Genomic DNA, 72,089 nt, shown 5'->3' with positions numbered 1-72,089 from the left:
TCGCTTTTGAATTCGATCGAATTTAATTAAAACATTTTCAAGTTATTATTATAGTTTCTGACCACGGTTTGCATTGTAGTAACCTAAAATTGTTTACTTTTTGTAAAATTACTTTGGAAACATGGTAGGCAGCGGCTTGGCTCTGCCCCTGGCATTGCTGACGTCCATGAGCGACGGTGACCACTCACCATCAGGTGGGCCGTATGCTCGTCTGCTTACAAAGGCAATATATAAAAAAAAAACTAAATAGCAACGTTTCTAGAATGATATAAGTCTGTCGGATCAATCTATCGAGTACTATTTTAATCTCAAGCAACATACGCATCGACACCAATTTACGTTGATGTGTGTACATATTTGCATATGTTAATTGGATATATCAATATCCAAGTATGTGTACATAGCATTAATAATGTTTACGAACCTTTAAAGTCCAGAATGGAAATGTATTCGATTTCAGTCAGCTTAGTTGTATGTCAGTAGAACTCTAATTATGATCTGTAGCTCTATGTAGAGGTAATGCTCTGGCGCCAAGAGCTAAGATAGATACTCTATGCATAATATATTATACCTTTAAACGAGCAATTCTTGTATATTAATATAAATATAATCTGCATCTCGGAAACGGCTCCAACGATTTTCATAAAATTTAGTATACAGGGGATTTCGGGGGCGATAAATCGATCTAGCTACGATTTATTTTCAGAAAATGTTGTTTTATTCATGTTTTCAATTATCGATAATCAACTTTATGACTCTTCCCTACATCTATTGGCGAATAATAATACTATTTTTACTGCTTTAAAGACACAACAAGATGGCGTTATAAAAATAAAAAAAATAAGCCGAGCGAAGCTCGGTCATCGTCTAGAAGTTATTATACGTAATGAGAAAATAAAATTATCATCATTCTCTGCATTCGGAAATCATTATTATATAAAGGCATTGACTTATACTTTTTATTTATTTAAGCTTTGTTTGATTGTGCTTTGTGAATTGCGTATACAACTTTTTTGGTTTGGTTTTCTGCTGGATCTGAAGGGAATCAGCTGCGCTCAGTCAGATATGGTCATTTTTACATAGCACACCCACCGTGGATTCCTGTGCTGATGAGTCCATGAGTCAAGAATCATAATAATATGCGATAGCCCGGCCTTCCAGCGCTACGATATAAACAATATTTGGAATGTTAATTAGAGAAAAAAAAATCAGCTCATTTACTGCTGTTAGAATCTGCGAATGTACTATAAAATACTATGGGGCTTGACTCTTCCCCATGCATTGCTGAAGTCCATGGGCGACGATAACCACTCACTATCAGGTGAGCCGTGTGCTCGTGTATATATTTCCAATAAAACTTCTATATCCAACTATAGATGATGATGGTAGGGCAGTAAACGAATATCTTTCCAAATTGCTGATATAAACCAATCTAACATTGAGCAATAGAACAAGTTATCAAAGTCTAGTAGCCGATATGTGATGATTTTAGCTCATCAAAAACTTCTTTGAGATTTAGATCGCCAATCTGATTTATTATATTATTATATGAGTGAGCGTTAAATGTAGCTTCGATTTCGATGCAGTTATACCACAATCCTAGCTCAATAAAAGTCACTGTAGGTAATATAGTTGTATTACACAGCGTCACGTGTTAGCCAAATTGAGTACTTGTGTCGCAGTCACTAGAGATTCAATCGTCTACTGTCAAAGTACTATAAATTTATTAGTTGGAATATTTATAGTTATAAGAGTAATAACAGATTTTTTAGTAACAGTAAAAACATTGCTACATGTAACTTTGGTTCTTTATAGGTGATTAAGATTCTGGGCTAAAGAGTAAGACAGTATACTTTTTACTATAGTTTGTATCTCAAGCCTTTCTATCGGCTTGGTCCTGTCATCTGATGCAATACAAATTTACAATCAAGCACGCTCGAGAAGTACAACGTCATCTATTGTCAGATAGCGGAAACACACATCAAAGGTACTACTCGACTTGTGAGAAATGTTCTCGACGATTCTAGGGATTTCGTCTCGACTATAAAAGCGTTGCAGAGACGGCACGCAGTCAGTTTTATGCCCGGGCAGAGGGGTTTGCCCTGAGGCCCATTCCATGCCCCCGTAGGGGGTACGACGACCCCCCTCCCCCACGTAGTCAGTCAGTCATCGGAACTAATGGAAGAGAAATAGCGAAAAGATCACCTGAAGCGAAGCGAAAGAAGTGAATTGAGAACTTTAAAGTGTTTGTGAGGTGCTATAAGTGTTCTAAGTGCTAATACAGTTTTAAGTTGTATTTTGATGGAACATTTATTTATCCCGAGCCCCAGCGCGTAACAGTATTATTGCAATACAATATTATCATTGGGAACTTGTGAGATTTCTATATTATGAGATTTATGAGACGGTCAAAAAGCGCTGTAAATAAGAGGACATTTTGTTAGGATGTCACTTATTTCGTAGTCAGAAAATCGCCGGTCACCGAACTCGATTTCCTATGTAGAATAGAAACGAATAAGTATTCTACTTTCCGACCTTTAAGCTTTCAGGATTTGATTGCGGTTATATTAGGAAAGAGAAAGCGATTTGATATAAAATAGGTTTTAGTATTCGTCGGGGCACAAAAGTACTGAAATGGAGACCTCGGATTGGACGTCGTAACCCGGGCAGAGACAGCCAACGAGGTGGACTGATGACCTGGTCAAAGCGGTTGGTAGGGGCTGGATGCGAAAGGCAAGAGACCGAAAAGAATGGAGAGCGTTAGAAGAGACCTACACTCAGCATTGGGCGGACAAAGTTTGAAAAAGAGAAGCTTTAGTCTTGAAAGTCAGTCTTTCCCAAAGTGGGCGATAAGACTCTCTTGTGGGCGCTGCAGGCCTAAAGGGGGGCGGTAAAAGACCCAGAAAAATAATGAGGGCGTTGTCTATAGAGGCTTCGGAGGCGATTTGTAATGTCATTTAGGAGGACTCTTACTCTTAACTGAGCTCTCGCTATAGTGGTTTTTAAGTAGATGAAAAATGGGGGCGCCAAAAATAAATTTATTCTCTAAGTGGGCAGTGACAAAATAAGTTTGGGAACCCTTGCTCCAAGTGATATAAGCCTAGATTACAACAGTAATATTACTAAACATCAATAAAAATATAGAAACAAGACCTATTACTATTAGTTGTTGTAGTTGTAATGGTACAGTAATCTAGTCTATTTGCAATCGGAAAGGCTCACCCAGATTTGTTGCTTTCCACCTGTTTCGACCACGAAGTAATTTTCTACTCCTGTTGTAAGAGTAAATTTAAAAACCATAGTAAACGCTGTAGATTTTATCATTATATCTTCTGGCGAGCTTAGGTAACTACATAAGGCGGTCGTCTTCCGCCCCAAATAACATCAATAAACCTAGAATTATACTGTGAGGTACTTCTTCATTTGCTCTTACTAGTTTTACAACTGTAGCCTCGTAAGGCGAACTAAATATTATCATGTAGGCGGAGATTCATCGTCAGCAGTTTGATGAAAGGTAGCCAATATTTTTTTCCCAGGTTACAAACTATTTCCGTACAGAATACCGTCAAAATTGGTGCATTTGTTTGGACGTGAAGACGTTACAGGAAATTACTATCTCTTTCTTTTTGGCCTTAATCCACATCATATTAGTTGCGCTCAGCATGTCTTCTTACTACTCATCATGCTGCACAGGAATTCGGCATGAGTTTTACGAGCGGCCGCCTGTCTGACGTCAACGCTCCTTGGGTTATATGTATAATAATATATCCATTGCAACGTGTCATAGGGTGAGGCTTTATTGTTTTTTCTTTTGGTGTTTCTTTTTAATCAACGATTTATGGTTCTATTTTATAATTTTCATTTTATAATTTTTAAGCATTTACACTACAATTTAGATTTTATAAGTTTTTTATAGGTTTCGTAATAACTTTCGTGTTTATAATATTAATATGTAAAAGTGTACAGGATTTTAAAGCATAATTAAAAGCACTGTAGTGTAAGAATGTCCTAATATGATTACCCCACACCTAAAATTAATCCTTTTGTATCCTTCAATACAATATTTATAGCCGATACCATATTCAGATATTAATTGCTACCGTGTACAGGATCAATTAAAAGCACTGTAGTGTAATAATGTCCAAATATAATTACTCCACATCTGAAATAGATCTTTTTGTATCCTTCAATACAATATTTGTAGTTGATACGATTTTTTTATTTTGCTTAGATGGATGGACGAGCTCACAGCCCACCTGATGTTAAGTGGTTACTGGAGCCCATAGACATCTACAACGTAGACGCGCCACCCACCTTGAGATACAAGTTCTAAAGTCTCAGTAGGGTCACTGCCCCACCCTTCAAACCGAAACGCATTACTGCTTCACGGCAGAAATAAGCAGGGCGGTGGTACCAATCTGCGCGGACTCACAGTGGTCCTACCACCAGTAATTACGCAAATTATAATTTTGCGGGTTTGATTTTTATTACACGATGTTATTCCTTCACCGTGGAAGTCAATCGTGAACATTTGTTGAGTACATATTTCATTAGAAAAATTGGTACCCGCCTGCGGGATTCGAACCCCGGTGCATCGCTTCAACACGAATGCAGGTCTTATCCTTTAGGCCACGACGACTTCAAATTCATTCATTGCTACCACTTACATTCGTAATACTTCTACTAGATATGTCTAAAATGAAACAATTCCTAATTGTCTGGATCTTCATGTCTAGTTACATGACCTACTCCAATTATTTATATATTTTCGAAAGGCAAAACCCGCCAACGCTCAACAGCGTATTACCCCATAACTACACGCTAAGACCCCAAACCAAATGCGTGTGAGAATTTCCCTTTACCGTCCATCTGCCCGTAGTTACATCTACATCACAAGTTTCGGTATGAGCTTGCAAGTGCTATACCCCAAGGGCGCTGATAACCCACTTCACCGATTGTCGTTTACTTACTGCTTATATTCTGGATGTAGTATGTTTGGGGTTTTTATGGTGTGAATATTTTAGTGCAATCGGGACGGGATCAAATTTGCTTTGCACTGACCTCGGTTGTTTACCGAAATTTGGAACTTTTTATTTCTATTTACCAACAACCAAGAATTTGAGATAAATAAATGAGAATTCATTGTGATTGCTGGGCAGACAAGATTACGCCGGCTTGATTTTAAATGGCTATTGATTTATATAGACGTTAATATCACCGCATATATTTTAGACACAAAGCCTAACAGAGCATTATTCTGGAATATCCATTATAAAAATATAAAAGTATTAAACTTTTTGACAAACAATTACTATCTGCTGTTAAAAGTAAGAAATTTCCCGATCAGATCGTTCCATTTTCTTTTCACGGAAGAGAAATGAATTGTATAAAAATACATCCAGTACGACTCGACGGTGGCTTCTTCGATAAATAAAACGCGGACAATAGTTGGCAAATACAGGGGAAATATGACAAAAAAGTTTCGCCCACCTCAATCAGATAGTATTGTTGGAGCTACCACGAAATCTCGATTCAAACGTAATCTTACTCTCTATGTATTATGAAATAATGGAATTCGAGAAATCTAACATGTCGCACTCGTAACATTTAAGATACGTCTCACATATGAACGTAAAATTTTCGATTACCAATATTCGGAATGTCAGTTCAGACCACTAGTTACTTAATAGTAATAATAGTTAGTAAAACTTTTCGAGTTTGTCTCTGGAAACTGATGACTTCATAAACCCGTTTTGTAAAATATACGAGTAGGTACCACGACCTCCTGCCTATTGCTGCCGTGAAGCAGTAATGCGTTTCGGTTCGAGGAATGGAGCGGCCGTTCTACTATAAAAACCAATAACCAGTTAAAACTGTGAACTCTAAATAATAAAGAAACAGTTGCTGGTACACCTGGTAATCTGATTAGTTCCTTTTATCTTTAAGTACCCTTTCACTCTGTGTTTTATTTAACATCCTGGCTATTTCTGCAAAAAAGCACCTAGGTCTTCCTGCTTTAATCTTGGGGCTGCATTTATACCACACAATTGAGGCTTTAACCTGCTCCATGTCGGAAGGCAATCCTCATGTCGTGATTTCAAACTATATACTGAATAACTTAATGAGTTTTTTGGAATCAAAAATAGTCCGTTGATTCATATCTTGTATTCATTTACATATGCCGGCAACCACTCAACTCCAGAGAGACCAAGAGCCCGTTACGCCTCTAGATGACAAAAAAAATCGGTTGTCTGTAAAGTCGGCTTACTGACGATAGTTGAACGTGACAATGTCATAAGAAAATACTGATGGAATGGTTTCATTTTTCAATTATCGCAATTATCGTTGCTATAAACAATTGACACCACATTAACCTTTCACTGAACTTCATAGTTGACGAAAACATGTAAATGTATTATTGTATAGCAGCTGTCCACGCAGATGCATCGCTCACTCAAATAGGAGAGAGACAGATGTCGAACGCTGCCAAATGCGGAGGGCGATTGTGCCTCTTTGTCGCTCGTTGCGCGCTCTCGCTTGCACTTCAAGCCTTAAATGGAACGCCTCAGAGCAAGGTAACGCCGCATGAGTCATGTTTTTTCGTGCGTGCAGCCGGCTCCATCGAATTATGAGACGTTGTCACGTCAAAAAGGTGACCTAAACAATAAATTTGGGAGCGACTTCAAAATCGAGTTTCAATCCAGTTCAATTAGCGAATAGTAAGGTCCATTCCAACGGGATTCCAACAGACTACTGTCAACGATTTGTCTTCATTTGTCCTGCCGTAACCGCAGGGAGCCGAGGCAGCAAAATAATTAACTCGGTTACGTTTCTCGCCCAGTACATTTTTAAACGGATTCACGAAATGGTTCTTCTCGAGGTATCCCCAACGATGTAAGGGTTTTGTAAATTTGCTTTTGCATTCTTGCGTAATGAGTTGTGTTTTAAAGTGGAAAAGGAAATGAAGAGTCGACTACATGAAGTCATCGTGGCCTAACGGATAAGACGTCCGGTGCATTCGTGTTGAGCGATGCACCGGTGTTCGAATCCCGCAGGCGGGTACCAATTTTTCTAATGAAATACGTACCCAACAAACGTTCACGATTGATTTCCACGGTGAAGGAATAACATCGTGTAATAAAAATGAAACCCGCAAAATTATAATTTGCGAAATTACTGGTGGTAGGACCTCTTGTGAGTCCGCACGGGTAGGTACCACCACCCTACCTATTTCTGCCGTGAAGCACTAATGCGTTTCGGTTTGAAGGGTGGGGCAGCCGTTGTAACTATAATTGAGACCCTTAGAACTTATATCTCAAGATGGGTGGCGCATTTACGTTGTAGATGTCTATGGGCTCCAGTAACCACTTAATAACACCAGGTGGGCTGTGAGCTCGTCCACTCATTTAAGCAATAAAAAAAAAATACATTAATTACTGAATTTAAAAAACGAATATGGAACATAGTTTCCTTACATAATTGCGCCTATTTCTACTCCAAAGCATCCGTGATTTCCAAATACTCGTAGTCAAATATTGCAATACTGTTCGCTACCTTTATTTTATTATTGCATGGTGGACGAGCTTACAGCCCACCTGGTTAAGTGGTTACTGGAGCCCATAGACACCCACAAAATAAACGCGCCACCCATCTTGAGATATAAGTTCTAAGGTCTCAAGTATAGTTACAACGGCTGCCCCACCCTTCAAACCGAAACGCATTACTGCTTCACGGCAAAAATAGCCAGGGTGGTAGTACCCACCCGCGCGGACTCACAAGAGGTCCTACCACATAAAAATAACTTTGTATAGTAAGTCGTTATGTCCTAAATGAAAACCAAATAATTAAACAGTATACAAGAATATTGATCTTGATCGTGGATCGAACTCAAACCCCGTTACCAATAACTAGACCGACAAGACCATCAAATAACACTACAAATCTGTGCAGAAATGAAAAAGTGACATTTCTTAACTGTGAACTAACAAAAAGCTAATTAATATGTTTTATATCTATCAAATTAAAGACGTCATTCTTAGTATGTTTGCAAAATTCTTAGTCTTGAAAAAAGTAATCACTCCGACATATCCCGAAGAAGTTTGAGGCAGTTACACCTAAGAGTTTTATTTTTAACTGCAATAGTAAAAAGCTTGGTTTGGTTTGCTGGTCGATCTTGTTGATTAGTAAATGTTGTGAAGGCTTGCTTCGATAGACTTAAGCCTCATATTGCACAACTTGGCCTTGGCCACTTTTAGCATTGAACCAGGTCATCCTCTCATTGTATTTATCATGGTTGTCAGAGCCAATAGACACAAAAACGTGAATTCCTTCATCCAAATTGTTTTTTTTATTTATTGCCCTTGTAGTCAGACGAGCACACGGCCCACCTGATGGTGAGTAGTTACCGTCGCCCATGGACTTCAGCAATACCAGGGGCAGAGCCAAGCCGCTGCCTACCGCTTAATCAATTTCATAAATAATTAATTATTAATTTCATAAATTGCTTTTTATTATTTCAATGATGGTCACATTCATAAAGTTCCGACGAAAAGCTGCGGGTTTCTTCGTAATAAAACTTTATCAGGTTAAAACGACACAGAGGCTGTGTCATGGCTTCATTAAAACTTGGCGAACTCAGAAATTGGTGGACGAAGTAAACAAGCGCCCGATGAAAGACACGCTGGCTGATTATAAGGGGCTATCGGTTATTTCAGGGAAAACTTGGCTGGTTGATTTCGACGTTGACGTATTTAGGACAGTTTTGGGGAGCGTTTACATACATATATCTTTTTATGGATCATTTGTTTTTACCGCCTTGTAGCTGTTGTCGTTGGTGACCAATACTTTTTGTGGTCCGGGCTTAATCTACAAATAGCTGCTTTTCTTGACTTACATGTATTTCTGGATGCTTAGATACACAATAAATACCAAGATTTAGGCCATTGTAATTAGCCATGCCCCACGGTCATTATTTGAATTTGTCTTTCGCTCATGGCTACCACATGATCATGTCTTCGGTTAGTAGCCGCTTCTGATTAGGAAAGGTGGCCCGGCCACTTCACCCTGCCTAATGAACGCAAGTGTACATTCCCTATGTTAGTTAAATCTTACCAATGTCAAGAAAACACATTTTATACAAATAGGTTGGAAAAAAATAATGAATTATTTCAAAAAACTGAACAAGATGAATAAAACTATGGTTTTTCTAGTGAGCCTTTAGTTCAACTGGCCGGAGTCCACCTTTTCATTATTTTCCCGAAATACTTACTAAGCCTAACTATATAGTTTCAAGTTTTTGTAGAGCATGTAGATATTATAATAAAGTAACAAAGGCAATACAAAAAAAAGCGCCCACATGTAGGTCGAAATCTCGATAGTATTACTCTATAAGTACCGCATTTTTTTTATTGCCTTTGTAGGCAGACGAGCATACGGCCCACCCGACGGTGAGTGGCTACCGTCGCCCATGGACTTCAGCAATGCCAGGGGCAGAGCCAAGCCACTGCCTACCGCAAAGCGCAAAGGTTGCGTCTTGCTTAAGTATGCTTGCCTACCGCATTGCGTTTTGTGGCCATCAAGTTTTAACACATTGGTTGAGTGAATAGCCTTTTATTCAGATCCATATTACAGTTATATGATACAGAAAACTTAAATTTAATGTAAACCTTAATCTAGTGTCTTATTTGAATTTTACTTATTTTCTATAGATCTGTTTGCCAATCGACAAAGCCCTCCTCCAACCATATCCACTCATGTCTTTCTTGAGCCGCTCTGTTCCATGTAACGCCTGCCACTTGTCTTATGTCGTCATTCCATCTTTTTAGCGATCTACTTCTTTTCTTTTTACCTTCTGGATTCCTATCGTGTCATAATTGTGCTCCAGTTGCCTTTTCCTCCACCCTGCCTCATTACTACTAAATATATATCGGGGTGTCCGGAGGCCAGACTGTCGCATGTCGTTGTTGATTCGTGAACTCGTTCGCCACAGGAGTTTGCGGTGGGCGATGAATTTGAGAAAACATTGAAATATTATGTAAACTGCAGTTTCGATTTTACACTATTTTAAAACGCTTTTATTAGCTTCAGAAGTATGTATATTTGTAACGGAATTTTTGAACATGATTTTGACTACCTTCAAACCACGGATTAACTCTAAATTTGGTATTATTAAAGACCGATGACAATTCAATATTAAAAAAAAATTGAAAAAATTTAAATTCGACTAAAAAATTAAAAATAAATAATAGTTTATTTAAACTAACAAAATACGCTTTTATCGAAAATCCAACTAAAAATAGAAAATAAATTTCAATAAATTTGAATTAAAAAAAGTGTAAGAAAAATTACTTTATTGTAAAAAAGCGTGGGGTGCTTTTCAGGATATTATCAAAATAACCCTTCTACTCATATCTATTCATAAAATATTTATAACTACTTATACCATGCACCCCACGCTTTATTTACAATAAAATCATTTTTTGTTACACTTTTTTTTTTATTGCCTAGATGTGTGGATGAGCTCACAGTCCACCTGGTTTTTTTTTTTTTTTTTTTTATTGCTTAGATGGGTGGACGAGCTCACAGCCCACCTGGTGTTAAGTGGTTACTGGAGCCCATAGACCTCTACAACGTAAATGCGCCACCCACCTTGAGATATAAGTTCTAAGGTACAGTATAGTTACAACGGCTACCCCACCCTTCAAACCGAAACGCATTACTGCTTCACGGCAGAAATAGGCAGGGCGGTGGTACCTACCTGCGCGGACTCACAAAAGGTCCTACCACCAGTAAAAGAAATTTTTGAAAAAGAATTTGGGAATATATTGAAATATGTAAACTGCAGTGTTTACTTTACGCTATTTCAATTAAATAGACAGTTAAATTAATAAAACAATAAGGGGCTACAAGAATAATTAGTGATTAAGTGCCAACGAATTTGAGAATGACCACTATGGGCGACCGCTGTCAACAACAGAGTACAAGTGACTTGATGTTCACCCGCCATCACAAACGTAGCTTCATTCGGTGTTACCAGCTTTTAATTAAAATTACTATTTAGAAGAAAATAAATCGACAAATTGTTTATCAAAATAACAGAATAATTTACCAAAGATTATAAAAATAACAATGTGATGCGTTATTTATACGTGTTAAGTATATCCGTTGTACTGAATTCATCCCTGGAAAATACAGTAAGTTGTGATGTTCCAAATCCCGGGATGAGTCCGGGCTTGTTTATGAAAATAATCCGTTCGCACCAATTTGCTTAGACCACGTTTGGTACTTACCGTCTTGGTAAAGTTTCCAAGCTATGAATGGAGTTAGAAAACGTTTCGCTTAAAAATATGAAGACCTTTTGGCGGAAAGGCGAGGAGTGAAGTTGTGTGATTTGTTTTACTTTGTCTATTTAGTATTTCTTCAGGTTTTAATGTGTAATAACGGTGGTTTATTAACTGTTTCATATCTGTGAAAGTCCATACATCTGGGAAAATTAAACAGAGCCGCTGGACGTACCTTCTCGGGATCCTCCGAAAAGCCAACTAAAAAAGTCTCAGTATTAACCACCATTTTACTGAGATTATATTTCATCCCATAACATATTATCATCTCATTTCATTTAATTTCATCTCAGTTCACTCCATATTATAATTTTTCATAAAAATTTATATCTATACTAATATTATAAAGAGGAAGATTTGTTTGTTTGTTTGTTTCGAATAGGCTCCGAAACTACTGGACCGATTTGAAAAATTCTTTTTCCATTAGAAGCCGACATTGTCCCTGATGAACATAGGCTATTTTTTTTTTTTTGTTTCATGTGTGTTTTAATGTTTCCGAAGCGAAGCGAGGGCGGGTCGCTAGTAAGAATATAAATTAAAATAAAACTTGACCTAAAGGTCTTAGTCCAGGTCATAAATACTTTTTAAAAAAGTTTAAAAATATTTTAAGGTCGCCTTCACTATTCACGGTGAGTCGCTAATTCTATACTAAATTAATATACATTGCTAGCAGATTGCGACAATTTTGCATCGTTGCAGTTACAATTTTAGGCCAAGAATTAGGGCTGGCACTTTTTTTCCCGTATCTATTCGGTGGCGCCTAACCTAAGGCGCTATTTCAACTTCACGCGGACGGGTAGGTGAGTCCACGAACTGAACGTGAGAGAATTTGGTAATACTAGCCCTAGCAAGAGCAATACTTGGCAGAATTTACCTCCAGAGCGACCCACTGAGAAGGTTCGGCGGGAAACTCAGTGGGCTGTGGCTATGGGTGCCGCTACTAATTATTACAATAAAATAAGAAGAATTTTAATTATATCATAAACAGAATGCCAATTACGAAATATATCTAAATAACTGAACAGGAATGCAGTTTATAAATATGAAACTAATAAACGAATTATTTAAAACGACTTATCATGATGAATGGTTCCGTAAATAGTATAACCATCATCTGCAGGAGCTCATAGACGTAAATTCCCGTATATTTCCCAAAGAGGGGACGGTCTTTCCTAAAAGGGGCGCCTAGTCATCATTTGTGGCATGCGAAGCGCACCGGGATGATAAAATACCCGAAGACCAGTGCCCATTCTCTGGTGGGTTCTTTAGACGTGTTTTATGACATCCGAAAAATTAACAATGACATTTTTTCGAGAGTAACACCACACTTATACCAAATTATTATACCAAATCAAGGAATACGAGGTTAAATAACCACGATTTTACTGAGACCGCATTGCATTCCATCTCATCTTGTTTCATTTAATTTAATCCCAATTGTTTATAGTCTCAAATGAGTTACCTACATCTCATTTGATCATACCATTTTTCATATGATAACAATATAATAAGACTTGGCTTAAAGACCTCGTTACGAGGCCATAAAATGTGAAACAAAAATAGTTCGGCTAACAACACCCTTCTTTATCCTTTATTGTACACACAGTTAATACAATACAATAATTGCGAAAAGTTATAAAATGGCGAGCTTAACTCAACAATTGAGTTATCTACCAGCTAACCGTTCTTAAAGAGGGAGAACTTTACGTAAGTGGATAGATGAGTACAATCTAATCAATTAACTTATTGATACAATACACAATAACAATAATAATAAATAGAAACACTAATACATAATATATCAGACTATATACATACACAATTACACATATAAATAACATAAACATACACGTACATAATATATAATGAAATACATAAAATAAATACATAAAAGTAATACTAAAGCGATAGATAGTGCTCCTTCCTCCCTCTACCATACATACGTTACACCACATCCAATCCATTGTAATAATTCACTTCCAAAACTTCATACGTAACGTAGTTCTCAAAGACCAATAGCAAAACAGTCTGTTTGCTTCTATTTCGTTCCAAAATTACACATACGAACCGCAGACTCAAGTTTAAATGATGCTATAAACGCTAAAAATCGCGCAATGTGTTCCAAAATCGAGACCCGAACTGTTTCCTGTGCTATCACAGTTTGTAAGCAGCAATTGTATGAATGCAAACGCAAGTAACCTAAATTCTTATTGCATGTGCCATAACCAATTTAGAATTATAGAAACCGAAGAAGAAAAAAAATCGGTTGTCTGTAAAGTCGGTTTACTGACGATAGTTTAACGTGACAACGTCATAAGAAAATACTGATGGAATGGTTTCAGTTTTCAACTATCGCAATTATCGTTGCTATAAACAATTGACACCACATTCACTTTTCACTGAACTTCATACTTGACGAAAACATGCAAATGTATTATTGTATAGTAGCTGTCCACGCGGATGCATCGCTCACTCAAGTAGAAGAGAGACAGATGTCGAACGCGGAGGCCGATTGTGCCTCTTTGTCGCTCATTGCGCGCTCTCGCTTGCACTTCAAGCCTTAAATGGAACGCCTCAGAGCGAGGTAACGCCGCATGAGTCATGTTTTTTCATGCGTGCAGCCGGCTCCATCGAATTATAAGACGTTGTCACGTCAAAAGAATTAAATGAAAGTAATAGATTTGTGAGAACCAAATAGCTTTTCGCTGATGTTGGTTTCTCACTGTGCTATTATTTTTTTCGAATCAGAAAGAAATCGCTGCGCTTCTTCTTACGTTAGCGGTATGTGATGTCAAAACTATTGAAACCCTCGTCCGAACCACGAATAGGGCAGAACATAGGCTAGGCAGACTGGGAGCATAGCAACGCAGGTCACGCCGACATCCAACTATTGTGATCGTAAATTGTTTGAGAGTATTCATACAGAATTATTAAATATCTCCTTAGTTGGATACTTTTGGCAGAGTAGTCGTGGTTGTCAATGGATAGGGTTGCGTCTCGTCGTCACCGCTCGCTTCCTAGGCAGCGATCTAGTCGAGCGGTGTTCCTCCATTAAAGGTGGTTGTTAGGATTGTGAGCACATTGTTTTTTTTTTATTGCGTAGATGGGTGGACGGGCGGGTGGCGTTTTTACGTCGTAGATGTCTATGGGCTCCAGTAACCACTTAACATCAGATGGGCCGTGAGCTCGTCCACCCATTTAAGCAATAAAAAAAAGAAGAAATTAAAGAATCATTGTCGAAACCAGAGCATTGAAACCAATGCACGCTTTCGGAATTTATAATTCACATTTTAAAATATTATAACCTTTTTATTCAAACACTTTAGCCGCAATTACACTATTTTGGATTCATGAAACCTTTCATGATTGTCTGGTATCACGCTACCGACATTTGCAGTTTAATTTGCGATGAACAACTTTTATCATTCGTCATCCTCAGTCTATTCTATAGAGAGAGAGAGAGAGTATACTTTGTTGCACACCAAAACACAATTTACATTCAAAAAACAGTCAAAAAGCAGATAAATTTGTACAATAAGCGGTCTTATCGCTAAAAGCGATCTCTTCCAGACAACCGTTTAATTTACAGAAATTCTGGAAAATATAAACATATTGCATCTAGCCAATATATCTAGCCTAGTATTTACTTAGTATCTAGGACTATTTAAAACAATCAGAGTTTTGTTCTGGCTTAAAAAATTTGAATGTATGAACACGATCAGGCCAACCCAATTGAAGGATTTAATTATATTTTTTTGAATATCAATGTCTTAACAATTTTTTTATATTATTTTTATTGCTCTTGTATGCAGACGACAATACTGCCCACCTGATGGTAAGTGATTAGCGTCGCCCATGGACTCCAGCAATGCCCGAGACATAGCTAAGCCGCTGCCTACCGTTAAGTACTCTCCACAAGTTTCGTTTGGAGAAAGACATATCATAGCGCTTGGACAACACCGTGGAGGGGAAGTTCATTCCAAACTCAAATATAAAGATCACAGTTTATATTCAAGACAAAAACCAGAAACAAACAATAAAACATTATAATTAGGTATATAATTAAGAGTTCTAGATGGTAGTGGTTACAAAATCGCGCTACTTTATAGCACCGGGATAATAATTAATAAAAAAAACATTACCAAAACATTCGGGTCCATTTCTCTGATGAAATACAGAACTTAAATTTTCGGTTCGTTCCGTTCGTGGTACGCTGGGATACAACAAGTTTCAATGGATATCCGGATAAACAACCGGTTCATTTTAAATCGGGCACAAGTTTTAATGAACCGGTAAAGACTCAGGGAGTGTGTGTATCCGGTTCCTCAGCGAATGCTTCGAATTTCGCGCGGTAACTTGGCCTTTGATATTTGATAACTTTGTCGTCAAGTTTTAGGATATTTCAGAATTTATTGCTCGGGCTTAATGAGTGTCGTGATGCGGTATACCGGTTTGGAGAAAGCAGTTTCACAAAACGATACACGGAGTAGAATGTTTTTTAAAAATATGTGAAGGAAAAACTTTGTATCTCTTTTTACGAAAATTGCGCGGACGGAGGAGTATGAAATTTCTCACACTTATAGAGAATATAGAGAAGGAGTGCAGAATGTTAATATTTTTTTAAATTATACCTAAAAGATACATTAAATCAATAAATAAAAAACATTACACACACTACGATTTATTTGACGCACACACGCATGCATACTATTTAATTATTGTCAAACTTTTGTTCTTGACGTCTGTGGTCAAATTGAGAATAGATTAAATAATATTGTTTGTCTTTATTATTTTTTTTTTATAGTGTAGTTGTGGCGGTGATTATAGAAGTATAATCTTTGAAAATAGAATCATAATAGTGTACAAACTTACAATTTCAATTAATTATAGTCGAATTTCGACTACTGCGGGACCACTAGTACTAGATTAATGCAAACGGAAAACAAAGTTATTTATTTAACGACCGCTTTTCAATTTTTTTGTTAGGAGCTGATGACGAGTTTTATATGTAAATATATCCTAATTTAATCTATGTATATAAAAATGAATTGCTGTTCGTTGGTCTCGCTAAAACTCGAGACCGGCTGGACCGATTTGGCTAATTTTGGTCTCGAATTATTTGTGGAAGTCCAGGGAAGGTTTAAAAGGTGAATAAATATGAAAATGCTCGGAATTAAATAAAAATAACAATTTTGTTTTTTCCTTTGATCTGTCCCACGTCGGACGGATTCTTTTTGTTTGTTTTAAGTTTACTTTATACAAAAGTTTAGGTATTTTATTTATCGGTTGAGGCACTACAAATTCTGCAGGGTCAGCTAGTCTTCAATAAAATAAAAAATCATAAAATTAATTTCAAACCGGTCTCAATCCGTTATTTTTATAACTGAGCTAAAACAAGCAGATACATAATAAAGATACGACGAACCAAAGGTCACACAACATTAATGTACAATCACATCACACAATAACAACCTCTAGGTCTAAACAAATTAAAGTGATTACTGAAAATCAATGTATCACGTATTAACCGCCTTGAATTCGACCTTGAACCAGTAGTATAAATATAATTATAAATATATTAATATCAATCTCAAAGACCGACAAATAAGCCCAACAATATTTTTGTATCGTTTTTGTTTTTTACATGTTTATGCAAGTTGTGGCGATCATAGTAAGAAATCCGGTAAAAACCGGAATCGCGGGTTTTACATCTAGACCTTAAGCATGCTTTCATCCAAATCCCAAACAACAAAAATGCAGCTGCTTGATGTAAAAGTTGTTGTAAGCTGAAGTGGCTGTGGGCAGGCCATATAGTGTGAGGATCGGACGGCCGCTGTGGCAAAAAGATTCTTTAGTTGAAAACATGTACTGGCAAGCGGAATGTGGGATGGCCACATACCAGATAGACTGACGACCTGGTGAAAATCGCTGGGTCACGATGGATGCAGTTACTATTGGTAACGGACCGGCCGCATTGGATATCGATTGTAAACACCTATGTTCAACATTTTCAACAGCTATAGGCTGAGATGATGATTGATTTAGAACCTTCGTTTGTTGATCTCCCCAAACAAATAGATTTCGATTACTTATTACTATCACAAAGCGGCTATGCTTTTCGGTTATAAAAGTTGAGATATATCTTATTGAATTGAACCAGATATTGAATTAACCCAGATAATGGGTGGCAAAATTTCAATGGTAATTAGACTGCGATAACCTCATAACAATAAGTTAGGCGTAAACTGATCCATTCACGCAGCGAATGAAACATAAAAATGGAGCATTGGTTTTTTTAAGCTCATTTATAGCTTGAGACTATTTATAAAAGTAGACTTATTGGTAAAGCCATTGGTTGGGCTAAGCTGAAAATACTGTGACACAGATTGAGTGTCAATCTTTGATCATCTACTAAACTATAAAAAAAAATACAGAAATTGATAGCGAGTTCTGTTTTTATTACTAATTAGAAACTACTAGTCCATCTGGTGAGGTTAATGGAGTTCACAGGCATGTTGAATGCTGGCCATACCATCGGCCGTAGACATTATACAGAAATTTCTAGGGTACAATCTATGATCCGTTCTTGATTTGCTTCTAAATTATACAGAACTATTTTTAATACACTAAATTGTTTTGATACTTTATCACGTGTTTCGTAATTACTTTAAGAAAATTTGATGAATGAATTGTGTGTGGGATTTAAAAAACGCTGCCGCTTGTGTTAGTGTGTCCTTAGTGTTAAACAAGAATCATCATTGGTATGATATTTATTTGGAGTCAGTCAATGAACATGACAAGTCAATGCCAATTTGTGTCGGTCGTGTACAGTTATTTATTTATTTATAATATAATGCGTTAATTGTATAAAATCAGTTACTTAAATGTATTTTTCGTCTCGAGAAGTTATAAATAAAGTTTGAAATTTGGTGATTGTCTCTGAGATTTTTGTTTTTTTTTTTTAAATGAAAATGGTGTATTTTCGTGTTTTATGCTTTTTCTTGTTCATAAGTGTCCGATTTTGTGCCGGAAAAATGGATTTGAAAGGTAAGATTTTGTTTATTTATTAATAATGTAACAGCTCATCTGAATTTTGAACGAGTAAACTTATTTAATAATCAACTTTTTGTATCTCTCTCTTTCTCTTCAAAATTTTAATGTCAGTGTTAAAAAAGAAAGAAACTATGTAACATAATATAACGAAATCTAATCTTAAGATGTCAATCCTTAAATTAATTATTAAAAATAACGAAAAAAAGACTAAGATAAAAGACTAAGACGAAGATAAAAACTAACGAAATGACTGTAAATTCAAAAATAAATTAAATAAATTAATAAATTCTTTAAGCTGCGAATTGGTTTTTTAAAGACAATATTTAATATAATGCATATCCGCCAATTTATTATTTGGCATAATTTCAGTTATCATAAGTGTATTTTTATGTATTAACAGCTGTACAACTTGAACTTTTTAATGTGTGTGTATAGGTATCTATGTTAGAATGCGTTGTGTGCGAACGTGTGTGAATTCATCTGTGTTTGTATTTTTGCTGTTGTTCCCTTTCATTACCGATGGAATGGCCTCTAGTACTAGTGGCCTCTAGTCAGGTACTGCTATCATATCTATTTGTTCCGCAAACTAATCACTTATTGTGATTTGAAAGCTACAATAGAGCTAAGACTCCAACCCAAGTCCAAGAGTGGTTCACGCTGCGAAACTGGTGACCACCATATAAGCCCATTTGCCCATTTAAATCTAAATTTCGTTATAATCATTACGGCTAGATCTTCGCTGAGTTTAATTACCTCTCTTAGTCATCAACCTGTCTAAAATACATGTGTATACAAAAAAATAGTCGTCTAAAGTCGGCCTAAAGGATAAGACGTCCGGTGTATTCGTATCTAGCGATGCACCGGTGTTCGAATCCCGCGGGCGGGTATCAATTTTTGTAATGAAATACGTACTTAATAAATAAATATACACGATTGATTTCCACGGTGAAGGAAAAAAATCAAACCCGCAAAATTATAATTTGTGTACTGGTGGTACGTTTTGTGAGTCCAAACTAGTAGGTACCACCACCCCGCCTATTTCTGCCGTGAAGCAGTGATGCGTTTCGATTTAAAGGATGAGGCAGCCGTTGTAACTATGTTGAAACCTTAGAACTCATATCTCAAGGTGGCCGTGGCGGCATTTACGTTGTAGATGTCTATGGGCTACGGCAACCACTTAGGTACGTCTACTCATCTAGGCAATAAATAAATAAATATGCCATTATATTGCCTGTGTTTATCTATAGTACGTACAAGCAAAAGCTGTTTTACATCCCGCAATCCAGACTTTATTCCTGCAATAATAATATACATTTTGAAGTCGTCGTGGCCTAAAGGATAAGACGTCCGGTGCATTCGTGTTCAGCGATGCACTGGTATTCGAATCCCAGGCGGGTACAAATTTTTCTAATGAAATACGTACTCAACAATTGATATTCACGATTGACTTCCACTGTGAAGGAATAACATCGTGTAATAATAATCAAACCCGCAAAATTATAATTTGCGTAATTACTGGTGGTAGGACCTCTTGTGAGTCCTGTGCACGGGTAGGTACTACCGCCCTGCCTATTTCAGCCGTGACCACTTAACACCAACCAGGTGGGCTGTGAGCTCGTCCACCCATCTAAGCAATAAAAAAAAAACATTGAAGAAAATTATTCAAGGTACACTTAAATACCTAATATCTAATCCTATTGAGTTCATATTCTTCAATATCATAAATATCAAAGTGTGTTTGTTTCTTCTGAAGAAGAAACTAAGTAATTAATTGACATGTTCTTACAGTTAGTTTTTAGTTCAAGTGACGTAAGCCACCTTTTATTTCGTCCATCTCATTCCCACGAGAAAATACAGCGGCAGTTTTCCTTGACCCAGCGGGTGGATACTTATGTAACAACTAATCACAAAATAGACGCCCGCTGAGATTCTCCCCGGATCTTCTCAGTGGGTCGCGATTCTGATCCGGTGGTAGATTCTGCGAAGCACTGCTATTGCTAGGGCTACTATTAGTAAATTCTATCAGTGTGAGCCCGTAATCTCATCTACCCGTCAGGGCGTAGCTGAAATAGCATCAATCTACTAGCCAATAGGCAGGGAAAAAATCATCTTGTTTTAAATTTTACACTATCGTTAAACGGGTAAGACTCATCTACCGTGATCATGGGAACTCATTACATGAGAAAATGGTGGTAACAAACCGTAAAATAACAATGTATGTAATAAAACATCTGTTGAATAAATTAAAGTGGTATTAATTGCGTCCGCCTACCGAAGTGCGTACCTTATACCATAAAAATAAATAATAGTTAGTCTAACTTTTTAAAATATTGATTTGTTATCGGTCCTTTTTTTTTATTGCCGTATAGGCAGACGAGCATACGGCCCACCTGATGGTGAGTGGTTACCGTCGCTCATGGACGTCAGCAATGCCAGGGGCAGAGGCAAGCCGCTGCCTACCGTTTAATACTCTCCACAAGCCTCGTTTGAAGAAGGACAAGTCATAGCGCTCGGGAAACACCGTGGAGGGGAGCTTATTCCATAGCCGGTTTTTTAAATTTTGTTTTGGTTTGATAAGTATGCCAAATTTTGAGTTAATCCAACGTTAGTCCGGGGGCTAAAATTATGTTCAAAGATTCCGTTACATACTAACATACGTATGAAACTAATAAAAGCGTATTAATAACATACTAGTAGTCGCCCGGTAGTCGAAATTCGACTATAATTATTAATTTAAATTATAAGTGTGTACATTATTACGGTTATATTGTCAAATACTACTTCTATTATCACAGATTTCGGCAAGGCTACACTAATGACAAATAATATTAAAGAAATCAATATCAATCTTGTCTCAACTTAACAGAGTTTAACAATAAACAAAATAATATTTATTCGTGTGTGAGTTAAATACATGTTAGGGTGTGTAATGTTTTCTTTATTGGTTTAATGTATATTTTATGCATTAAAAAAAATTTTCATTCTGCACTCCTTCTGTATATTCTCTATAAGTGTGGGAAATTTCATTTTCCTCCATCTGCGCTATTTTCGTAAAAATGGGTACAAAGTTTTTGCTTCACGTATTATTAATATACAGATTTCTGTCATTCTATTCTGATATTTCATTTTAGGACCAGAATATGCTAAAATGCCTCCAGTCTACCATTTAGATCCATATGAGGAGTGCTTCTTCGATCCTGGCGGCGTGTACTGTGACATCAACTTCGCTCTGGTGTCTGATGAACCGAGTGCACTTCTGAACATGATCCAAGTAATAATCACATAATTTTTTGGAGTAAGAGGAAATTGCAGGGTTTCTGAATACGGCTTGGGAAAGGCGTCCAAAAGGTCAACCATATTCGAATTGAATCTACCAAAACACTATTGCTTAACAACCCGCGACCAGATCCTCGGATAAGACAATACCCGGCCGAGGTAGGCTGTGTGGCAACCTATGTATATGCTGTAGAGTGTATAGTGTAGACACACCTGATAGCGCGTTCTCTATGAAGTAGCAGTTTTCTTAAGCCCAGTTTGAAGAAGGATATGTCATAGTACTCAAGATTGGAAGGGAAATCATTTCAAAATAATATGCACAATGGATGAACGTATCGATTCTACTAGTATCTATAAACAATTTTTTTTTATTATCTCTTATAGGCAGACGAGCATACAGCCCACCTGATGGTGAGTGGTTACCGTCGCCTATGGACTTCAGCAATGCCAGGGGCAGAGCTAAGCCGCTGCCTACAGCTTAATACTCTCCCGAGCCTCTTTTAAAGAAGAACATCTATAAAATCTGGTGAAAAAATTAATAATTCCCATCAAATCTCCTAAGTATTCTAATGGCACACCCATAGACTGGCAACTATATTAAGGCTAAATATGCAATAAAATATTTTTTTTTTACATTTCACAGCAATATTCTTCTGAAAATGTAATCCATTACAATCACTCGAATTTGGATTACGGAATTTGCATTACGAAGAAATATAAAAACAGAACAGAACCATTGATTGACAGGAAAATGACACTAGAGAGATGGCTCAATGATACATTTTGGAAGAATTATAAACTGAAAACTAGAGTGAAAGACCCGTTATATTGTGGAGCAAGTGCTGACGAAATCCCAATAGACGGTCCAGATATTTTTGTAGCTGTTATGTGTTCAATAATAATCACGCTGAACCTTTTGGGAAGTCTACTGGATTTTTTTGGCGCTAATTGCCAGTTTGCTCAAGGTAATCTTCACATTATACAACTAGCAATTAGGCGATGGCATAGCTATGCCCCCGATAATGCGTTTGTCCATGACCTACAGTGATCACTGACTATTAGTGTAGATAGATCCTCATATGATTTGAAAACAATTAACAATTTCTATTTGTGCCAATTTGAGCAGTACATCTTGTACCAAGAGATGCTGATTCATTGTAATAGAATAGAAACTGACCCGATGTCCTCAGATGAGGTATGGCATCTCTTCTGCAGTAGTACCATCAACAGCATTTATGTAAAGTACTAGCTGACCCGGCAGAGTTTGTAGTGCCTCAATCTATAAATAAAAGACCTAAGCTTCTGTATAAAATAAACTTAAAACAAATCAAAAGGAATCCGTCCGACGGGGGACGCATCAAAGGAAAAACGAAATTGTGATTTTTATTTAATTCCGAGTATTTTCATGTTTATCTACCTTTTAAACCTTCTCTGGACTTCCACAAATAATTCAAGACCAAAATTAGCCAAACCGGTCCAGTCGCTCTCGAGTTTTAGCGAGACTAACGAACAGCAATTCATTTTTATATAATATAGATTTCTAAATTGTTCTAGGGCTAGTATCGTGTTTCTCTTTACGTCAGAACTGGAACCGATTGGTTGCGACGCCCGACCAAACGAATTTATCGACGCTAAAGAACTTAAAGCCCATTAATGGAATCAAGTGAGATAATTTCTAACTATTTATGATATAAGTTTGCACAGCAGCTCAGTACCTTCAGGGTCTCGAATTGATGCTAAAGCTCTGAGGACAAATAACGTTATTCGTAGAACAGGTAGCCGTTAAAGATAAAAAGTAGGAAAAGATAATGAAGAGTCAGGGTAAGACCACGGGGTGAAAATTGTACAATTACATCAACTATTCTTGCTTGACATTGTATTAACATTTCTTCTTTTCTTCTTTTTGATATGACATGACATTTTTATTAATATTTCAAAGAATAGTACTGTTTTATTATTATTATTGTATTCCATTTTCGAGCTGATGAATTCCCAATGCTATATGTACGCCATTGTTGTCACATGCATCAGGCCATAAATTAAATAGTTTAAATTTATTTTCAATGTTAAATGTTTGTGATGTGGCAGTACTTATTTAAATAAATAAATATTCTCGTGCAGTTAGGCTCCACGTCGGTGACTGCATGAAATAACTGGACTACAGGCCTTCGTTTTTTTTTTTCAGAGTTATATGTATGGTGTTTGTAATAACCATTCACTCATTTCTACCAGTCACTAACTACATGAGCAATACCCAATATTTTGAATCGGTAAGTTTTTTTTTACATTATTTTGCCTGTTGAGTACACTCCTTAATAGAACCCTTGTTCAGTTAGCGAATAACCGTAGGCTAATGCGTGCGATGCCCAAAAATAAACAAGTGTCAAGTACATAGCACCTGACAATAAGTGTTGTCTGCCATAAACATTGACATAGGGTAAATACTCCCTAATTGTCGTTTGATTCGGGTACTTAAGAACTAGCAGCATATCTCGAAGTGGCTCACATTTTGCTTGCCTAGTTTTGATCCAGAAGATCTTTGCCCAAGGATGTCATAAAAATATTTAAAGGATTAGCCGGAGCATAGTTCTATGAGTATTACTCACTGCGATCACCAACCGGAATTTACCGATTATAGAGCGTATTGTAAACCTATTTCTGTCGTAAAGCAGTCAGGGCAGGCTTTATATAATTTAATTAAGACTTCGACTCAATAATAATATATCAAAATGGGTGGCATCATCAAAGTTGTGTTTTTTTTTTTTTTTTTTATTGCCTTTTTAGGCAGACGGGCATACGGCCCACCTGATGGTGAGTGGTTACCGTCGCCCATGGACTTCAGCAATGCCAGGGGCAGAGCCAAGCCGCTGCCTACCGCTTAATACTCTCCACAAGCCTCGTTTGAAGAAGGACATGTCATAGCGCTCGGGAAACACCGTGGAGGGGAGCTCATTCCATAGCCGGATGGTACGTGGCAAAAAAAACCTCTGGAAACGCACTGTGGATGACCGCAGTGGCTCCAGGTAGTATGGATGGACTCTACTCCGGTGGCGGGCGGTGCGATGGTAAAAACGAGATGCTGGTATCATCTCGAACAATTCCTCAGAGCACTCCCCATGGAACATACGGTACAAAATACAGAGGGAACCGAAGTCCCTCCGCAGACCCAGAGGTTCCAAATGTTCTATGGTAGCCATTTAGCATGAAGAGAGCTGTGAGCTCGTTCAATAGTTTATATAAAAATTACGATTACTGAAATCAGTATTTGATTAACACTATTTAAAGGACATAATTAGGCAAGCTAATTAGAAGCCCTTTGAGACAATGAAATTCAATTAAACTCAAACACGCCATGGCACTTGATTCATTCATCAATTAATCAATGAAGCGACCAGTCGTGTTCGAATAGATTCTAAATAATATTTTTATTAATTGACCGAGGAATTTTCAGTTTTTCAACAACTATTTTTACTACATAATTTTCAATGGTACAATTATCATGCAAACGTTTTTTATCATATCGGGATGTCTCTTTGTTATCAAATACTGCTTGGATGTCGAAGAAAAGAGCGCAAGTATCATGACCGCTCTGAAGTTTATATTCATTAGATGGTTAAGGTGAGTTATTAATCGATTACCTCGATAACCTTTAATACCAGACATGCATTAGCTAGTCCACCAAATGTACCTAATTAGGAACTTAATAAATAACTAAAGCAAATATTGACCACACAAAGTCTAGTCTGAGTAGTTACACACGATATTTAACTTTAAATGAAAGTGCAGAAGTGTGGAATTCCTTGTGGCGTAAATGACACCACCTTCGGTATACTATCTATCTAGCGGTGCGACTTTACCGGTTTTATTTCGCCTACCTATTCGCTGGTAGTGAAGGGGCTAGTGAAGGGTAGGTGAATTCATTGGCTCAACCTGAGAGAATTTGGTAACACTCGTCCTAGCAAAAGCAGTGCTTCCCAGATTATACTGCTGTATCGGAATCGTGACCCCGTTTTAATGGTGGTGGGACCTCTTGTGAGTCCGCGCGGGTGGGTACCACCGTCCTGCCTGTTTCTGCCGTGAAGCAGTAATGCGTTTCGGTTTGAAGGGTGGGGCAGCCGTTGCAACTATACTGAGATCTTAGAACTTATATCTCAAGGTGGGTGTCGCATTTACGTTGTAGATGTCTATGGGCTCCAGTAACCACTTAACATCAGGTGGGCTGTCCACCCATTTAAGCAATAAAAAAAAAACCCACTGAGAAGATCCGGTGAGTGAGTTTCTACTGGGCTCTATTTGGGGCCAGTTCGTTTGTTCGTTTGGGGCCTCTTCGCCATAATCGACAAACTGTACCGATGTTCATACGTTTTACGGTAGGCTGCGGCTTGGCTCTGCCTCTGGCATTGCTGACGTCCATGAGCGACGGTAACCACTCACCATCAGGTAGGCCGTATGCTCTCGTCTGCCTCCAGGGCTAATAAAAAAAAAGATGTGTGGTGTCGTGGGACGCCGTATACTAACGAAGTTCCTTATTATAAAATTATTAATTTTAAGTTCTATTCGAGGTATAAAGAAAATAATTATTCGGGTATAATTTTTTTATTAAGATTTTTTTATTGATAAAAATAAAATAAAAACTAATTTACAAAGCTTATTTATTTTATTCACAATGATTTATAAAAAATATATAATAATAACATACAAAGAAACAGCTATTTATATGAATAATAATAACCGTCATCACGTAGACTATACATTAGACACTGTATAGCCATCACACTAAGACTATACATAAATAATAAAAATCTTACGTTACGGACGTTTCTTCCCGGTTAGGGTACCCCTCCGCATCGTCCCATAAGGAACTTCATTCCAAAAGATACCAATTTCAATAAAGATATACGTACTAACGTGTTCACAAATGATTTCAATCAATAATACGGTGATATGTGTGAATTCAGTAACTGTAATGGAGAATATTGAATACTGTCTGATCCTTGAACATATTTCGTTGAACAGGTTTTAAAGAAACTTGTTTTTTTTTTTTTTGTAGATTAACTTTGCCGTATGCTTTCTTGTTGGGATTCACATCAACCTGGATGAGACATATAGGTTCGGGTCCTCTTTGGCAGGTGAGCCCTTAATTTTGTGGTGGGTTTTTATTTACTTGCGTACATACTGTTTGCGCCAGTGAATCCAGTGCTTTAGTTAAATATTGTTTATTTTGTATTTTTTTTGTAGGTTAGGTGGGTGAACTACCTTACAAGCTACCTGGTGTCAAGTAATTACTGGAGCCCATAGACATCTACAACGTAAATGCCGCCACCCACCTTGAGATATGAGATCTAAGGTCTCAGTATAGTTACAACGGCTGCCCCGCCCTTCAAACCGAAACGCTGCTTCACGGTAGAAATAGGAAGGGTGGTGGTACCTACCCGCGCGAACTCATAATTCCCACCGCCAATGTATCAGATTTCGTGCAAATAGTTGTGGCGTTTTTGAAATCGCCAGTATTAAGATGTATCTTTATTTCCGAAGACAGTTCCCAGACATTGTGTTAAATTAGTTCAGTTTATTTCTTAAAACGATGTGTACTCATCTTTATATCTTAAGGTCAAGTATCAATTCATCGTTGAAGTACATGAATCATTTAGTACCGGTCGCCGTCTTGAAGTTGTGAGAAAATTATTGTTTCTTCTAAATACTTTAACAATGAAACAATTCAAAAATCGGCTGAGTCACAATTTTATTGTGTTTGTGTTACTGAGAACTTCTTTTTCGGTGTGTAGTATTATGGTTTTCTTGCATTTTTTATCCTTAAATCACATTGCTCTTGTAATAGGAGATGCTATGTATAAGAGATGCGACATCTTCAAGATTTATAATATATGTATTTTAAATTATAGATAGAAAAATAAATATATATATTATATATATATTTAAATACTTCATTAAAATATTAGACGCTACTCGTTGCTAACGCTCGCGCTGGCCTGTAGGTATACTACGCGCATGCGTTTGAGTGCCACGCATTCACTCTCGCTCTGTCTCTTTCTATTCCCCTCCCCAGGAGCGTTAAACATTTAACGCAACCTTGTTGGAAGTCGCGTTAGAAGTTTCACTTCAAAAATAAAACTACTATTATTTTTACTGACATATCGTCGAATAACATCTTAGTTGTCCAGTGTGACTACGGGAACTGTAAATACCTTGAAACATCGCAAATAATATGCTATGATATCCTCTACGACTCGCGATAATCAAAGAAAATAATAATATTTCTAAGTTAACGATCTCTAATTACGAGTAAGTAGACCAATGAAATTGCAATAGGTACATATATGTTATGCGGGGTATCGAACTTTAAAAGTGCAATACTAAAAGTTTTTTGTGCAGAGATTTATTGGGAACGAAGTTAAAGACTGCCGGAGAAACTGGTGGATGCATTTACTGTACGTGAATAATTACTTCACCGGTTCCGAATGCATGGGACAAACTTGGTAAGGGAAGACAAAATACATTAGGTTGCTTTAATAATACGAATATATCTGATACCTACTATAAAAAATTTTCAGCTCCGCCCTATCATCGTCATTCTCTGGCCCTTCTCCCACTCACCTGGGGTCGACGCAACTTGTTTTCTCCTTCCATACTCCTCTATCATATACCATTTCTTCGCTCACTCCCTTCTTACACATATCGTCTTTCACGCAATCCGTCCATTTTTTCTTAGATAGGTAAACCTCTTTCTCTAATGATCTACAAAATGCGTAGAATGTTTTTCATATGATTTTCTAATCGGTCATTCGCAAAAAACATGCACAATAAGACTATCGTATTTACAAGAAAATGGGCTCTTAATTTGCTGTCGGAGGTCGACTCGCCAAATATTTTTCACTACTTATGGGTTAATCGTTCATCTTCAAAGATGCAACCTGGCTTAAGACAAAGTTTGGAGTCTCCATTTTATTGTTATATTTGATGTTCTTATAATTTTCCACAGAAATAGACAGGATGGTATAGGCAGGTAGGTTCTTCTGTAGGTATCGGTGAATGCCTCATCACCAGAATAAATGTGATAATGTTTCTCGTTACTGTTTCCCATGAACTTGTAGAAGAAAGTATTAATTTTGAACGAATGGTAAACACATTGAATTTGGATCCGTCAGTGGATCATTATAAGTGTCTCAACCAATTTTTCTACTTAACCTGTAGCCTCGAGGGGCCATTCTAGCCTCACCGGACTTCGCCAATAAGCTAATGATTTTCATAACACTGCTGGCTGACATTAACAACGACGTTACGAACTATTGCAAATATTTTGAATGTTTTATTGGAAGTAGAGGGTTCTGTATTTTTGCCGCGACAAAGTATTGCGTACCGGTTTGAAGGATGGGTCAGTCATCTATACTAATATATAAACCTACAGTAGTTTTTACGGGTGTTTCATTATAACTACTGAACCGTACATCCAATTGACTTAAAACTTGGTATCCATGTAGAAAATACATGTCTTAATGGATTGGCTAACATATGAATGTTGGACTCCCTACACCAGTTGCGTGGGCGTTAAAGACGAGAATCTTTGTGAGGATGGGAAATAATAATGTTAATTTTAAATGGCCACAGAAGCGGACTGGTACAGCTAGTCTTACTTTAGAACTGAGATTCGGAATTCATGTCTCGAGGTGGGTTTTAAGTTATTGACCTCTATGGGATCCGGTTACAGCTTAAAGCCAGAATAGTTTTGTGCTCGTTCAAAGATCGAATTAACAAAAATTAAAATTTCCAGGTACCTAGCAGCGGACATGCAACTCTACTGTGTCAGTATTTGCGTTTTTGTCTTCTTCAAGAGCGTCAAAAGCAGAAAAATCGTTTTAACATCACTCTTCTTGATCGGATGCTTGTTTAGAATGTGGAATACTTACTATCACAATCTGGATCCTATTCTCACGATGACTCCCGAGTAAGTAGTACCTAATTCTTTATACAATTTTTTTTTTATTGCTTATATGTGTGGACGAGCTCACAGTGCACCTGGTGTTAAGTGGTTACTGGAGCCCATAGACATCTACAACGTAGACGCGTCACCCACCTTGAGATACAAGTTCTAGTCCCAGAATAGTTACAACGGCTGCCCCACCCTTCAAACCGAAACGCATTACTGCTTCACGACAGAAATATGCAGGGCGGTGGTACCTACCCGCGCAGACTCACAAGTGGTCCTACCAATAGTAACAATTCACAATTTTAATAGCGAATTTTTTTTGTAGAAAAATATATAGCGAAGTTACCACAATACAAAGAAAATTTTATAGATATCACATTAAAGAAGGCAAGATTAAATCGTAAAACTAATTTTGATAATATTCACATATATCGCCAATAAAGTTGTTTTTGTTTCAGACAATCGCGTTATTTGTTTCAAAGAGATAAAAATTTCATTCACTTATACGTTCTCGGTCACACGAACCTACCGGCCTGTGTTATCGGCCTGACTCTAGGATACATTGCCTATACCTACCAGAACCATGATATCGAAAAATTCAAGGTAAGCACTAAGGATTAATTTGTTAAATTGGTATTCCGTTTTTGAATAGCTTTCATTGGCATTAAAGATCACGACGACACCTTTGAGGTCAAATTCTCTCTTGCATAGAAAAAAACATCCTATCTTGTCTCATAAACTGAAATACAAACCGTCTTTAGAAAAATAACTGGCACGATAGTGATGGCAAAAAAAAATTAATTGCCATTATAGCGCCAACCTAATGGTGGATAGTCCCTGTCGCTCATAGCTATTAGTAATGCCAGGGGCACAGCCAAGCCGCAGCCAGCTGAGGACTATCTTTAAAAGACTTTGGATGGGTGGCTGGTGATAGTGGGGGGTGTAGCGAAAATAATCTGGAAAGGATAATTTTTTTATTGCCCTTGTAAGCAAACGAGCATACGGCCCGCCTGATGGTGACTGGTTACCAGCGCTCATGGACGTCAGCAATGCCAAGGGCAGTGATAAGCTATTGTTTACCATTTAATACTCTCCACAAGCTTCGTTTGCACGCTGTGGTTCTAGGTGGTATTGATGACCTCTACTCCGGTAACGGGTGGTCAGATGGTAAAAACGAGATGATGTAACTGCGTTCATCTAAATTCTAAAGTGCGGTTCCAGAGATCTTTTTTGCCACGTACCATCCGGCTTTGGAATGAATTCTTCTCTACTGTTTTCCGAGCGCTATGACATGTCCTTCTTTAAACGAGGCTTATGGACGAGTATAAACGAGTATTAAATGGTAGGCAGCGGCTTGGCTCTGCTCTTGGCTTTGCTAACGTCGAACAGTGATGATACATATGATGGACAATTATTACTAGTTTAGTATCTTTGATAAAGTTCATTATCCATGACTATTTTTTTTTCAGAAATATCGTCAAGCTTTATGGCTTATACCATTAGTGCTGGTCGGTATTATTTACACAGGACTAATCTTCATTATGTTTCGAGACGCTATGTCCATGTACTATATGAAAGTAATTTTCTCGGCTGCAAGTGTAATGTTATTTAACACGTTTGTGGCCATTTTAATTTTGGGTTGCATATTTAAGATTGAAGGTAAATATTCACCAACTTTTTTTATTTCAATTTTAGGCAGACGAGCATACGGCCCACCTGATGTTGACTGGTTACCGCCGCCCATGGACTTCAGAAATGCTAGGGGCAGAGCGAAGCCGCTGCCTACCGTTAAGTGCTCTCCACAAGTCTCGTTTGAAGAAGGATATGTCATAGCGCTCGGGAAGCACCTTGAAGCGGAGCTCATTCTAAAGCCGGACGGTACGTGACAAAAAGATCTCTGAAAACGCACTGTGGATGAACGCAGTGGCTCCAGGTAGTATGAATGAACTCTACTTCGCTGGCGGGCGGTGCGATGGTAAAAAAGAGATAATAGTATCATCTCAAGCAATTCCTCAGAGTACTCCAATTTAATATTGTATAGTTTTTTTTGTGTGCAAATTATAAAAAATATAATGGAAAAATAGAACGTTTGAGCTACAGCGTATTTTACAGAACTGTAAGTAATCTCAGATGAAGGTAATCTTAGCTGTAGCATTTTCGGGAGACGTAGATATCACTAAAACTACTTTTAATGTTTAACTTAGTATTTAGTTTTCATTTTCTATTCTTATATCTTAAATCTCGCATACTTTACAGTTATCATGGTCGCGGAGGACCCTAAACTGTAAAATTATTCGTAAGCAATACCATTAAAGTTTCAAAAGCAGGTCTCTAAATTATCTCGTACCCTCCAATAATGTCCGTTATTATAAGACTGAGATGATTATTTTGTAGAGATGCAGAACTTATATGAGTCTTTTGTAATTCGTTTGGATAATGAACTATGCTAGAAAATAACTGTTAGAAGTGTTGCAAATAGAACGTGGTCCAAACGGGTCATGAGGAGGATACAACAGGCTACAAATTAGATGCTAGTGCTGTATTCATAGCAACGTTGATAATTATTTTATTACGGATACGGTCGTCTACTTAACGGCCGTCTGGTGTAGTGGTAAGTGACATGGTCACTACATAAGGGGGTCGCGGGTTCGAATCCCGCCAAGGGAAGATATTTGTATGATAAATATAAATGTCTTTTCCAGGGTTATGGATGTATATTAAATATATGTATGTGTATAATAAAAATCTTACATTTATATCCGTTATCTGGTACCTGTAACACAAGTTCTTTACGAACTTGTCACGGGACCAGTTAACGTGGCGTGATTGTTAGTAAATATATATTATTATTATTACAGATATCTACACAAGTTTCTTGGAGTGGAATGGTTGGACTATTTCCAGTAAACTAACGTACAGTGCATATTTAGTTCACATTGGCCTTATCAGATACGTCACTGGCACTAAGGCTGCCCTGATACATACATCCTTTATCGTTATGGTAAATTGATTTCAATAATTAATATCTATATATTAATACGTGAAGCAAAAACTTTGTATCCCTTTTTACGAAAATTGCGCGGACGGAGGAGTATGAAGTTTTCCACACTTATAGAGAATATAGAGAAGAAGTGCACAATGCTAATATTTTTTTTAAATAATGCATAAAAGATACATTAAATCAATAAAGAAAACATCACACACACTGCATATCATGTATTTGACGCACACACGCATGCATACTATTTATTATCAAACTTTTGTTCTTGACGTCTGTTGTCAAATTGAGAATAGATTAAATATTGTATGTCTTTGTTAATATTTTTTAAAGTGTAGTCTTGACGAAATTTGTGATTATAGAAGTATTATATACAATCATAATAGTGTACAAACTTACAATTCCAATTAATTATAGTCGAATTTCGACTACTGCGGGACCTCTAGTTTACATAATAAGGCAAACACCTTCTACTTCTAGAAATATGTTTATTTTACGGTGATTATTACGTACGCCACCATCTGGGTTTTTGGATAATCAACTGGCGAAATAAGACTAGAATGTAGTATGGTATAATTAGATTAATCGACGAAATCCCTCGGGAAATAGCAATAATTGGTACAAACAAGCCCTCATCGTATCACATTCTGTCTCAGTACTCAATATGGGATTTGAACACCCCAGTTTTACTGGTGGTAGGACCTATTGTGAGTCCGCACGAGTAGGTACCACCACCCTGCCTATTTCTGCCGTTAAGCAGTAATGCGTTTCGGCTTGAAGGGTGGGGCAGCCGTTGTAACTATACTTGAGACCTTAGAACTTATATCTCAAGGTGGGCGGCGCACTTACGTTGTAGATGTCTATGGGCTCCAGTAACCGCTTAACATCAGGTGGGCTGTGAGCTCGTCCACTCATCTAAGCAATAAAAGTTGAAAGGTGAAAAGATGATAATTAAATGGGTCCATCTCTATGATACCTCGCAGGGTGAGGTGACGAACAAGCTATTCTAATTATAAATAAAAGGTTTGCCACAATTATATCTGCAACCTGTATACATTAATATTATATTTCATTTTGATGTAGCCAATCTCTCACCTGGGATACCTGTCGCACTGGGTCATAGACATTAATAATGACAGAAGCACAGTCAATCCCTACTGCTGCTGCCTACAGATGAAGATTATTTTCAATTCCCACCTTTAGGTTTTTTCCTTTCATTCCGGCTACGGACATGTGAAGGGCATTGTTATAACTATTTATAAGAGAGTTACCTTTGTTTACTCGTCAGATGTGTGACAAGCTTACTGCCCACTGCTAAGCTGTTACCGTTGCCACGGGCCTAATTAATGCGGCCGTTCAACTTAAGAGACTTAAGACCGAAGTCGGAATGACGTAGATATGTAAAAATCCGTGTTTGGGCTTCGATAACCTTTTAATGTCAGGTGAACCCTATACTCGGTACACATCCATACGCTACACATCCATATAGCGGATTTTTTTTCTCGGTCAAGTAAGACAGTGTCTTACCTTTTGTGCTAAAAAAGTTATATATTATTTTCAGCTGATGTACGTACTCGGCACTGTAACCCTAAGCTTTGCAGGGGCTTTCGTCTTTTGGTTGGTCGTAGAGGCTCCCTTGACTCAAATCTTCAAAGCGCTAATTCACATAAATCGTAAAGCACGTAATAAAAATGAGGTTGTTTAATAAATAGAGATATTTTTTTTAAAAACGGTCCCACGATATATTTCTCTTGAAGATTCCCACATACGCTGCACAAGCAATTGGCACAAGGACCTCGCAGGAGCTCCAACGCCCGGTGAAGAAAATCATGCAGCCCATCAAGTGGAACGAATGAGTCTAAATAACTATTCCGCTAACAAATGTTCACGATTGACTCCCACGGTGAAGGAATAACATCGTGTAATAAAAATGAAACCCGTAAAATTAAAATTTGCGTAATTATAGTGGTAGGACCTCTTGTGAGTCCACGCGTGTAGGTACCACCACCACCACCATCATTATATTATGATGTAGGTATGTAATAATCCTAGTGACATCAAAATCTGCAATGTTTATAATGTTTTTTTATTATTATTAAAGTAATAACTTATTTTCGGATTGGATAGGTTTCTATGGTATTATTATATTAATATATATATATATATATATAATTTGCGTAATTACTGGTGGTAGGACCTCTTGTATGTCCGCACGGGTAGGTACCATCACTCTGCCTATTTCTGCCGTGATGCTTCACGTAATGCGTTTCAGTTTGAAGGGCGAGGCAGCCGTTGTAACTATACTGAGACGATAGAACTTATATCTTAAAGTGGGTGGCGCATCTAAGCAATAAAAACTTCAGAGGTGTCAAGGGACACCCGGATGGAACGAAGTTCCTTTCGATTAATTAGTGAAGGAATTGTAATTATTTTTTTAAGTTATAATAATAAATTACGGCATTGTGAAGAAGAAAAAAACAATACTATGAACTAAATTACTATTGTTGAAACGCTATCTCGAGAAACTGTACTCATTACGCGGACCAATCGGATACGAGCAATGTCACGCGATAAGCGCCTACACGTTGATTGGTCAGAATGACGGATCTAAAAAGTGTCGTGACAACTTTTCGTAAGAATTTTTTCCGTCTAGCCCCCTTTCACAACGCGCGATAAGGAACTTCGTTCCAAAAAACATACATGCCGATGTGATAGTTAGAACATACGTTATATATAATTGTGAGTTCAAGGTGAATTGCTGACATTCACGTGTCACATGTTCGGGCTGTATGCAACGGTCAGCGGTTGTAAGTTAAACTCAAAATGCCATGGCATAGTGGCACAAATAGCAGTTAACACGTTGACTGCCATGTAGGTCACCGGTGCCCTACGTGGCGCACTGATGTAACTACGTCGATTTCTCTCTTTGTTCTTTTTTACTAAGGCGCCGGTATATCTAGTAGACTCTGGAAAAGACGAATCCGAAGATACTGACCGTGAATCTATTTCTAAGGGACCTAAGAGACTAAAAAATACACTAGCAAACAAAAGAAGATAACTGGTGGCAGGACCTCTTGTGAGTCCGCACGGGTAGGTACCACCGCCCTGCTTATTTCTGCCGTGAAGCAGTAATGCGTTTCGGTTTGAAGGGCGGGGCAGCCGTTGTAAACATACTGAGACCTTAGAACTTGTATCTCAAGATACGTGGCGCATTTACGTTGTAAATGTCTATGGGCTTCAGTAACCACTTAACACCAGGTGGGCTGTGAGCTCGTCCACCCAATTAAGCAATAAAAAATAAATAAATAAAAAGTTAGCCAATCCAGGCGCTTAGTAACAGAAATCGTCATAATTACTTCAGTGCAACGCGTAGGGCACCGGTGACCTACACGGCAGCGAATGTGTCAAAAGCACACCGACCCTTTATAAGAAGACTATGAATCTTTTAATATTCATTTCGAATCCTGCGTTCCAAATTTCATTTAAAATTCTGTACAAAGGCCACTCACCTCGTTGAAGAGAAAACGAACAGCAAAACGGTTCGTGAAAATATCAGTAACTAGCGCCCGCTCCGGCTCCGCTCGGGACTGTAACAAAATTTTCAACGCTATTTGACGTTGATTTATTTTTTTAAATAAAAGAACACTTATTGCGTGATAACTATAATAGTTAGACATATATGCTATTGCGACACTTTTTGTAAATAATAATGTGTTCTACAAAGTCGTAGTACATTATTTTATTCTATCATCAATAATTTTCGCAGGGTACGCGATGTAAAGAATATTTTAGGTAATGTTTTTTACACCTTGGGTTACATTATTGGAATTTCATAAAGAAGGAACACTAATTTTTTTTCAAAAAATATTATAGCCTATGTCACTCGGGAATAGTGTAGCTATCAAACAGTGAAAGAATTTTTCAAATCGGTTCGGTAGCCTATTCAATACAAACAAACAAATATTTCCTCTTTATAATATTAGTATAGATATAGATTCAGCACGAGCCAACATTTGTCGCTTTCATTATAATGAGACAATACAAGCAGGGATCCCGACTCATACCCCCCGCGGTCCCACCACCCTTATTTATTGAAGACAACCATTTTTATTATGTCCTTATTTCACAGTTAATTATTGTTAACGCGTTTGGGATTCACGTATAGTTTTTATAGATTTAGAGAGCAATGTTTTGTTATATAGGTATATCTTTAGTGATATCTCAGACAAAGTTTTTTTGCTGGTGGTAACTTTCTTACTGGTGGTAGGATCACTTGTGAGTCCGCACGGGTAGGTTGGTACCTACCCGTGCGGACTCACAAGGGTAGTGGTCTACCCTGCCTATTTCCGTCGTGAAGCAGTAATGCGTTTCGGTTTGAAGGGTGGGGCAGCCTTCGTAACTATACTGAGACCTTAGAACTTATATCTCAAGGTGGGTGGCGCATTTACGGTTGTAGATGTCTATGAGCTCCAGTAACCACTTAACAACAGGTGGGCTGTGAGCTCGTCCATCCATCTAAGCAATAAAAAAAAATAAAAAAAAAACAGTCAAAAATAATATAATAAAAAAGAAATATAATAAAAAAGAGAAAGCTGCAAATTCTTAGTTAATACCAACTGTCACTGGTACACATCTTTATTGGCGCCACCCACCTTGAGACATCATGATCACACATTTACAAACCACCATATACAGGGATATTCATGATAGTTCTGCAGCAGAAATAGCTAGAAAGATGGTATCTACACGCTCATAATACGCCAATGCGTGTTGACACTCCTGGCTAGCAATGCTGGTATAAAGCCAGATATGGTCACTCTCCAATCCTCAGTGAATTTATAACTTGACTTTTGTGAAATCAACGCAAAAAATATTGGTAGTGCTATTCTACTCATAAGGGAACCACTCACTCCTGACTATTTACTCATGTCGGAATTATGTCCGATTTCAATTCTAAAAGCACTCTACAATAAAAACTGTATTATAATCATACGACTTCAAACTGACAAGCAGCTCGCTACGTAGATCAATAGTGAATACTGGCCCTTAATTAGCTTGAACGTGAATAGAATAATGATTTAACACCCTAACTACAGAACGAAGCTTAATACGCATCGATCGTATCTCCCTTGCGTTGGGCTGCGAAAAGCCTAAACCTCAGGCGTGGAAGGCGGTAGCTTCAATATTATTTAGTGTAGGCAAGTGATGTATATATATTGTTACACGCGGGTTTCGGGATAAATAAAAATTCTACCGAAGTACAAATTTACACGAACACTTTAAAATTCTCAATTCACTTCTTCCGCTTCGCTTCAGGTGATCCGTTTGCTGTTTCGCTTCGAGTAGTTCCGATTACTGACTGACTGCGTGCCATCTCTGCAACGCTTTTATAGCCGATACCATATCCCTAAAATTACCGAGAACATTTTTTTTTTTTTTTTTTATTGCTTAGCTGTGTGGACGAGCTCACAGCCCACCTGATGTTAAGTGGTTACTGGAGCCCATAGACATCTACAACGTAAATGCGCCACACACCTTGAGATATAGTTCTAAGGTCTCAGTATAGTCACAACGGCTGCCCCACCCTTCAAACCGAAACGCATTACTGCTTCACGGCAGAAATAGGCGGGGCGGTGGTACCTACCCGTGCGGACTCACAAGAGGTCCTACCACCAGTAAATACGCAAATTATAATTTTGCGGGTTTCATTTTTATTACACGATGTTATTCCTTCACCGTGGAAGTCAATCGTGAACATTTGTTGAGTACGTATTTCATTAGAAAAATTGGTACCCGCCTGCGGGATTCGAACACCGGTGCATCGCTTCAACACGAATGCACCGGACGTCTTATCCGTTAGGCCACGACGACCACATTCCTCACACGTCGAGTATTTTCGATGTGGGTTTCCGCTATCTGACAATAGATGACGTTGTACATCTCGAGCGTTCTAGATGTAACTAGATCCTTTGATATTCGTTTCGGCTATTCGGCGATAGATGGCGTTACTCTTACCAGCGTAACAGTGTCTATGATGTCCTTTTTCTTTGGGTCGGGGCGGAACAGCCTTGTGGGACTCGATGGCTGAAAATATTAAAGACCCCATAAACAAATCTCACGTACTCCCCCGCGTTAGGTTTGAACCCCGCCCGAGACAGACCCCAAATAAGGTAATAGTCAACACCGCAGCTAGACTCGCAGCTCACCCCAAGGACGCTCATCTGGCGGTGATCTCGTCGGAGTGCCTCTACGTCAGCGCCATCACAGTGGTATATCCGTTCTGCAGCCATTCGTTTGATTATGATGAAACTTTGTATAGTCGCTGTTTACGCTCCTGGGGAAGTGTACCTCATCAGCACGTGGTTGTTGCGAGAAATTGAGATTTTTTTCATACAATTAGCCATATTCACACCGATACTATACCGAAACTATAGAGGAACACACTGAAATTCAAAATCGTGATAAGAATTCGATAAACATACAATTTTCAATATGTCTAACAATCAGACACTGGTAAAGTTGAATTTAATTTCGTATCTAATATTATTACAATACAAAAGTAAACTCATTTGAATACGAGAAAATCTTTGGAAGCGTCCCTTATTTTAATGAGCAAATAGTCTCATAGCAGTTACTTAGAAATTCGCTACGCTGTACTATTGCTTAGAAAATTTACGAAGGAATATTAACCTCTCTGACAAGACTTTTATTTTAAAGTTTCATTATACCTTTTTCTTGTCTATTATTCAGGTATTTCTAAATTATATATCAAAGGAGCTGAGCGTACATGTTTTGTACTTAATTGAAAAATAGAACTTCTTCAATAATGAAATAATTGTTTGGATATTTTTGTATTATTGAAAGATTACTGGTGGCCCGGAGGCCTATCCAGTTTCACCAGGACAGGTGGGCGAGCAAAGGCTCAGCCAGAAGGGGTGGGATTTGCTAACAACCGCCCGAGCGCCTCCGAGGGAGACCTAACAACTCAAGAGCAACTGCTTCGCGAATGAATCTACTGCCGTATCGGAATCGCGACCCGCTGAGAAGATCCGGCGAGAAACTCAGCGAGCTGATGCATGGGTTAGGTTGCACGTCGACCTCTTTGTCGAGTTCGACGAGTACGGCTACCGGGGTTCCTCAGCCTGCTCCTAGTGTTAGAGCTGAAGGTATCTAATGCAAGAGATCTGATGGATCCGTAAGGACGTGTCTAGGGTGTCGACGGTGACTGCATTATCAGGATAATTGTTTGGAGTCGATCGAAGATCGTCTAATTTCTGTAGTTGCCAGTGAAGTGGCCCTTACTATTGCATCACGAGATCTTGGTTCGACTTCGTCTTTGACCCGCCTTTGTTGAATAAATGTTTAGTTTCGAAAAGTGCTCGCAACCACTTAGATATATCAAGCTTCGTAAATTTCAGGGCTACTGCAAGCTTAAGGTTAGACTGAGCTGAACATAACGTGCAAAATGATGTTAGGAACATAACAAATGTCTACCTTCTGCTTAGTTTTTTTCTTTTGTCACCAATGAAACTGGATATTTCGCTCTAAGAAGTGTCTAATCTGCTGGAGTGAAACAATTTTCGATTCTTAAGGATCTATTGTTTGAACAATCCTCGTCCCGCAGTTTATACATGTAAATTATTTAGGAATTAAAGTCTCGGGTATTCTTCAGCGATTATAGTTTTAGAATGTTCCACGATCCTTTCATCATCATATTTTGTATTAGCAGCTGACATCGGACGACAATGTGCGACTTAAGAATATTGAATCTTATAGTCGGATTTTTAATTAGACGAAGCCAGCTGACAGTAGCTAATGTCACTTTGTGAAATAATGTTGCTATATTTAAAGTAATAGTGATGCGTTCAGTTCTCGTTCAATCACATAAATGAACAATGAGTGTGAAGAGTTAATCATTAATTTCAAACTATAAAAGAATATTATTTATATTTTACAATAAAATTGTATTAAAGTGATCCAATATAATAATATGTTACTAGTAGTATGTAACTACAATCAGTTTTTTTTATTTTCATTACCTATGTACCTATAATTGTTATATTTTATACATCTATAGTTTCAACTATATGATGCATTGGAAATAGGACAGTCTTACAAACTTCCTCGCAATGTTTTTCTTAATGTTTAAAACACTCTGTATTTAGTACAGGTAGATACCATAGGAACATAATGTTTCGTCGAAAACTCGTTGGTATGTACAAAACACGGCTAAAATTCGAACCCCGTGCCCGATATCGGCAGTTCGGCACACTAACTATTCACTAGACAATCGAGGCAATTTCATTAATTCAGGAGTTTTTTCAATCGTTCACTTTGTCACAACACTATTTTTATTTCATCAAAAACTGACAACACAGTAAACGTCAGTTTACTTCGTCTAATAAAAAATCCGACTATAAATATAGTTTTAGAAACGATTTTTTAAGTACCTTTGCTGGCTTTGTTTTATGCGGATATTCCTTAAATTCCTCGTCAGGCCTTTGGACTCACAAAGTCCTCAGTTCGCATTTTTCTTTGCCTTAGTAGAATCTGTTAGTGGGTTCGTCAGTGCGCTCTAACTAAAAGATCCGTCCGTAATTGATATGCCCTTAAAAAGTATAAAAAGGCGATCAACACTACATACTTAATTCCCTTTCAGCTTTTCGTGTAAACTAATAAAAGCTCAAAACTCTCAAGTGTTCAAAGCTTAATAACTTAACCAGGGAGACGAAGTTCTATCACAACTATTACCATTACAAAGGCTACATAGAGTGAATAGAAAATTATGTAAGTTATATTCCCTCCTTAGAGAAGTAGGAGGGGGAGGGGGAGAGGTTCAAAAGTTCGTTAACCGTAAAACAGTAGAAATGTCGGCATTTCTTAACAACTTCAAAGCAACAAGTTACGTTGATCCACCGAAAAGTTTTCTAAAGTTTTCTCTGCGGTATAAGTCATAAGTTGAAGGATTCTTCTTGAAACTAACCTAAGAAAAATTATGTTTGATAGTTTGCTCTTAGCATTTTCAGTAAATGTCTGATATATTATGCCTTGCCTTGGCTTTGCCAACCTAAGACGTGATCAGCCCACTGAGTTTCTTGCCGGATCTTCTTAGTAGGTCCCGTTTCCGATCCAGTGGTAGATTCTGCAAAGCACGGTTCTTGCTAGGGCCAGCGTTAGCAACACTCCCGGATTGAGCCCCGTGAGTTCACCTACACGACAAGGAGAAGCTTAAACAGCCTCTAAAGGCTATCAGCATAGGTAGGAAAAAAACTAAGACTTAAGACTGAATTGCGGTCATTATCTTTGCCGTTGATAAATGTGATGCACTATCAACTGGCGAGATGGGATGGTTCTTTGTGACGCCTGTTCTTCAAAAATACGCGGTTCTCTAGTGTAGTGCTCTAATTCCTACACCCCTCATTATCATCGTCAACCTACAGCAGTCCTGATCACAGGCCTCTCCAATTGCACGCTTGAGCACGACTCTCAGCTTCTCTCATCCAACTCTTGCCAGCATAGATCATCACTCTACCAAGGCTGAGGGCGTCCTACGTTTGGCAATTCGCGGTATCCACTCAAGAACACATTTACCCCAACGGCTATCGGGTCTCCGTCTAATATTCCGTTGTGTAAAGTCGATAACTTTGGTTCTCTATCGGATTACCTCGTTCCGGATTAGATCCTTCAGAGAAGCTCCAAGCAAAACCCTATCCATATCTAGCTGAGTGACCTTAAGCTTGTGGACCTGCCCAACCATGAAGTCCACATTTTGGCTCCGTATATCATAGCAAATAGGACGCGCTGACTCATCTCTACCTGTGAAATGCTAATACCAAAAAAAAATTGTTCACATTTACTGATTACTTTACATTTACCCTTTCATGCTTACACTAATCTATACTAATATATAAATCTACAGTAGTTTTTACGGATGCTCCATTATAACTACTGAACCATGCATCCGATTGACTTGAAACTTGATATCCATGTAGGAAATACATGTACTTAATGGATAGGCTAATATTTATATGGGTTTTGGACTCCCTACACCAGTTGCGGGGGTGTTATGATGAGAATCTTTGTGGGGGTGAGAAATAATAATGTTCATTTTAAATGCTCAGCGAAGCGGACGGGTACAGCTAGTCTAGTATATAATCATCGTTTTTGTTCTAAATTACACATACTAACCTAACATATGTAGTAGTCATTCATTTCCCCTAAATCTCGCATTGTGCTGCATTACCCAGAATCTTACCGGTTTGGGTTATTAGTTTGGGTTCGATAGAACTCGATTTACGAATGCAAATGAGACCTTAGGATTAGATTCTATGTTGGAGAATGTGCTTCGACGCTTATTCTGAAAGCTGTGGGTAGGCAAATACTTAGATAAGTTCTGTAGTTAGCTCATCTACTTATTCAACTTAAACAATAAAACCTTCCTTCTTTTAACTTGAATCCCCAATAATTTTGAATAAAGCTTTAAATAATAAAGTTTTTTCGTTTTTACTTTTACTAAGAATTTTTTAAATTTAGATAGCTTTATATTGTTCCGGTAATTTCTTAAGCTAAAGCTCTTTATTTCTCGAATTTAATAAGTTGTCAAAGAAAGTTGTTTCATAGAAAACTTTATGATATGGATGAAATGACTCATTTAAACTAATTAACTAAATACTTTGGTTTCATCTTTAGTGGGCTGATTGACTAACTCGGCGGCGGAGTAGTTGCGCCGAGGGTCGTGGGTTTGAGTCCACACAACGGGGAAGCATTTATGTGATAAACAGGTTTGTTTGCTCTTTGTCTAGGTGTCTACATCTTAACATGTATAGTGATATTAAGTATTTCAGAATGAATAAACAATAAAATACTTAATTGTGTTTTCTGTGATATAATAAGATAACAACATTTAAAACCTCTTTCAAAATTACTATTAAAAATAAAACAGTAAACAGTATTAATAAAGTATACAAAACTGAATTCTATTTTTACTGAATAACAGACTTCACTTTTAAAAAAAGGATTTTTCTTCAAAGATTTTTAAATAATAAAGGTTTTTCTTTATATATGTATAAACTTAAACGTATGTATGTAAGTATATAATATGGGACCGTGCGTGATTTGATACCAGTTATTTATTTATTCATTCGTGTGATTCATTTGAATCAAGACTATCAATGTGATATCGCTCTAAGATAAAGTTATTCATGTTTGGTTCGATTGTAATGGCAGTCATTGTATAAGCGATATTTGAATTGCGCTAACGACATTCGTGGTATGTTTACATATATACAAGACGTTTGGACTGTCGGTCTACCGACCATAAACACTCGCTCAGTAAAATATCTTACATTGATATAGGTAGAGATAGATACGGATAGGGATATAGATTTCTTAATTTCTTATATTGATTATAATTAGTTTTACGGATCAGTCTCGCTTTTATTAGTTTAATTTTACGTATTTTCGGTGTGAAGGGTGGGGCAGCCGTTGTAACTATACTGAGACCTTAGAACTCATATCTCAAAGGTGGCGGCATACGAGTACATCACGCTATGTCCTTCTCATTATCATCGTCCAGAATTTTCTCTCATACAATATTTCACTATCGTCCCAAATCATCGTTCAAGCATTAATTTCATTTACGAACACCGCCACGTGATATTGTAATATCCAGGTTTAATTATTCAACACCCCGTTAATTATGCCCAAGCGAACAACAACCAGTCGTCACGTAATTACGTTGCAGTGCTCAGGGAAGGGACAATGCTATTGTGATTCTCCTTAGCAACCCCCCTCGGGTTGTGAGTGTCATCAAAATATAAATGAACTAATATTTTAACCGACTTCAAAAATTTGGAGGTACTGTATTCGACTGTAGATATTTTTGGAACGAGGTTCCTTATGGGACGATACGGAGGGGTAATCTAACCGGAAAAAAACGTCCGTAACGTAAGATTTTTATTATTTATGTATAGTCTTAGTATGATGGCTATAGTGTCTAATGTATAGTCTACGTGATGACGGTTATTATTATTATTCATATAAATAGCTGTTTCTTTGTATATTATTATTATACTAGAGGTCCCGCAGTATTCTAAATTCGACTATAATTAATTGGAATTGTAAGTTTGTACACTATTATGATTGTATTTTATACTTCTATAATCACAAATTTCGCCAAGGCTACACTATAAAAAATATTAACAAAGACAAACTATATTTTTAATCTATTCTCAATTTGACAACATACGTCAAGAACAAAAGTTTGACAATAAATAGTATGCATGCGTGTGTGCGTCAAATACATGGTATGTAACACCCTGGTACAGAAGGGTAAGAAGCGTGCCGCGGAGTCTCGAGCTCCCGCGGCCGCTAAAATTAGCAAAGCCGTGAACGCGTCGCGCCCCCGCCCTCAGACTCCCGTTGCGCCCCCAGCCCGTGCCACTCCGTCGCCGCGTCCGGTGGCACAAAATAAAACCCAGACCCCTCCCCCGGTTATCCTTCAGGAGAAGGCAGCTTGGGATCGAGTTTGCCTGGCCCTTAAGGCCAAAAATATAAATTTCACGAATGCCCGTAACCTCGCGAACGGCATTCAAATTAAGGTTCAAACACCCGACGACCATAGGGCCCTCTCTTCTTACCTCCGTAAGGAGCGTATAAGTTTCCATACGTATACGCTCCAGGAGGAGCGCGAACTCCGCGTTGTAATACGCGGAATCCCTAAAGAGTTAGATGTAGAGCTCGTAAAAGCCGACCTGTTAGAACAAGGCCTACCAGTGAATTCTGTGCACCGTATGCACACCGGTCGCGGTAGGGAGCCATATAATATGGTTCTAGTCGCTCTCCAGCCTACCCCCGAGGGTAAGAAAATCTTTAACACACAGACCGTCTGTAGGCTCTCTGGTATCGCTGTCGAAGCCCCCCATAAAAAAGGCACTCCTAGCCAGTGCCATAACTGTCAATTGTACGGGCACTCTTCCCGTAACTGTCACGCGCGCCCCCGATGTGTTAAGTGTTTGGGCGATCACGCCACGGCCCTCTGCGCTCGCGACCAAAAAACCGCGACGGAACCGCCTAGCTGCGTCCTGTGTCGAACACAGGGTCACCCCGCGAATTACCGTGGTTGCCCCCGAGCCCCTAAAATAAATCGCCGCGTCGCCCGCCAAAACCGCCTCCGAGCTTCCGGCCCAGACATCAAAGCCTCGGCACCCTCTGCGTCGCAGGCTAAGCCAGCGTTCGTTCCGGCGGCGGTGCCCAGTGTCTCGGCCTGGGCAAAACCGCTGCCGTACACGAACACGGCTACAACTCCCTCCTCCGCGATTCGTCCCGCCCCCGCGACTCGTCCCTCTCCCGCGACTTGCCCTCCGACCGCGTCCGACAATCTCGCTTTAGCGATCGACTTCTTTCAGTCGATCAACTTTGAGCGCGTTAACGCTTTGGGCGACGCCATTCGCGCTGCCTCCACTGCACAACACTTTATCGCCGTTGTGCAGGAATACGCCGACGTATACGCGTCATTAAATACGTACGTCCTCCCCTCACTCCGCCGGTAATCAATGGCGTATATAAGTAGAATAAAGCCCCTATCCGTAACGATAGGATTTTTTAACGCTTACGGTCTCGCAAATCAACGTGATCAGGTTTCTGACTTTTTGCGTGACCACCAAATTGATATCTTTTTAGTGCAGGAGACCCTACTTAAGCCCGCGCGCCGTGACCCTAAAATCGCGAACTATAACATGGTCAGGAACGACAGGCTCTCTGCCCGTGGTGGTGGTACCGTCATTTACTATAGAAGAGCCCTGCATTGCGTCCCGCTCGATCCTCCCGCGCTCGCTAATATCGAAGCATCAGTGTGCCGAATCTCACTGACGGGACACGCGCCGATCGTTATCGCGTCCGTTTATCTTCCACCGGATAAGATCGTTCTAAGCAGTGATATCGAGGCGCTGCTCGGTATGGGGAGCTCTGTCATTCTGGCGGGCGACCTAAATTGTAAACACATCAGGTGGAACTCACACACCACAACCCCGAATGGCAGGCGGCTTGACGCGTTAGTCGATGATCTCGCCTTCGATATCGTCGCTCCGCTAACCCCGACTCACTACCCGCTAAATATCGCGCATCGCCCGGATATACTCGACATAGCGTTATTAAAAAACGTAACTCTGCGCTTACACTCGATCGAAGTAGTTTCAGAGTTAGATTCAGACCACCGTCCCGTCGTTATGAAGCTCGGTCGCGCTCCCGATTCCGTTCCCGTCACGAGGACTGTGGTGGATTGGCACACGCTGGGCATCAGCCTGGCTGAATCTGATCCACCATCGCTCCCGTTTAACCCGGACTCTATCCCGTCTCCTCAGGATACCGCTGAAGCCATAGACATCTTAACGTCACACATCACCTCGACATTAGATAGGTCATCGAAACAAGTTGTAGCGGAGGACTTCCTTCACCGCTTCAAATTGTCCGACGATATTAGGGAACTCCTTAGAGCTAAGAACGCCTCGATACGCGCCTACGACAGGTATCCTACCGCGGAAAATCGTATTCGAATGCGTGCCCTACAACGCGACGTAAAGTCTCGCATCGCCGAAGTCCGAGATGCCAGATGGTCTGATTTCTTAGAAGGACTCGCGCCCTCCCAAAGGTCTTACTACCGCTTAGCTCGTACTCTCAAATCGGATACGGTAGTAACTATGCCCCCCTCGTAGGCCCCTCAGGCCGACTCGCGGCGTTCGATGATGACGAAAAAGCAGAGCTGCTGGCCGATACATTGCAAACCCAGTGCACGCCCAGCACTCAATCCGTGGACCCTGTTCATGTAGAATTAGTAGACAGTGAGGTAGAACGCAGAGCCTCCTTGCCACCCTCTGATGCGTTACCACCCGTCACCCCGATGGAAGTTAAAGACTTGATCAAAGACCTACGTCCTCGCAAGGCTCCCGGTTCCGACGGTATATCCAACCGCGTTATTAAACTTCTACCCGTCCAACTCATCGTGATGTTGGCATCTATTTTCAATGCCGCTATGGCGAACTGTATCTTTCCCGCGGTGTGGAAAGAAGCGGACGTTATCGGCATACATAAACCCGGTAAACCAAAAAATCATCCGACGAGCTACCGCCCGATTAGCCTCCTCATGTCTCTAGGCAAACTGTATGAGCGTCTGCTCTACAAACGCCTCAGAGACTTCGTCTCATCCAAGGGCATTCTTATCGATGAACAATTCGGATTCCGTACAAATCACTCATGCGTTCAACAGGTGCACCGCCTCACGGAGCACATTCTTGTGGGGCTTAATCGACCAAAACCGTTATACACGGGAGCTCTCTTCTTCGACGTCGCAAAAGCGTTCGACAAAGTCTGGCACAATGGTTTGATTTTCAAACTATTCAACATGGGCGTGCCGGATAGTCTCGTGCTCATCATACGGGACTTCTTGTCGAACCGCTCTTTTCGATATCGAGTCGAGGGAACCCGCTCCTCCCCACGACCTCTCACAGCTGGAGTCCCGCAAGGCTCTGTCCTCTCACCCCTCCTATTTAGCTTATTCGTCAACGATATTCCCCGGTCGCCGCCGACCCATTTAGCTTTATTCGCCGACGACACGACTGTTTACTATTCTAGTAGAAATAAGTCCCTAATCGCGAAGAAGCTTCAGAGCGCAGCCCTAGCCCTAGGACAGTGGTTCCGAAAATGGCGCATAGACATCAACCCAGCGAAAAGTACTGCGGTGCTATTTCAGAGGGGAAGCTCCACACGGATTTCCTCCCGGATTAGGAGGAGGAATCTCACACCCCCGATTACTCTCTTTAGACAACCCATACCCTGGGCCAGGAAGGTCAAGTACCTGGGCGTTACCCTGGATGCATCGATGACATTCCGCCCGCATATAAAATCAGTCCGTGACCGTGCCGCGTTTATTCTCGGTAGACTCTACCCCATGATCTGTAAGCGGAGTAAAATGTCCCTTCGGAACAAGGTGACACTTTACAAAACTTGCATAAGGCCCGTCATGACTTACGCGAGTGTGGTGTTCGCTCACGCGGCCCGCACACACATAGACACCCTCCAATCCCTACAATCCCGCTTTTGCAGGTTAGCTGTCGGGGCTCCGTGGTTCGTGAGGAACGTTGACCTACACGACGACCTGGGCCTCGAATCAATTCGGAAATACATGAAGTCAGCGTCGGAACGATACTTCGATAAGGCTATGCGTCATGATAATCGCCTTATCGTTGCCGCCGCTGACTACTCCCCGAATCCTGATCATGCAGGAGCCAGTCACCGTCGACGCCCTAGACACGTCCTTACGGATCCATCAGATCCAATAACCTTTGCATTAGATGCCTTCAGCTCTAATACTAGGGGCAGGCTTAGGGACCCCGGTAACCGTACTCGTCGAACTCGACAAAGAGGTCGACGTGCAACCTAACCCATGCATCAGCCCGCTGAGTTTCTCGCCGGATCTTCTCAGCGGGTCGCGATTCCGATCCGGTAGTAGATTCATTCGCGAAACAATTGCTCTTGAGTTGTTAGGTCTCCTTCGGAGGCGCTCGGGCAGTTGTTAGCAAATCCCACCCCTCTTGGCTGAGCCTTTGCTCGCCCACCTGTCCTGGTGAAACTGGAAAGGCCTTCGGGCCACCAGTAAACTTTCAATCATAAAAAATAAAAAAAAATAAAAAAAAAACATGGTATGTAGTGTGTGTAATTTTTTCCTTATTGATATAATGTAACTTTTATGCATTATTTAAAAAAAAATATTCGCATTGTGCACTTCTTCTCTATATTCTCAATAAGTGTGGAAAATTTTATACTCCTCCGTCCGCGCAACTTTCGTAAAAAGGGATACAAAGCTTTTGCTTCACGTATTAATATTACTATATATTTTTTTATAAATCATTGTGAATAAAATAAAGTTGATAACTTTGTAAAGTACGTTTTTTTTTTTTTATTAATAAAATATCATAATAGAAAATGTATACACGAATAATTATTTTCTTTATACCTCGAATAAAACTTAAAAAAATAATAATTTTATAATAAGGAATTCCGTTCCTATCCGGTGTCCCACGACACCACACATCTTTTTTGTTAATGTTTGTCCACAAACTTTCTGCGTCAGTTGTGGACCGATTTTGAATTGTTTTTTTTTGTTTTTCAAACTTTTAAATCGCATATGTTTCAAAGATAGACACTATAGTAAAATAATTATTTTGCTTTTTAAATCATTAACGCCAGGCACACGTTTGAAAAATTTCGCTTGTTGGTCCTATTTTTATTGTAATACTATATTTAATATGTTATTACTGTTATTACTAGTGGTATGACCTCTTGTGAGTCCGCACGGGTAGGTACCACCACCCCACCTATTTCTGCCGTGAAGCAGTAATGCGTTTCGGTTCGAAGGGCGGGACAGCCGTTGTAACTATACTGAGACCTTAGAACTTATATCTCAAGGTGGGTCGAGCACTTACGATGTCTATGGGCTCCAGTAACCACTTAGCACCAGGTGGGCTGTGAGCTCGTCCACCCATCTAAGCAAGCAATAAAAATAAAAATAAAATGTTAAAAAAATAACACGATTTTATTTTCAAAAAAAAAATATGTTCGCTTCCAATCAGATATAGCATTATGTATTGTTCAATCAAACAGAATCCCGCACAATGGTTCCCAAATTATATCAAATGGAATATACGCTGAACGAAATCAATATTTAATGTCTCCATAACAAATACGAAATGTTTCTTAAGCCCGATGTTTGATTCGAGTCAATGTATTTTTGTGTGTCAGTAAAAACCCTATAAACGTTTATTTTTCGTTAGTCAGTTGTTTTAATGTTGGAAACGCGTCCGTGGCCTAGTTAGCTAGGCCTCTCCCGGGTAGATAAAAGTTTTTTTCTAGAAAATAGCATCGAAAATGTTAATGACAGCTTTCATTGATGAAGATTGAAAAATCAAACTTAAACAAGTTTAAAAAAGACGTCATCGCTAGTGATGGGACTGCCCGATTGGATATGTGTTACATCTCGCCATTTGGTCCATTTCTACTGCAAACTTACGTATTACTTATCTTTTTGCCATCATATCCAATAACCTTTGCATTAGACGCCTTCGGCTCTAACACTAAGAGCAGGTTTAGGAACCCGGTAACCATACTCGTGGAACTCGGCAAAGAGTTCAACGTACAACCCAACCCATGCATCAGCCCGCTGAGTTTCTCACCGGATCTTCTCAGCGGGTTGCGATTCGGATCCAGTAGTAGATTCATTCGCGAATCAGCTGCTCTTGAGTTATTAGGCCTCCTGCGAAGGCGCTAGGGCAGCTGTTAGCAAATCCCACCCCTCCTGGCTGAGCCATTGCTCGCTGACCTGTCCTGGTGAAATTGTAAAGGCTTCCGGGCCACCAGTAATCCTTCAATCCTAAAAAAACTTATCCTTTCGATCGCAATGATATCAGTTGGGCAAAAGAATTTTATATAATACCAGTAATTATACGATAGCCTTAAAGTGTTCTCTGTAAACCCGTTATCGCTACACAAATGTGCTTTGAGAAATTCAAATGTAACTATAATTTGTTTTACATTCTCAAGTTACGTGCTATGGGCCAATGCACTGGATTTCCTTAGACCTTATCGCGTATGGGCTTGGAACACGATACTGGAAACAATCAACAACAAAACTGAGCTCTATCACTGAGATTTAACGCATGAAATGGCATAGCGCTACGTATTCTCATTAAGTTCACGAGAAAATCTTTTTTAAAAGCTTAAACTTAAGAACGGTTGTTGCTTGAATTTGTTTTACTTCAAGTGCTGATAAGCAAAGATAGGTTCGTGGATAGAACTTTATATGTTAAAATGTCTACTAAGTTTTATTGTTTTATTATGATAAAGAGCTTTGTTTACATTCTGCTAAACAATTTTGTTCGTAACAAAGTGAACATTTTAAACATCATTTATTTTCAATTTTATCTTTTTATGATTTGTTTTGAGATTGAAATCAATTGCAGTGCTTTTTAATTTTCCTTAACTGCCCGTTTTTGCCGCTAAGCAGCTATAGAAGTGAGACTTAGAGCTCACGTTTCGAGTTGGGTAGTGGCATTTACACTGTAAATGACTATGGCGTTTGGTATCCACTTAACACCCTGTGAGCAGTGGAATCCTTCACCTCACCTTCACCGCACCACCTTCACCTCATCCGATCTAGAGTCGGAATGTTTCGATTTATCACAACTCGATCTTTGTGGGACTTTGAGAATCGAATTATCTCTTACCTGACAGTAGACATTTTTAAAACGCGATGCAGCAACTCGTTCTTAAAAAAACCAAGATAAATTTCAGTAACATAGAAAATTAATCGATTTTTACTGTAATTACAACGCTATAGTACCAAAATTATAAATCTACTACCTATACCCGACCGCTTCGCTGGGCATTTAAAATTAACATCATTATTTCTCACCCCCTCAAAGATTCTCATCATTAACGCCCCCGCAACTGGTGTAAGGAGTCCAACACTCATATAAATATTAGCCTATCCGATAAGTCCATGTATTTTCTACATGGATACCAAGTTTCAAGTCAATCGGATTCATGGTTAAGTAGTTATAACGGAACATTCGTAAAAATCACTGTAGATTTATATATTAGTGTAGATAAAACTTTGACAGCATGCGTTCAAATCTCTAGGCAATGCCATACAAGTGCTCAATTTGGCTAACAAGCAACGCTCTGTAATACGACAATATTACGTAGTGACTTGTATCGAGCTAGGATTGTAATATGCGGTAATACTGCATCAAAATAGAATATCGACGCTTGAAAGGCAAACGTGACTAAGCGACAATAACTGCTTTGTACATAAATGATAGGCAATAGCCATATTCGATGCGCAAAAAATATATATTTCTAGGTTTATTAAAATCATTTCATTCCTAAAGCTAGATTCGTTAAAATTGAATTTTTTTCAGGTATTTCTCAGGTATATTTTAAAATCATTTCAACTTTAAATTAGTCTACTGTAAAGTTCACGCATTGTCGCTTAGTCACGTTTGCCTTTCAAGCGTCGATATGTATTCATGGGCTACCATAATTTGGACCTGCCTCCTTTTGACGCTTAGTATTCTTGCATTCGATTTGAAGCCAGCGGCTATGTAAAACAATCCAGACTGGGAACCGTCTCAAGATTGGTGGTGGTATTCACAATCAGCTGACCACAACCATGAGCTCCATCAAATTGAAACAATACTGTATTAGTAAGAAGTTATTTCTATTTAGGATATTCTCTAGATATAAACACTGTCACTCAATCTCCATAAATATATCTTACATTGAGTAGTAGCGGTTCATTGCGTGTTTGTAATGTCTTACCTATTGACAGCTATTGAAAGTTATTATACTAAGGGTCACCAATATTCGATTGCAATTGAGACCTAAAAAATATGTTTAATGGCGGTATATCACCTTTTACCGCCCACTAAGTTTCTCGGCGGATCTTCTCAGTGGGTCGCGCTTCCGATCCGGTGGTAGATTCTGCGAAGCACTGTTCTTGCCAGGGTTAGTCTTAGCAACGTCGTCAGGTTTGAACCCTGTGAGCTCACCTTGTTAGGTTACGCTGGCATAGCCTCTCAACGCTACCAGCTTAGGACGGGAAAAGAAAAAAACCTTTTACCTGAGAGCATTTCGAATGGGCTCCAATGAGCCAATGTTACTCTCATAATCTTTATATCTCGAACGCACGAATAAAATAGAGATTGACATTGGTAATTAATTCATATTCATAAAAATACGCGTGATATTTTTGCTGATGGATCAGCCAATCGTTTTGAAATATATTCCCGGATCGCAGATTTACGATGAGAGCTATGGGATTATTGAAATTTACTGGCCGCCTGCAAGTTAATGTGGATATGAATTGAGAGTAACGACCCTCGCCATTATAATACAAGGCCTTCTGTGTGGTTAGTGTCAGTTTTATAACTCTCGGCTCGTGGATTCAGTCCCTATTTTTGTTATTACAGAAAATAAACTGTGAACTAAAATATATAATAAAAATATTATGAAGTGTGGGTTTACCTCCATTATTTTAAAATGTCTTCTACGCCAACATCACTGTCGTCGCTGTTTCTCTGTGTATAAAGTTTGTTACTCCGTTGCAGACAGCTCGGTACTTGGAACAAGAATTAATTTTGTCTTATTTGTATCTCAACCTCAACATCGCAAACAGAAATGTTTCTAAAACTACTTCGTAATGATGAAGAAGCAATTAGTTGCGATCTAAAAATCTTGATTGAGATTAATTTAAAAATGTTTTTCTTAATTTTCAAGCTATTTCTGGACTGACCTTCTGTTAAGATACATTTAATTTTTATGACGCGTATCATCAAACTGATAGTAAATGCTTTTCGGCGGTTTCCATAGATCACGCCCATTTTGACATTAGTATTGTCTTAAAGACTCAATGGAAATTTGTGAGGATATATTATGTATGTATGAAAAACTCCGATGTAAAATGACAAGTCGGAACAACAGAAACAGTTGTCACAGACGAAAACCAACAGAGATATCACCAAAGAAAATAATTCTTATTACAGACACCGAGCAAAAACGAAAACAGGAGATAAATTGAAGGAAGTTCTGTTTAAAAGTCATCAATTAAATATTTTTTCAACCAATCTGTCAAAAACTAAGTCACTAGGTTTCCTTTTAGGATCACCGAATCAGTGAAGCTGCACACCATCGGTTATAGTCCCAGACTCTTTTTTACTTTTTTTTTACATTTTTACTGGTGGTAGGACCTCTTGTGAGTCCGCGCGGGTAAAGCGTTTGGGTTTGAAGGGTGGGGCAGCCGTTGCATACTTGAGACCTTAGAACTTATATCTCAAGGTGGGTGGCACATTTACGTTGTAGATGTCTATGGGCTCCAGTAATCACTTAACACCAGGTGGGCTGTGAGCTCGTCCACCCAAGTAACCAATAAAAAAAAAGCTGATTTAGACCTAACAGAATATTCTAGGTTTTCCTAAGTGTTGGTTAGGGTACTGATCAAGACGACAGGGGGAAAATCATTGACGGACCCAAAGATGTGTTACCTACCTGGAAAGCTGCTACTGACATGCACGCTTCCTGAGACTGTGACGTCATTTGACGCTATATTGACCGAAACAGCATCGCATTTGTTAACTGAACAACGAAGTGGAAGTGGAGTTGCTGTACTACCCTATCCTACTCTGTACGCGGCGACTACACACGAGTCGTGCATGAAGCCAATTCCGTTAGATTCAGACGAATACTCGTTAAAAGTTTTAACCGCAACCCCGCATTGTGCCCTGGCACGATCTACACGAAATTTATAACTAGCTAGCTCATGACTCAGTTCGACTATTTTGACTTCCACTAATAAAACTAAAGTCGTATTTTTTGTTTTCTTGAAGACACAAGCAAAGCGGTGCTTTGTGCGGCATTTGGGAGGTTTTAACGATAATGAAAAGATCTTCCATGGAGCGAGTGATATTGCTCGATCGAACGACGATCCGAATTTTGTTGTCTCTTTTTTTTTTCTTACCTAAGCTGATAATCTTTAGAGGCTATTTCAGCGTAACCTTAACTAGTAGGTGAGCTCACGGGGCTCAAACCTGACGACGTTGCTAACACGATCCCTAGCAAGAACCGTGCTTCGGAATACTGGTGGTAGGACCTCTTGTGAGTCCGCACGGGTAGGTATCACCACCTTGCCTATTTCTGCCGTGAAGCATTAATGCGTTTCGGTTTGAAGGGTGGGGCAGTTGTTTAGGGGCATACTGAGACCTTAGAACTGATATCTTAAGGTGGGTGGCGCATTTACGTCGTAGATGTCAATGGGCTCCAGTAATCACTTAACACCAGGTGGGCTGTGAGCTCGTCCACCTATCTAAGCAATAAAAAAAAAAGAATCTACCAACGTATCTGAAACGCGACCCACTGAGAAGATCCGGCGAGAAACTCGGTGGGCTGTGTCTGTGGGTTAATTTAGAGAGAGAGAGAGTATTCTTTATTGTACACCAAAAAACAAATAAACAGTGCGATACATTTAAAACAAAATAAAGTAAAATTAGCGCCGAATTTACTCGCCGAGCCCTTCGTCACAAGCGACGGGTTCGACGAGAACGATGAACGGTACTTGAGGTACCTAAAAGCACCGTTAGTGGATCAGGAGGATCCGAGATGACGTGTTTTGGGCGACGTCGACTGCTTTCCATTCTGTCCGCAGGATCGGGAATGTAGTTACCGGCGGCCACGATGAGAAGGTTCTCGTGTCGTACCGCTTTGTCGAAGTGGCGAATGTTGTTGTGCGGAACTTGTATTTAAGCAAGCTTATCTTGAAATGTCGTAACCGTGATTCAGGCACCTTTGAAATATATTGTGTTATATGATAGCTACTGCCACACAGAGGATATCTTTTGTGCTTCGTCTGAAGAAAGACACTAATGGAAGATAGGATTGGATTCTAGAGCTTGGAACGCATCAAATTATTTCTGGAAACGCGCTAATAATGAACGCAGTGGTCGCGTGTTATTATTCTCTCAAAACTACAACACGTAACTTCCTATCGCCCTTTGACCGGTATTAAAATAGAAAGCTTGAATATTATAATTATTTTGTAGGCTATGCTACCGTCAAACATTCAAATTAGGTTTATTGTAATATAACATGTTTCTGTTCACGTCCGATTCATATCTAAACAAATCAGTTTCAACAAATTTAAAACAAGGAATTAAAAATAAACAAACAATGAACGAAATTTTATTTTATATATTTGACGTGTTTTAAAACAATTATGTTTTAACACTTGAATTTTTTGATTGTGTTCACACGAAAGAACAATAAATTAATTTTAATACTACAAAAAATTAAATTTGAATCTGATAATTATTTTTGTTTTAATTTAATGATCATTTCGTTAAAATAAACACGTGAAATAAAGATTAAACAAAAATGAATTACATATGAATTGAATTTTTGTTTTTTTTTTTGCTTTTGATTGTTGGACGAGCTCACGGCCGTCACGGTGTTAGGTGGTAACCAGAGACCATAGATATCTACAGCGTAAATGCCGCCACCCACCTCGAGTCATGTTGTTGAGTCGTAAGGTCTTAAGGCTTTAACAGCACAACGGCTTCAACCCGAAACGCACTACTGCTTTATGGCAGAAATAGGCAAGTGGTACCTACCCGTGCGAACTCACAAGAGGCCCTACCATCAGTAATTATGCAAATTATAATATTACGGGTTTCATTTTTTTTTGTTGGTCTTGTAGGCATACGAGCATACCACCCACCTGATGGTGAGTGGTTACCGTCGCCCATAGACTTCAGCAATGCCAGGGGCAGAGCCAAGCCGCTGCCTACCGTTAAATGTTATTACACGATGTTATTCCTTCAGCGTTGAAGTCAATCGTGAACATTTGTCGAGTACGTATTTCATTACAAAAATTAGTATCTGCCTACGAAATTCGAACACCGGTGCACCGCTAGATACGAATGCACCGGACGTCTTATCCTTTAGGCCACGACGACCGTCAATCCAAAAATGGACTTAAAACGACCCCTTTCAGCGACTCTTCATAATCAAATGCACCAAAGTAGCTTGCTTATAAAGAGACAAACTTATCCATCCGTCTCTTCGCTTCGCAAGCAAAACTGCTTGCCCATAAAATCGGTAAATCAAAAATAAAAGTAAAAGGACATAACAAATCGCAACATTTAGAAGATTCACTCAGCGGACAGTAGTTACCGCTCCTAATTGCTCGGTCGTGAGTTGTTGGATCGATCCCACCTCGAGCAAACAGTCCTGTGACGAACAGATTTGTTTGCTTTAAACGTTTGTATATCATTGTCTAGTTGCCATAGTACAAGACCCGTGCTTCATCTCACCGGAAACTAAGCCGGAACAAGCCTTTATCATTAAAGCAACAGTTTATATGGCCTCAAATGCTACATGTGCTGTAGTTGGCGATTTCTCATTAAAGCAACAGCTGATGTCCTCAAATGCTACATGTGATGTAGTTAGCGACTGGCCTTGCAGGTTGAAGACCCCTATTCACAATTCAGCAGGCCATTTCGAAAAACACGACTAAAATTGTAACCTGTATGTTATTTTTTTGCTACATTGCTGTTTGCCTTTTAAAAATAATTACAATTGGATTCTTGTTATCCCCGTTGTGTATGTGTCAGCTGTCATTTGTCAAAAAAAGAGACCGACCAGAACATCCGCTTCTGATTCGTCTTTTGAGTCAGTCTCTTCATTGTTGAAGGTCGTGTCTAGCTTGAAGTATTGATCACTCTATGCGCTATGCTTCTCCACGACTTCTTTTCCTCTGCGTTCTTTATAGCCTCGGCTATTGGCAGGCCAGTGAGCGTCTTTACCAGATCTGACCAGCGGGTAGGTGGTAGGACCTCTTGTGAGTCCGCACGGGTAGGTACCACCGGGTGCTGGGCAGCTGTTGTAATTCTACTTGAGACCTTAAAACTTATATCTCAAGGTGTGTGGCGCATTTACGTTGTACATGTCTATTGGCTCCAGTAACCACTTAACACCAGGTGGGCTGTGAGCTCGTCCACCCACCTAAGCAATAGAAAAAAAAAGGTACTACCATCAACTTCTTTTTTTTTTTTTTTTATGATTGTAGGATTACTGGTGGCCCGGAGGCCTTTCCAGTTTCACCAGGACAGGTGGGCGAGCAAAGGCTCAGCCAGGAGGGGTGGGATTTGCTAACAGCTGCCCGAGCGCCTCCGAAGGAGACCTAACAACTCAAGAGTAGCTGCTTCGCGAATGAATCTACTACCGGATCGGAATCGCGACCCGCTGAGAAGATCCGGCGAGAAACTCAGCGAGCTGATTCATGGGTTAGGTTGCACGGCGAACTCTTTGTCGAATTCGACGAGTACGGTTACCGATGTCCCTAAGCCTGCTCCTAGAGCTGAAGGCGTCTAGTGTAAAGGTTATTGGATCTGATGGATCCGTAAGGACGTGTCTAGGGCGTCGACGGTGACTGGCTCCTGCATGATCAGGATTCGGGGAGTAGTCAGCGGCGGCTACGATAAGGCGATTATCATGACGCATAGCCTTATCGAAGTACCGTTCCGACGCTGATTTCATGTATTTCTGTATAGATTCGAGGCCCAGGTCGTCGTGTAGGTCAACGTTCCTCACGAACCACGGAGCTCCGACGGCTAACCTGCAAAAGCGGGATTGTAGAGATTGAAGGGTGTCTATGTGTGTGCGGGCCGCGTGAGCGAACACCACACTCGCGTAAGTCATGACGGGCCTTATGCAAGTTTTGTAAAGTGTCACCTTGTTCCGAAGGGACATTTTACTCCGCTTACAGATCATGGGGTAGAGTCTACCGAGAATAAACGCGGCACGGTCACGGACTGATTTTATATGCGGGCGGAATGTCATCGATGCATCCAGGGTAACGCCCAGGTACTTGACCTTCCTGGCCCAGGGTATGGATTGACTAAAGAGAGTAATCGGGGGTGTGAGATTCCTCCTCCTAATACGGGAGGAAATCCGTGTGGAGCTTCCCCTCTGAAATAGCACCGCAGTACTTTTCGCTGGGTTGATGTCTATGCGCCATTTTCGGAACCACTGTCCTAGGGCTAGGGCTGCGCTCTGAAGCTTCTTCGCGATTAGGGACTTGTTTCTACTGGAATAGTAAACAGTCGTGTCGTCGGCGAATAAAGCTAAATGGGTCGGCGGCGACCGGGGAATATCGTTAACGAATAAGCTAAATAGGAGGGGTGAAAGAATAGAGCCTTGCGGGACTCCAGCTGTGAGAGGTCGTGGGGAGGAGCGGGTTCCCTCGACTCGATATCGAAAAGAGCGGTTCGACAAGAAGTCCCGTATGATGAGCACGAGACTATCCGGCACACCCATGTTGAATAGTTTGAAAATCAAACCGTTGTGCCAGACTTTGTCGAACGCTTTTGCGACGTCGAAGAAGAGAGCTCCCGTGTATAACGGTTTTGGTCGATTAAGCCCCACAAGAATGTGCTCCGTGAGGCGGTGCACCTGTTGAACGCATGAGTGATTTGTACGGAATCCGAATTGTTCATCGATGAGAATGCCCTTGGATGAGACGAAGTCTCTGAGGCGTTTGTAGAGCAGACGCTCATACAGTTTGCCTAGAGACATGAGGAGGCTAATCGGGCGGTAGCTCGTCGGATGATTTTTTGGTTTACCGGGTTTATGTATGCCGATAACGTCCACTTCTTTCCACACCGCGGGAAAGATACAGTTCGCCATAGCGGCATTGAAAATAGATGCCAACATCACGATGAGTTGGACGGGTAGAAGTTTAATAACGCGGTTGGATATACCGTCGGAACCAGGAGCCTTGCGAGGACGTAGGTCTTTGATCAAGACTTTAACTTCCATCGGGGTGACGGGTGGTAACGCATCCGAGGGTGGCAAGGAGACTCTGCGTTCTACCTCACTGTCTACTAATTCTACATGAACAGGGTCCACGGATTGAGTGCTGGGCGTGCACTGGGTTTGCAATGTATCGGCCAGCAACTCTGCTTTTTCGTCATCATCAAACGCCGCGAGTCAGCCTGAGGGGCCTACGAGGGAGGGCATAGTTACTACCGTATCCGATTTGAGAGTACGAGCTAAGCGGTAGTAAGACCTTTGGGAGGGCGCGAGTCCTTCTAAGAAATCAGACCATCTGGCATCTCGGACTTCGGCGATGCGAGACTTTACGTCGCGTTGTAGGGCACGCATTCGAATACGATTTTCCGCGGTAGGATACCTGTCGTAGGCGCGTATCGAGGCGTTCTTAGCTCTAAGGAGTTCCCTAATATCATCGGACAATTTGAAGCGGTGAAGGAAGTCCTCCGCTACAACTTGTTTCGATGATCTATCTAATGTTGAGGTGATGTGTGACGTTAAGATGTCTATGGCTTCAGCGGAATCCTGAGGAGACGGGGTAGAGTCCGGGTTAAACGGGAGCGATGGTGGATCAGATTCAGCCAGGCTGATGCCCAGCGTGTGCCAATCCACCACAGTCCTCGTGACGGGAACGGAGTCGGGAGCGCGACCGAGCTTCATAACGACGGGACGGTGGTCTGAATCTAACTCTGAAACTACTTCGATCGAGTGTAAGCTCAGAGTTACGTTTTTTAATAACGCTATGTCGAGTATATCCGGGCGATGCGCGATATTTAGCGGGTAGTGAGTCGGTGTTAGCGGAGCGACGATATCGAAGGCGAGATCATCGACTAACGCGTCAAGCCGCCTGCCATTCGGGGTTGTGGTGTGTGAGTTCCACCTGATGTGTTTACAATTTAGGTCGCCCGCCAGAATGACAGAGCTCCCCATGCCGAGCAGTGCCTCGATATCACTGCTTAGAACGATCTTATCCGGTGGAAGATAAACGGACGCGATAACGATCGGCGCGTTTCCCGTCAGTGAGATTCGGCACACTGATGCTTCGATATTAGCGAGCGAGGGAGGATCGAGCGGGACGCAATGCAGGGCTCTTCTATAGTAAATGACGGTACCACCACCACGAGCAGAGAGCCTGTCGTTCCTGACCATGTTATAGTTCGCGATTTTAGGGTCACGGCGCGCGGGCTTAAGTAGGGTCTCCTGCACTAAAAAGATATCAATTTGATGGTCACGCAAAAAGTCAGAAACCTGATCACGTTGATTTGCGAGACCGTAAGCGTTAAAAAATCCTATCGTTACGGATAGGGGCTTTATTCTACTTATATACGCCATTGGTTACCGGCGGAGTGAGGGGAGGACGTACGTATTTAATGACGCGTATACGTCGGCGTATTCTTGCACAACGGCGATAAAGTGTTGTGCAGTGGAGGCAGCGCGAATGGCGTCGCCCAAAGCGTTAACGCGCTCAAAGTTGATCGACTGAAAGAAGTCGATCGCTAAAGCGAGATTGTCGGACGCGGTCGGAGGGCAAGTCGCGGGAGAGGGACGAGTTGCGAGGGCGGGACGGATCGCGGAGGAGGGAGTTGTAACCGTGTTCGTGTACGGCAGCGGTTTCGCCCAAGCCGAGACACTGGTCACCGGCGCCGGAACGAACGCTGGCTTAGCCTGCGACACAGAGGGTGCCGAGGCTTTGATGTCTGGGCCGGAAGCTCGGAGGCGGTTTTGGCGGGCGACGCGGCGATTTATTTTCGGGGCTCGGGGGCATCCGCGGTAATTTGCGGGGTGACCCTGTGTACGACACAGGACGCAGCTAGGCGGTTCCGTCGCGGTTTTTTGATCGCGAGTGCAGAGGGCCGTGGCGTGATCGCCTAAGCACTTGACGCATCGGGGGCGCGCGTGACAGTTACGGGAAGAATGCCCGTATAATTGGCAGTTATGGCACTGGCTAGGTGTGCCTTTCTTGTGTGGGGTTTCGACGGCGATTCCGGAAAGGCTACAGACCGTTCGGATGTTGAATATTTGCTTACCCTCGGGGGTAGGCTGGAGGGCGACGAGAACCATGTTATATGGCTCCCTTCCGCGACCTGTGTGCATGCGGTGTACGGAGTTAACCGGTAGGCCTTGTTCGAGAAGGTCGGCCTTGACTAGCTCGGCATCCAACTCTTTAGGGATGCCACATATGACGGCACGGAGTTCGCGCTCCTCCTGGAGCGTATACGTGTGGTAACTTATACGTTCCTTACGGAGGTAAGAAGAGAGGGCCCTATGGTCGTCGGGTGTTCGAACCTTAATTTGAATGCCGTTCGCGAGGTTACGGGCATTCGTGAAGTTGATATTTTTGGCCTTAAGGGCTAGAGAAACTCGATCCCAAGCTGCCTTCTCTTGAAGGATAACCGGGGGAGGGGTCTGGGTTTTATTTTGTGCCACCGGACGCGGTGACGGAGTGGCACGGGCTGGAGGCGCAACGGGAGTCTGAGGGCGGGGGCGCGACGCGTTCGCGGCTTTGCTAATTTTAGCGGCCGCGGGAGCTCGAGACTCCGCGGCACGCTTCTTACCCTTATGTACCAGGGTGAATCCATCCGTCGATGAGGCGGGAGCGAGGTCGACCTCCATCTCCGAGTCAGAGTCGGAGGACGAGGAGGCGGGCGCCGGTGACCTACGAGCAGGTGTTTTGGAGGGCACGACGGAGGCTGCGGATGATCGCGCTGCTGGAACGGTGGCCACGGCGGACGACGCAGCAGTTTTACTCGCCAGTATAGGCGACGCGGGAACGGCAGGCACGACGGAGGCTGCGGTGCTCGATGCAGAAGCTTTGCACGCAGGTACAGGCGACGCAGGAGCAGCGAGCTCGGCGGAGTCCACGAGAGGGCTCGCGGTGTGATCGGCCTTGAAGGCCAGAAACTCTGAGGCGAGCTGTGGGTGGCGAAGTCGGAGGAATTCCGCGAATACAGCGTCCATGATGATCGCTGAGTGCCCAGGTGGGGCGACCCCGGGTCTTGAAAACACTCGCCTTGCGGCGAGGCCCCAACTTCTCGGACCTGAGCGGTTCTATTGAACACAGGTGGCGATGCGGCACGATTACTACAGGACAAAGAAAAAACACAGCAAAACTGAAATAACAAAAAGAAACAGAACAATTAAACACTTCCAGGAAAACAGTTTGTCGGCAGATGTACCACGAACACAGAAACAACAAAAGGAAACAAAACAAATAAAAGCTTCCAGAAAGAGCACTTAGTCGGCAGATGTACCACGAACACAGGCCGCGCGAACAATGGCCGGGCTAACAAAAGCCGGGCGAACAAAGACCGGGCGATCGAGTGGTCGATGAGCACGTCCGCACGTGACGGGTGCCTCTATCGGAATCCCATCAACTTCTCTAAGTTACCGGGGTCTACCAGAGATGTGACGTGCCGCCATAGACAAAGTCCGCTAACTATATTTTAACTATGTAAATTACAGTAAATACATTTTTTTTACGAAACTTTCCATTCATTTCTAACTGGCAGTGAGTCGTGTAATGCTTAATGACGAGAGGAACATTAAAATTACCTGAACTAAAACAGAAATATATGCGGCAACATAATCATTTATTAGCGCTAGATACCGTTCGAATTACCCGATAATATTCAACGAACCGCCCGTGTAACGATATCGTCAGTTTTTATTATTCTGATAACTGTCGGCCCTTAAACAAATTGAATTTTGTATTTTCTAGGCTTTAATGAGACGTATACAAGATTAAAACACAATGCTTCTGGTTTATTTAAAGCCATTGTAGGCAGGGCTATAACGGCAATAAAAAAAACGTCTTTTTTGCTATAATTTTGCCTACCTATATTCAATGTTAAATGAAAATTAAATAATAGCTTAAAAACTAAAAAATACGCTTTATTTGAAAAAAAGCGTGGGGTGTATGGTGTCATTTTATTGACAGCTATGTGTAAAAGGAAGGATCGTTATGGGCTTTCATTGATAAATTAATGTAACTGGCTATCAAAGAAAGAGACAAAGAAAATTTGTGCTCGCATCTCTCTCTCTTGCCCATTCAATAACATACGAAACGTAACTCTCTCTCTTTCTATCTTCACTAACACATATCTCCGTCTCAACTTCCGTTCGCCTCGACGGATCACATTTTTCGTAACGGTCTCGTTACGCATTCACGAAGTTACTTCCCAAGTCAAGCGTACTGTTATGGGAATTTACTCTGAAGTCGTTTTAAAAAAGGAAACTTTTAGGATACGAACTATTTATTTGATTTACACAATATAGATGATAACTCTCAGAGCAATCCCGGCAGCCGCACCCGTACTCTAAGGCACTGTCTACTGACTGTTATCCGGTCTCGTCTGAAGCCTCTAACTCGGACCGTCTAGTCAGCGGGTCGAGGGTATCAGGATTTTAGGGTTCAGTACAGATATATAACAGTACGTAAATAAGTTATACTTCGAAAATGACAATATCAAAAACACCAGAATTAGAACATAATTACATAGAACGTTCGCAGCGACCAACCGGATAGCGGTTTATAAATGAATGCGATTATCTGATAACTCCCGTGTAATCGTCCGTGAAGCGATACCGTCTACGTTTATTACTTATGAAAGGAATCGCAGCGATTCGCGGCTTCTCGGGGATTAGACAACTTTAAATTAAATTTACTGCTTCCACTACCTGGTTTGTGGGGTGATATGTCACAATGAACTGATGAATAACTGATTTTTTCTTTGATCATTGCTCACCAAAGACTCTTTTACTTAAAATTAGATGGTTTTCACTTAATGTAAAGATGAAAATGTCCTTAACGCGTTGAACGACATATAAAAATAAATAATAGTTTAAAAAACTAACAAAATACGCTTTTTTTTTTTTTTTTTAATAGCGAATTGTCATCGACCCGTAATAAATATACCAAAATTCGAGTTTGTCCAACGTTTTGAAGGGGGTCAAAATCAAGTTCAAAGATTCCGTTACGTACCAACATACATACGTCTGAAAAATGGAGTATTTTCATTCAGGCCACAATGCTCACCGGTGAGCCTTATCTTACTGAACCGTTCGGACCATGAGAGTCACCCGTGAGGGTTCCAACGTAAACGCTTCCTACAAGCCACAGATTGCAGCTATCAAATATAACGCGTATGGAAATGGGCCGCGTGGTCCTTTAGCCGAACTGTACTGCGTGGTTTTGAAATCCAATAGAAACTTGTAGTTTTCACCAAGATTTATACAAAGCCTTTTATAATATATTAAGCGGTAAACGTCGTTAATTTTTATCTTCCGTACAAATTATCGAATTTTATAAATTTTAGAATGAAAATGTAAAATTGATAAAAATTACTGATTCCTTGATTTTGACTTGGCCGGAATGGTATATGAGAGGCCCACCAGTGGGACGAAAAGAGGTCAACGTGTTAATTCCCTGTATCAACAATGCTGTAAGCAAACATAAGGCTGTTGTCGATTGCTTTTGAGTTTTCATTTCGATAATCCTTAAAATTTCTATACAAAACAAATATACTATCTATATATTAATACGTGAAGCAAAAACTTTGTATCCCTTTTTACGAAAATTGCGCGTACGGAGGAGTATGAAATTTTCCACACTTATAGAGAATATAGAGAAGAAGTGCATAATGCTAATTTTTTTTTTTAAATAATGCATAAAAGATACATTAAATCAATAAACAAAACATTACACACACTGCCATGTATTTGACACAACATAACATACATGTATATGTATATGTATAACATACATATCACATATAAATATACTATTTGTTTATTGTCAATTGTCAAACTTTTGTTATTATCAAATTGAGAATAGATCAATATTGTTTGTTTTTAGATTATTTATCTATAGTGTATGAAAGTAGATGTAGTTTTGGCAAAATCTGTGATTATAATAAAGAAGTATAATATGACAATAGAACCAAAATAATGTTTAAATATAAAATTTCAATTAATTATAGTCGAATTTCGACTACTGCGGGAGCACTAGTATTAAATAAAATCAAAACGGCTTGATGGTAGGTACATATAGTCGGTATAATCGGTAACACACGAGTACTCGTTGCTCTCGACGAAACGAGAACTCGAATTAAGCACTTGATTAGAACCGAGAGCTTTCGCAGTATTGCATTCGGTAATGCAAACAGGATAATCGTGCAGCATGGAGGACTATGAATAGCTTTATGTTCGAGAGATTCAACGGGAATTCGGTATTCAAATTTAGATGACTAATTGCAATGAGCCTTGACACGGATAACAATTACAAGGATTACGTTTAATACGCAGTTCACCATAAGACATGCATAATCACTACATAGTATAAAACAAAGTCGCTTTCTCTGTCCCTATATCCCTATGTGTGCTTAAATCTTTAAAACTACGCCACGGATTTTGATGCGGTTTTTGACGTGACAACGTCTTATATTTCGATGGAGCCGGCTGCACGCACGAAAAAACATGACTCATGCGGCGTTACCTAGATCTAAGGCGTTCCATTTAAGGCTTGAAGTGCAAGCGAGAGCGTGAACGAGCGACAAAGAGGCACAATCGGCCTCCGCGTTCGGCAGCGTTCGACATCTGTCTCTCTACTACTTGAGTGAGCGATGCATCCGCGTGGAAAGCTGCTATACAGTAATACATTTACATGTTTTCGTCAAGTATGAAGTTTAGTGAAAAGTGAATGTGGTGTCAATTGCTTATAGTAACGATAATTGCGATAATTGAAAAATGAAACCATTCCATCGGTATTTCTTATGACGTTGTCACGTTCAACTATCGTCAGTAAACCGATTTTATAGACAACCGATTTTTTTATTATTAGATAGAGTGATTGAAGAGGAAGGTTTATTATATGTTTAATAACATCCATTAAATAGTGGAGAAATCACAGTTTCCGAAGCGAAACGAGGGCGGGTCGCTAATTATACATATATTATGACACATGGAACATGAAAAAAGGACTGGTTTCCCGCCACTCGACGACACTCCCAACCCCTCCTGCCAACCCAGCTCCTACAGAAATTGGTCAGTCCTATAATATTGCCGACAAACTCGAGCAGCGACCTCGGAGTGTTATTCTGCAACTCCAATTATCTGCAGCCACTCAAATTCTGCACAAAGAAAATAGTCCTTGTCCTTTCGCAATTTTTTCTTAAGTCGTAAGTAAGACTTATAGTTTTTAGATGGTTGCTGAAATACCGTATATGATTAGGGCACCCGCCATACCTAAGTTTTTCACTATCATTTCACATTCACGATGCATTGATAAGTTCACCTGAAGTCATCGTGGCCTTGAAGGATAAGACGCATGGTGCACTCGTATCGATCGATTCACCTTCATTAATTACATGGGTACGAATAGCTCGCGGCAGATTTTAGCCTTTTTGGCGGAACCCTTGAGGTCGTCCACCTGTCTCGCTGGAGCTGGAGGGGGCCTTCGGGGCACCAGCAAGATTGGTATATGGTATGGTATATACGGTATGGATATACACTACAATAAAAAAATTAGGGCAGATTTAAATCAGGATTGCTATTTACAAAATTAGAGCTGCGTTTAGGAGCAATTTAGGAAAAAGGATATGTAATGTACCTAAAGGTAGTTGTTGCAATACCATAAACGTAAACTCTTATGCACTAGTAATTGCTAAACATGAGTGCATCCGTCATCAACTGTAGGCAGCGGCTTGGCTCTGCCCCTGGCATTACTGAAGTCTATAAGCGATGGTAACCACTCACCATCAGGTGGGCTGTATGCTCGTCTGCTTACACGGGATTTTTAAAAAAACTTATCTCACACGCCATCATCTCAAGTTAATCCAGTCCTCCACAGTTACGTCACTGAGCCCAAAACCTCACTCTCGTCTACTCGTGCTTGTGCCGGATATCTTTAAACGAAATCTCCAAATTACCCGGATATTTTCAAATTATCCACCACAAAGCTAATCTGCGTGTGAGGTTGGTTATTATGTAAATCAGTAGCGCTATCGGCAGTACCAGGTGCCTCGCAGGGTACCTTAATATAGGGATTAGTTTCGAAACAGAAATATCAGGCACAAGAAATTCATTGACCTTAAAATAACAGCATTTTGCGTACGTACAAATTGAGCTAAACTAATTATTATATAGGTTTTTTTTAGAAAGCACTCGAAAGGTGAAAATCTAGGGGAGAATTTATCGTTTCATTTTTGACTACCCGAAGGATTTTCCTCTGTTACCAGAAAGACATGCGAGATTTGAAAAGTGCACCCAAACCAAAAACTGTTTTTTTTTTTGTTGCCTAGATGGGTGGACGAGCTCACGCCCCACCTGGTGTTAAGTGTTTACTGGAGCCCATAAAAATATACAACGTAAATGGGCCACCCACCTTGAGATATAAGTTTTAAGGTACAACGGCAGCCCCGCCCTTCAAACCGAAACGCATTACCTACTGCTTAACGGCAGAAATAGACGGGGTGGAGGTATCCGCTCGTGCGGACTCACAAGAAGTCCTACTACCAGTAATAAATATTGTTTTGATGCCGGGCAGAAATTGTAGCCAGACTTCGCTGTAAGAAAACGTATTACGTAATTTAGGTAGATTCTTGGCTACGTCTCTGACATTGTTGTAGTTCATGACCAACTATCAACAATACACCATCAAGTAAACCATTAGGTCGTGTACTCATCCCCACTCGTATACAATAGAAAACCTAAAAACATTAAAAAATTTAAATGTAAGTCTCGTAATTTTGAATGCCTACATAAACAAATCTTTAAATCGATTATCCGTCAACAAGAACCCAGATTTTAATCGAGTTTATTCGATAATTGACCGGATATTAAATATAAAAAATTTAATCCAATTTCTGTATCGGATCCGGCAGCATAATAACAGAGAATCCAATGAGGGCTAGCCAATGAGCAGGGTATACGCAAATCGAAATTTACTATAATGCGAAACGGAATTATTATTATTATCTAGAACACCCCGAAATTGGAGACCAGTACCGGGATATTTCCGGAATTAGTTAGGTACATTTACAAATAGGCAACGTTCGAGAAACAAAACTAGCTTCTTATCGAATATTTCAGAAAGCCGATATTTCATCTGTGCCAGATGCAAGTATCTATCAAGTACTGATACAATTGTAGTAACTTATTTTAAAAACTTCGAAGCGAGAATAATATATAGTAATATGTATGTTTAGTATTCATAGAAAACTAGTAAGATATGCTGGAACTCCTACGCATCATTCTTATACAACTTCTCCTTTCAACTTTCCTCTATATAATAAGAAATATTTCTTCATTCTCATTCTTAGGCGTATGTTTGTTGGTTTTATGAAGAGGCAGGACTTGATAGTATTCTTTTCTGTCGCCAAGCAATCGCGCGTCTGAAAGTCTATTTGGGATCAATATATTGAATCACTTGTTACGATTCTCACTCGGGGACATACTTTCGATATTTTAAATAAGTTTTTGAAATTATGGACTCATTGTACATACCTAAATATTGGGCATTTGTGTATTATCCAATAAGCAATTTCCAATTTAATTGTAGTATAATGCACAACCCTATTCATCCTCAAGTTCACAAGGAGGCTCCAGTTTACAAAGTGAACTAGCGAACCGGCAACTTAAATGATTAAATGCTAATTCAGAAATCGCTGCCAAACTAATAAACTAGTCAAGTTCTAAAGCAATGCATAGGATCTTAATCACGCGTTAGTGTACTAGTTCAGTGTGATGCAATACATTTTAAGGCCATGTATATTTCTCAAAGGATAATAACACTGAAGATCCAGATATATTACTATCGTACTTACAACATTGCAGTTGCACAGGTCTCTGAATGCATAAGAAAATTATCTTTGTGTTACGTTCTTGTTACGAGGTTACAGCTCAACCGTTATGAGTTCTTCTTCTTCTCAGTCGCATGCACTCTTGGCAGAGTAGTCGTGGTCATCACTTCGGGTGGTGTTGCGCTTCACCAGACGTCGCCATTCCTCGCGTACCGCGGCCCTTCTTGTGCACTCGTTAACGGGACCGTTTAGAGCTGCCTTTATTTGGTCGGTCCATCGTAACGGTGATCTGCCGCGCGGTCTTGTACCCTCTATCATACCCTGCACCACAAGGCGCTCAACTGAGTCGTCACTCCGCCGCGACACATGACACGTTATGAGTTACTATGTTTCATATCTGAGACTTCCCGTTGCAAAATAACACGGATGAAGTAGGGGTCACTAGTTCTTTCAGTTAAGAAATCAAAATGAAATTGATTGCTGTAAATACATTCATAAATCCGGTTACAAATTAAATTAGAACATTTTGTACACGTGTATTAGGCGAGGGACAATTACCTTGCAATTATCGTGTTATACTATAATTTAATGTGGTGCTAAAAAAAATCAGAATTAACGTAAGGTCGTGGTTTTTTGGCTGGCGTTTTAATTTTAATCCCGTTTGATTATTTTTTTGCCACGACCATAATCCAATGAGGTGTAGGTACAACCGATAAACATTACCCACGGAGTTTCTCGCCGGATCTTCTCAGCGGGTCGCGTTTCCGTTCCGGTGGTAGATTCTACGAAGCACTGCTCTTGCTAAGGCTAATGTTAGCAATGTCAACAGGTTAGAGCCCCGTGAGCTCACCTACTTGTTCATTGAATCTACTATGACTCCTCGAGGTTACTAGAATAGGTAGGAAAAAAAGAAGAGGTGTAGGTACGTAGAAATCTGATACATTGCAATACCAGCTATCGAATTGGCACAATCACGACTTTATGCTCATAATACGTACGTATTCAGCACGATGCTCACAAATAATTACCCCGACAAACAAATAACATCGTTTAATAAAACAAAACCCGTAAAAAAAGCCCACACCGATACTAACTCTGCGCGTAATTCTGCCGCGATGCAGATCCAGGATACATTCCACTTTTTTATTGATGAGTGGCTACCAGAGCTCACAGCGCGATTGCCGCGACCCACTCTGAGAGACGAGGTCTCGATTATATAGTATAACAGTAGTATTCACCATTGAATTCAGAATGCACTACCAGTGCGGGATTACATTAAGCCTTAACACCCGTAAATACATTAACTAGATAACCATATTTCGGTATAAAATAAAATATATATTTTTAATTATTCTTACGTATCTCCTACAATGTTCATCTAACATTTGCAAGCTGAGACTTATAATTTAAAAACTAACTGAATTACATCGTCCAGTCGACTAATCAGACTCGAGCCTAATCAGCATCTTTTGTGTCTGCGTGCAGATAAGACTTGAGTAGTGTAGTAATTGATGCGATAGAAAAAACAACAGCATAACGACAAGTTCTTATATTTGTGAGAAAAAGCAAAAAGCGGGTAGAAACGGCTGGCAAGGCTTGTTTTATTAACACTATGCCCCCTTGGTTAGCTTTGGCTGGTGGCAGGCCATGGCAGCCGACGTCACGTCCGTTACAGAAAGTTTGGGGCCAGACTTGGATGCTTAACTTAATGGTTACCAGTAAGTCTAAGAAAGTAGTCGGATAAAGTTACGCTCAAACAGTAAGATTTTTTTAAGGCATTTTATGACGTGGTAACTAAGACCTTTAGTTCAAGTCTTATTTTAATGAAAACTTTTTTATATGAAAAATGATATTATGAAATGAAATGAGGTTGATTAATATGAATGGCATGGGATGAAATGAAATGAAAACGAAATGAGATGAGACGGCATCGGATGAAATATAATCTCCGTGAAATGGTGGTCATTTACTGAGACTTTTTGGAGGATCCCGAGAAGTTACGCTATTGCTTTGTTTCATTTTCCCACATTTACTAGCACAGGTACTAATAGACCACGGCTATTGCAAATTTAAACCTGAAGAAACACCAAATAGACAAAATAAAACAAATCACACAACTTCACTCCTCGCGTTCCCGCCAAAAAGTCCTCAAACAGTAAGTTTTTTTTAATGATCTGGTGACATAGACCTTTAGATCATATCTTATTTGTCAAACAGTAAGTTTTTTTTTAAGGGATTTTAGACCTGGTAAC

The 72,089-nt window shown here is 39.9% G+C and overlaps 1 protein-coding gene across 2 annotated transcripts; it reads left to right on the top strand.

Moving 5' to 3' along the window:
• Nucleotides 1-18,104: 18,104 nt before the first annotated feature.
• LOC114249493 (nose resistant to fluoxetine protein 6) lies at nt 18,105-43,417 on the top strand. 2 transcript variants are annotated; one of them, XM_089735181.1, is made up of 13 exons: nt 18,105-18,386; nt 21,524-21,663; nt 22,312-22,633; nt 23,223-23,331; nt 23,854-23,938; nt 25,120-25,286; nt 26,719-26,797; nt 28,062-28,165; nt 29,458-29,631; nt 30,072-30,216; nt 31,083-31,272; nt 32,472-32,614; nt 34,173-34,320. In XM_089735181.1, exons 1-13 carry the CDS (start codon nt 18,305-18,307, stop codon nt 34,314-34,316), a joined length of 1,884 nt encoding a protein of 627 aa, XP_089591307.1. In that variant the 5' UTR covers nt 18,105-18,304; the 3' UTR covers nt 34,317-34,320. The 2 variants fall into 2 exon arrangements, with proteins under 2 accessions (XP_089591307.1, XP_089591308.1); XM_089735182.1 differs by lacking the exon at nt 34,173-34,320 and adding an exon at nt 43,301-43,417 and having other exon boundaries at nt 18,108-18,386.
• The last annotated feature ends 28,672 nt before the right edge of the window (nt 43,418-72,089 follow it).

Source organism: Bombyx mandarina, chromosome 19 (assembly GCF_030267445.1).
Source record: "Bombyx mandarina strain Sakado chromosome 19, ASM3026744v2".
Classification (NCBI taxonomy): Eukaryota; Metazoa; Arthropoda; class Insecta; order Lepidoptera; family Bombycidae; genus Bombyx; species Bombyx mandarina.
The sequence above is the reverse complement of the archived record's forward strand: the minus strand, read 5'-3'. Positions and strand labels throughout refer to the sequence as shown.

Coding starts and splice junctions, on each gene's coding strand:
- LOC114249493 (XM_089735181.1), top strand. CDS start 18,305: ATGAAAATGGTGTATTTTCGTGTTTTATGCTTTTTCTTGTTCATAAGT. Junction 21,664..22,311: donor CACTTCTGAACATGATCCAA/GTAATAATCACA, acceptor TACATTTCACAG/CAATATTCTTCTGAAAATGT. Junction 23,332..23,853: donor AAGCCCATTAATGGAATCAA/GTGAGATAATTT, acceptor TTTTTTTTTCAG/AGTTATATGTATGGTGTTTG.